The following is a 66055-nucleotide window of genomic DNA, read 5'->3' as shown; positions in this document are numbered from 1 at the left end:
TGGGATTATTTTCGGAAGCTGATAAGTCGGCTTTGGAATTTGATCCGGCGTCTGCGCCTCGTTCACCGGGGTCTGTGACACTGGCACTTGATAATTAACTTACAGACTTCAAGATGTCAAGTTTATCAGAATTGAGGGAGATTATCAGAAGCGCGTGGCATGTACTTAATGAGCATGCGCGAATAATACATAATACCACTTATCTACCTATATATTGCGGTTCATGCCTTTGCAACATAAAGTACATAAAGAAAAAAAAATGCTCGCAGTATTGAAACTTTGCAAAGATACAGTAAGCACGTAATAAGAGTAAAATAGTTCCTTGGCTTCACAAGTATCAGGCGCAAGGATCACAAGCACACACACACACACGCACACACATACATGCATACACATACACGCACACAAGCACGCACATACACACACACGTACACAACCACAAAATATTAGTTACAGGCATTAACTCACAAATTACATACATTTGAAAACTAACGCACGCGCGAAAACACAAAAAGCTTTGTCACGGCTCGAAGAGTCAACGAAAATTTCAGCCGACACACTTAAAAAAAAACTATATGCACAGTTATCGGTGCTCTGTATTAAACTGAACGAAGAGTCCGGCTATGTGAAGAGCATTAAAATCTCCATGCAACTTCATCCACAAATATGAGGAAAGCTGCAACATTCACCTCGCAAAGAACGGCGTGCTTAGAAGGGGCGAAATCCCTTCTCCCGATGTTATGGAGCCACTGCTTCCGACGCACGACATTCCGTTCACCTCGGGGGATATAAAATAAGGCTTGCCCTTTCTCTGGCCTGCTGCTGCATTGAAACGCGCAGCAGCAAGGCATTTTCACGGAGAACGAATCTCAAATTCCTACGAAAGGATGGAAAAACTTGGGAAACACACGTTCGGAGCGGCAGGGCGACCACCACTTGGACTGCTCATGGCGAGCGGGAGGAAACTAAAGGCGCGCGAAAGCAAGTTTCGCGCCGTTTTCGTGACGTCAGGGTCACCTGACGGCGTAGTCTCGAGCGCCGCAGCCATTCAGCGTGGCGGATGCGCTGCCTCCGCGAAAGAGGGAAGAAAAAGAGGAGGTTGACCGCGCCGGCGAGGGCGTTGCGGCGTAGATCAAAGCGTGTCGCTACTTTCTAACATCAAGGGGTTTTAGGCGCCAGCTGCACAACGCGCCGTGACGTCACGGCGCGGAGAGCGGTGCGGAGCCGGCGCGGGGCACGCGCAGCCACGGAGCGGAGGGAGGAGCGCGCGCAGTCACCTGGGGCATGACGTCGCTGCGCCGTTGCTACAGACGCTCCTCTCCGCTCCTCGCGCCGTTGCTAGGGGAGAGGAGGAGGAGCGCGGATGCCGGCGGAGTTTTCGGGGTCGCTTAACAAGTTCATTCGCACTTAAAACTTATTAGCCTGCTTTAGGAGCATGGTAAGACACCCTAGGTGGACAAAATTAATCCGGAGCCTTTCGTTACACTGTCCCCCACAAGCCCCCGTGCAGCTTAGGGATGTTAAACACCATAATTTAATTAATGTTAATTGTTAGTCTCAGTCATGTGAATGTACAAAGCAAAGTTTTACACAAGTACATAACCCGTTGCGCGCTAACTTCGCTGTGTCTGCTGCACACTTTGCTGCTCTCAACATTACAAGACCCAAGTTTTGCATGTTTATGTGCATTATCATGGCATAAAGTCCGTACCGTGAAGGTGACTGCGCCAATAACGAAAAAAAAAAGTTTAATTTTACTTAAGACCCATGAGATCTCCGTTAAATCACGATAATTTCAGTGGCTTGCCCTTAGGGCATTCCCGTGGTTAAGTGTATACACGCAGCTTCGGCAGCGGTCAAAACATCGTAGAAGTTCATTCGTAGCCATACCTCTCCCTCGATATTTTTTTTTTCTGCACACAGCGCGAATGGCCCCGAAATACATGCACTCACTAATCAACGCGTCTCATTCAATCTCACCTGTTCAATAATTACGGTTGCTGAAGTTCTATTGGAGCCTGATCACTATGACTGGTTTTATTACAGGCAACACCCGTCCACAGTCTCGCAATTAAGCGAGATGTATTGCTTATCGCGTAGTACACCACGCGCGCGCGCACGCACACATAATGTGGTCCGTTTCCCTACGCTAAGATGAGCTGATATCGTCGCTGTTGTCGCCGCACACTTTAGCACAACAAATGTGGCACACTTCCTTGGAAAAGCCGATATTCTTCATTGCACAATCCATCGCAGACCACCACCAAGTGGTTCATGTTTGCAAGTAAAAAAGGCCAGCGTCGCCACATTTTCATCATGCAGTTTACCACACGCCGATGTTCTCATACACAAATTAATGCTAATCTGGCTGGCAAGGTTCACGTAAAAATAAAAAAAAATAAATAAAAGAAATACAAACACGCGTCCACGTGGCGTCCACCTACACCAACTAAAGGGCGAGACACACGATGCGATTTTGCGTGCGATTCGTCGTACGACGCGCCGCATCGGCCGCTGCACTCAACAAGTTTTCAACATATTCTCCTGCAGGCGGCGGCGGACCGCCGCCGCCGCATGCGACTAACTTGCTGGATCACGGCCGGGCTCGACTGGCGCGCGCGCTCGCTTCTTACGGCCTTCTCACCCGTCGGGGAAACAATGGGAGAGTTTCTCAGCACGTTTCGCCGCCCGTCGGCGGTAGGGGCGCTGCGACCCTGACCCTTCTAAAGACCCTTCTTCCCCTGCTCCGCGTACATGCGCTTGCCTTCGCGCTCGCACGATCGTTTTCCCGCGCATTTTATTCGGTGATCTGTCAGTGTTGTTCAGTATGCAGTAATTTGTGGGCTCCTGAAGACGGTCGTACAGCCTTTAGTACGTGCTGCCACCGCCAAGACTTGGCGCCGTTCATTGCACATCGGTATATAACTGCTGTGTGATGGTGTATTGCTGTCTTCCGTATTGCAAGTCCCGTTCCGGGAAAACACCCGGTGTTTCTTTTCACCAGTTCCCAAGCAATGATCAAGTTTCTAGCCCGAGTTTCTAGCGCTTTTGGACAAGATAGCGTCAACTAATAAAGGGGAATTATAAGATGGACATAGCAAAGATCGTAGCCTTCTCCTCCGGATACGCTACTCGGCAAATACATAATTTCACTGTAACTCCTTTTTCCTCACGTAGCAACTCTTTTAAGCATTCTTTTTTTCCGCGCACAATAGTGGACTGGAACCAGCTAAAAATGACGTCGTCTCTGCGCCAACATTAACTTTTTCCTTATCATGTTTACAGTGACATTATTTTGTTTGTGCCAAGTTTCTAGTGACAGTGTTTTACTTCTTTAGTGCAACGTTGCGTGCGCCCAATCTGTACGTTTTGTATTTATTCAAATAACAGTTTTTTTATTAGCCTGTGCATTTTCTGTACATACCAATGTATTCGTTATGCTTGTACCAGCCTGCTAAAATCACCGCATGGTGATTGAAGTATTTATAAAATAAAAATAAATAAATAATAGCGTTTTCTTTTTCGAGAAAGCCTCCGAACACCTGCCACGCAGGAGTGTACTAGAAGTACTCGAAAGAGCAGTCCAGCCCTAGTATACAACGCGCTCCCATCTTGAGCTGCCCTGAAGGTGTTGACGACAGTCATGCGATACGATCCGCAAATCTAATTTCCGAGAAGTTTCTGAGAATACTCCTTGTAAATCAATCAAACCAACTGACTGACGAAAACGACAAGCTATCGGCCTCTGTACACAAGCCGCCAAGGAAACACTTTAGATTGTAATTGTGAATAACTGTGTCCGCAAGAGTTTTCGCCTGAAAGTATGGCAACCATTGTAAGTGCATACGAGCAATAAATATTTATTTTCATTCCTCAAAATGCATTTGATGGCGGAGAGCTGTTCTCCCGGCGCATGCATCCCCAGTGAATTTAAAGAAGCTCGATGTACTAATACGGTTACACTGTATCCATTTATAAGAAGCCTAGATGAACCATTTACGCGTCCTCTACAATTAGGCGACTTGTTCTTGAATGCACGGTCAGGTAAGAAGCCCGCCCGACCCAATCTTCCAGCGTTGCGCGCGCTGCACAGATCGGCTGGGAGCAGCTGAGCAAGAGGGTTAAAGAGGGTGGGGTCGCAGCGCCCCCCTCCAAGCAGCGGCGATAGGCATGAACTAGCCCCGATGCGAAGGCCGTAAGAAGCGAGCGCTCGCGCCAGTCGAGCCCGGCCGTGGCTGGATATAGTCGTACGACTGTGCGAGCGGTCGGACGGCCGCGGCCAATGACAGCGCCGCCAGCGTGTACGTCATGGTGACGTGGTAAAACCGGCGGGGCGGCGCCGGCGAGCACGCCCGTTGGCTCCGGTCGTCCCGGTGCTGTTTTTTTTTTTGTTGTTTTTTTTTTTTCTCCCTGGTCGAGGCGCTGGCCTCTTTGCCGCTGACGGCGTCTCAAAAATCGGGTACACTTTGTTTCTGACACGAAATAACCTATAGAATGAAGTGGACTCAAAGTTGTGCATGTTATAAAACGTTGCGCTAAGTAGTAAATCTTTGACGTGGTATCGTTTCGGAAGCGGTCAGCGCAGACGCTGCAGCAGTCGTCTATGCGAAGCGGCTCGCCTGACTGACGTGTTTACTCATCGCTACCAACGGCGTCGGGAAAACTAATTGTATTGCCATTTATGAGCGACATAAATGTTCAGACGTTGATTGTGTTAACGAATATGGGCGCTTTATAACGAGCTGCGGACGGATCGCAAGGGCTGTCGACCCCGGATCCGACGGCCAGCGAGTTAGGCCTATGTACCGTCTCCCAGCGATCGCAAGCTCGCCTGGCTTGATCGTTCGCTTTCGTCCGCGCCGATAAAATCAAATGTATCGCAATTTAAGCGCGACATAACTGTGTGCACGTTGTGCTGACCGACGTAGGAGGTTTATTACGAGCTACAAGCGGTCGTGTCGCAAGCGACACCGGTCTCGGATTCGACGGCCCAGCGAGCTAGGCCTGGCAGCTCCTAGCCATTGGCGGCTGTGACGGAGCCCACACTGCGGACGCGGGCTTGCGGAAACACGCCTACGCTGCTCGCACAGACGCGTTTTTATCGTGATCGTTTGTGCGAAACTAGAGAACTGTGCAAAGATATTTGTTTTCACTTTGCGAAGTTCCGCAGTATTCCGAGCGTCCATGCAGGACCGCCGGTTGTGGGCGGAGCTATTTTCTGAGAAAGTGCGAGGAAGCAAGCTCGCTTTCCCACGGGGCGGAAGGGGACCGTGTAAGCGTGTTGGTCCGACGGGGGGACCACGACAGATGGGAGAGGCGTCGTCTCCGAGAAGGGACGGAAGCGAGTCTTCCTCTTTCCGGCCTTCTTTTGTGCTGGGGGCTTCTCTCTGACATCGGTTTCTTCCGAACCGGTGTGCTGTTGCGTTGGGGCTATGGCGTGAGGGGCAGCCGTATCAGCCACGGGGCTAGCGCGAGTTGTGAGGTAGTAGACATCGCCGAGCGGGAGTCGGGCGTAGCCTCAGGCAGCGATGTGGGCTTTCCGGTTTCGTTTGTAGAGCCGGGTTCTTGATCGTGGCATAGAACGGGCGGAAAGAGGGGGCCGAGAATGCAGCTTGCACGCGCAGAGCCGGTTGCCGAGTGCTGCTCACTGATCTGTACTATAGGAGTGGAGATCAGTGGTGCTGCTTTTTCTTTTTTTTTTTTCTCTCGACAGCGGGTCCCGCCGAGCTCGGCGCGAGGGTGTCATGGATGTGGGGAGGAGATGCTCTCTCTCACTCTCGTCCTCAGGCGGCTGCGAGGGGGCTGATGGGCTGCTTTTTTTGTTTTCTTTTTTCCCTGCCCGTCTTTGCGGCGTCTGCGCTTGCCTTCGCGTCGTCCGTAGCTGCGGGCGTTACCAAAACGGTGGAGGCACTCTGCGCATGCCCGACGCTTGGTATCACGTGGAGGGCAGTGGGAGACGACGGCGGGCGGGTGTCATGGCGTTGGGGGAGACCGGTGGAACGTGGTTCCCCTTCGGCGGTAGGTGGCTGATCACTGTCAACTGCAACATCAGACCACTCCTATCGAGCGGCCGTGATCAGACGATGTGGCGTCACTCTCGGGGGACAGGGGGGAAGCCGCCAGTGAGCTGGTCACGGAGTCGTCCACTCGTACAGGCGAGCCGGTATGAGACCCGCCGCGTAAAGCTGTGTGTCCGAGTCGGTGCTGTCGGTTGGCGAGGAAGAGCTCGCAGAGGTGGTGGGTGATGATGGCGCCGAGGAAATGGCGTCGTCATCTTAGGCGGGGCTTTGGAGCTCGGCCTTTTTTGGTGAGCGTCTCGCTATCCTGCGGGCACCACGGGTTTTTCTGGCGGCACCTTTGAAGGAAGTAGGCGAAAGCCGCCTCGGGGACCCCTCATGGTTGGCCTGGTGCGGGTGGAACATGCGACATGCCTCCTTCAGCAGGAGGTCCAGGGCGCGGGAACGGGCTTGTGGGGGGCCGGGCCGGAGCTCGGCAACACCCTCAAGGTAGTCACCCATCTCTGGGCGAGCTCAGGCGGGAGAATTTCTACACTTGCCCATGCCTGCTCGGAGCCCTAAAAAGGGCTACGCTCAAGAGCGCGGTCGTGGGAGAAGGCGGACAAGTGTGGGTGAGTGGGCAAAAAAAAAAAAATCGGGAGCTGGGGGGAAGGAAAATCGGGAGCTGGGGGATCTCCCACCTCTGCAGTGGGAGATCCACGCTTTTTTCTCATCGACGGCGCTAACACACTGTTACCAAAGGCAGACGTACCTCAGGTATCCTTCATTCACTCTGCCGAATTTCTTTCTTTTTACAGGTGGCGACAACTTTAGTTCATCAAACCTAGATAAACATCAAAGTAAAGGAAGAGTAAAAGGTTACACACAGTAATTTAGCCGGATGTTCATTACTCCAGGAAGAAAATGTGTGTGTAAATTTACGAAACTGACCCACATCTACGACAGGGATTGAGTGAAAATTCATGACGTAAGCTAAGTTTTTACCTCTACCTAATTTGTTGGGATACAATCGTGCTCGTGGCCTATTTTCGCTCAGTCATCCGTCTGCTGGTGAACCGTTTTCTACCTTGTAAGGGGGGGTGTAAAGCGCACAGTGATTTGATATTAATGCCGAATTGCGTACTTTTCGTAAACGATCGCAGCTGGCTTGTTTAATGATCGTTCCTTCCAATACAACTTTTTTGGACACAAGAAAGTTTGAGTGCACCTTAATAGCGCGCAGACATACGGCGCTGAAGGCTTCTGTATGAGCAATGGAAATGTCGGACCACCTTCACGAAGGTGTTCCTGCACAAACTCACTGCCACTTTGGCTCGCACCATGCTATCAACAAATCAGAACGACCAATAACAAGGCCCCTTGAAGCCCTGCGTTTTTTCAACGCGAAACTTTCGCACGAACAGCTCTGTGAAAGCTGTCATTGTTTCTGTCTGCGTGAGCCGTATTCTGTGTAGTATTGTGATCGAGTCAATTTTGGTTGCTTTATTGGTCATTTTTATGAGGTTTATATTTATATATATATTTTATGAGGTTTATAAAAAAGGAAAGTAAAACAAAATAAATAATGAAGCGCTAAACTGATAAACATCTACGTTTGGCCCGCATGTGGCAAGAGTGCCATATTACCACTACCGAGCTATATTCACCCCTACATCATAACTTTCCGAAATTACCCAACACTACTGCTTCCTCCAACTTGCATTTGCCCTCGCGTTTTGAAGACTATTAGCCTATAATGACATCAGAGTTGAATAAACGCCTTTAACCGATCGTTCCTGCCGGACGCAGTCCAAGAATTGAATGAATTGCCTGGTGGCATAGTTACTGAACGCGACCCCATCAAATTTGAGATCGCTTCTCTGTACATACTTCAGGCAATGACAAATGTTAATGAATACTATGTCTTGTAAGCTGAGGGTATATGCTCAAGTGTGTTTCTGTTCACCACCCATAGCACCAAAATAACCACTATTGTATAACATATTTCTTTGTGTTTGTGCCCCTCCGCCCCCGCCTTTTAACGAATAAGTGAGAATGATCATCTACACGCTGAGCAGATGTGTTCCGCTGAAGTTGGTATACAATGACCTCGTAAGAACTAAGGATAATCATGAACAGCCTATGTTCCCTTTAAACCGTATTCATTTGTGTGCGTTCACATGCCACCGCGACAGTGTAATTGATGTCGAAACGAACAGCTGTAGCGACCGGTGATGCCATCTGAAGCTGTGCATAGCATAGAAGCTAGCATCCTCTCTGCTTTGTTTGTTCTACACGAATAAGAAAGAAAAGCAAATGTTCGCGGAACAAGTGTACATTTCATGCAAATAATTTTATGCACGTTGGCACTATTTCGCAGAAAAAGTTCTGATGAGAAAAGCTGTTGACGTAAACTTTATACGTTGCATAATTAGCACCGGACGATGCCAGCGCTGCTGCTCAATGACTTGCACTACTAACTTGCTAACAGTGCACTGAACCCACCCTCAGGTGCTCATAAATGCATCGTATTGTTTTATCCAATCCTTACCTTGGCATCGATGCCTCCGACGGCGTGCCTGTACATCCCGGGTGTATTGTAGATTCCTTGCGGGTCCATGAGGTCATATCGCGCAGCGACGGCATAGGTTGGGTTGTACGGTGGCGTGCAGTTGCAGACAGAGAACGGGTCATTCCTGAAGTCGTTGTACCTGTCGAGGCACATGGCGCAGAGCTTTTAAATAAGTCTGATTAGAAAAAAAACGCACTATTCGGTCCAACTTTTAAGGTGGCATTATTGAGTTCCTGAGACCGCTCAAGGAAGCCTCCGTGTCAGATCTAATGCACTTCCGTTCCACCCAATCGCGTGACCAGCTAACTTGCGTGAACACAGTGAAATTAATTTCGCAAACACGAGACTCGACACGTCATCTAGTGGTCGAGGGGACCTGGCAGTTAAAAAAAAAAATGTACCGGTGACGCACCTTTGATGCGGGTGAGATGAATAGTTTGTCTTTTGTGTTTATCAAGCACAGGACGTGCGTCTTTGTCACTAAAGCGGTAGTATAGTTCTGTTGTGAGTTGTTACATGCATCGGGCGAAGCCATGAAACAAGTTGTACCTCGCTTTCTTTGAAGCTCATATTTGTGCGTAATGAATGACCAGGAGTCTCGGTGAGGATTGAAAGCGCTATAGAAATAGCGTAACATGTAAGCTGTATAGCGAATAATTTTTATCGCGAGCGTGAAGAACCGCAAGGTTAGGATACGCACGAGCTTGTAAAAGTCGAAGGGTCACCGCCCGCGCCCTGCATAAGCAGGGTGCGGGAGGGGGAATACCCGTCTTGACAGATAATAATGCTTAGTGATTTCATTATACGTCATCAATGGTTCCCCGCGGGGTAGGGGGACTGCGGAGGCGGCGCGGTCTGTGAGTCCTCGCGCGGCCTCGTGCGCGCTCTCGTTAGGGTTAGAGGGAGAGCCCTCAATCGACCCAAGTGAGCGGGAAACCAAATGAGAGAATGCGGAGAGATACTTTTCAAGCTTTGGAGAATGCGAAGGGCCTGAGGGGAGACCATCCGGTTTGGTAGGCCTTAATGGCCGCCTTAGAATCGCTATATATTACCTCTCTGCGACCATCGAGCACAGCCAGCGCGATTGCAACCTGTTCGGCTACAAATGGCTTCGAAGTGCGTACTGTAGCGCAGCAAGTGATCTTGGAATTAGAGTCGACGATGGCGTCTGGTTTTTTCTTACCATTGCAGCGTGCGGCAGCTTTATAGGCGAATTCGGAGGACGGGACATCAGGCTCGGAGTATTGTGCCGTGGCAGTGAGCCCCGCAGCAGTGGATACAGAGGGAGGAATAGAAGGGGAGAGAGGGAGGGACGCGGGAGCAGGAGCGCGCGTACGCATTGTGGGCGACGTTTCCCTATCACGTTCCCTAATAACTCACGTTTGGAGAAGTTATTTTCTCTAGTTACATGCTACGCCATTACCGTGACGCTGCAAACCTTCGCGCAGCATGGGGCGAATTCACAGATTCTTGTTCGTAAGAGCGGTTTGCCATTGGCCGGATGCCTTAGCTAATAGCGTCACGATTGGCTGGAAGTTGTTCTGACCGATAATTTTAGCGCAAGTACTTTTTATGGACATGGTGCCAAGATCGCAAGAAAGAGAGAGAGAAAGGAAAAGAAAGACAAGGAGGTTAGCCAGTGTAAATACCGGCTTGCTACCCTGTACTGGGGAAAGGGGTAAAGGGAATAAAAGGTGATAGAAGAAAAAAAAATTGAAGTAAGAAAATTCGCGCAATAGCGCGGCCTTACGCGCTACAACGTTCAAAGCTGGTCGCACAATTCATAAGCCCTTAAGAACTTCAGCAGAGCCCTTAAGGCCTTGAGTGCCGAAGCCCGTCTAGACCAGTGTCCTAAAACTTTTTCCTCTGTGAGGGGGCGATTGTCCAGTTTTTCAAGCGCAGTCGCGAGCACTTTTCTTGCCACATTGTAGCGGGGACAGTCACAGAGGAGTCACAGATCGCAAGCTGTGCTTTTAGGAAACGGGCGCCGAATTAGAGCACCGCACGGAGCGTTCTTTCTGGCCCAGACGCGGCCAGAGACCGAAAGTGCCATGCACTGGCCCGCCCGAGCCTGGCCCGGTAATTTGAAAACTGGCCCGTACCCGGCCCGGTCTGCTTGGGCCCGTTAACCTATACGAAGAATGGTCCAGTGCCCGGTTACTGCGAAGATACAAACCGCCCAAAGATTTTTTTCCAGATTCAGATTTGACTGCGTAAATTTGGCATTGGTGCTGTTGCTGACAAATGAACAGGTAAAAGAGAGAAAAAAAGAAAAAAATAGTCAAAATTACATCTGTTCATTTTACTCGTGCGTTACTGTGTGAAATGAACGTCCATACGGTCACATTTCGGTGGGGAGAAATGATGTAATATTATCCGCGCGCTGATTATTTGGGGAGCATTTAAACAAACCAGGTGGTAAACATTTTCCAGAGCCCTTCAATATTGACATGCCTCTTAGCCTATAGCAGTTTGACGTAATGCCTCATTGATGAATGAATTCACGAAGCAGACAGTCATCAATCAGCTGACTATATGCATTGGGCCGAAACATTTTGCGGATGCTGACGCTCACCTCATGAGTTTTAACATAGAGTTCATGTCCTTGACCTTGACGTGGTCACGCTTGAAGATCTTGGCACGTGGGCAGTTCTCAAATGTATAGAGGTCGCCGTACTGCTCCACTATGCGAGGTTGATCACTGATGACGAAGATGTCGGGAAAATAACTGAAAGATGGATAATATTTTATTGCCAACACTTCGGGATTGCGCCCAGACGCAGTTTCGCACATTCTTGGCTTACTATTTACGCCGGCTGCGCCAGCAGAAAACAATCTGGTCGTTGCCAGGATTGAAGGCTTTGCCTATTTTGAATAGTGTGTTCGTTTTCTTTCGTTTATCACTCAATGCAAGTTTCCAACTCTTATGAGAAACGGTGGCCTCGAGCTCAATAGGCCGAATTACATTTAATCTATTCGCCGTAGCTAGCTGCAAAGTTAGACGTGGAGTGAAAATGGTTATAGCACTCGTATTAAAGCATTGCGCATAGAGAGCCCTGAAAAGTATCTTTGTTTAAGGTATTTGTGCGATATTGGAGATTATTTTTGAAGCTTTTTTTTTCTACTTGCTTGACAAAGTGATGCATGAGTAGAAATTTACTTACGCGATATTGTAGCTTGCCCAGTACCTGTTGTCACGGAGTTCCTGGCTAATATCTTTCTGGCTTGTGTGCATTCTGTAAACATATAGGCGAAATCACAGTTGAAATCTCAACAACAGCGGCATAATAATTGGAAGAAAGCTGTTTGCAGCAGAAACTAATATAACAGATTAGTGGTATGGTATGGTATTATAAAACTTTATTACGGTCCCTCGGAACGCGCGTCAGCACGTAGCGGGCCGCTCCCACGTCGGTACAGAAAGGCCGAGCCTCTCTGCTGCGTCGCGGGCCCGATGGACAGCCCATAGCTATGCTTCAAGATCGGGGCTGCTTAGGGCAGCCTCCCATTGGGACGACGTTACACCGTCGCCGTCGCGTAACGCGGGGCACCGCCAGAGCATATGTTCCAAGTCAGCTAGGTCTGAGCATAGCTCGCAAACATTGGTCGATTGTATCTCTGGATAGATTCTGTGTAATAGTGCGGGGTTAGGGTATGCCCCGACCTGGAGTAATCTGAGTGTCAACGCCTGTGGTCTGCCTAGTTTCCTATGTGGCGGAGGATATCGTCTCCCTCCCATGTAAAAATGTTTGGCAAGTTCGTTATATGAGGAGGGAGGGTCCCGATTGTCCATAACCTCAGCGCCGCGCCACCCGGTAGCTACGCGGTCAACGACTCCTCACGTAGCTCTGTGGGCCAACTCGTTGAGGTTGGGCGGGGCGCCCTCGATCTGCCCCATGTGTGCGGGGAACCAGATGATCGTGTGCGACTTGATGCCCTTGTCCCGCAGAATGCGCAGGACCTGCTCCGAAACGGTGCCCTTGGCGAAAGCTCGGACAGCCGTCCGCGAGTCGCTGTAGATCGTAGTCCTTCTGTCGTTCAGCAGGGTCATGGCTATAGCCACCTGCTCCGCCACCTCGGCCGACTTCGTTCGAACAGTCGCAGAGTTCGTGATTTTCCCATCGTAATCGATGCCCAGCCCTACGAACGCCGTCCCGTCGGGGTACCGGGCAGCATAAACAAAACAGCAATCCCGAGCCTGTTCCCGAGCCTGTTCCGGAGCCTTGTTCAGGAGAGCCTTGGCCCTAGCTCGTCTCCGACCCACGTTGTGTTCGGGATGAACGTTGCGTGGAATTGGAGCGACGACAATGCGTTCCCACTGTTCCCGAGGGAGACCGCAGAAGCGGGACTCGATTTCCGCCGGAGGAACCCCCAGCTCCCGCAGGATGCTCCTACCCGCTTGGGTGTTGAACAGCCTGGTGTACTGCGCCCTCTCCTGCGCTTCCACGATCTCTTCCAGCGTGTTGTGCATGCCGAGACACATCAGTTTCTCTGAGCTTGTGCACAGGGGGAGGCCGAGGGCCCTCTTGATAGTCTTTCTGATCAACGTGTTGAGCTTGTTCCCCTCGAACATTTGCCAATTTGTGCATGGCCGCCACGTAGGCAAAATGACACATCACAAAGGCGTGCACCAGTCTCGCAAGATTGTCCTCTCCAAGACCCTGCTGCCGGTTGGCAACTCTCCGTATGAATGTGATGGCATTGTCCGTTTTCTTGGCTAGTTTAGACACCGTCAGGTTATTGGAGCCGTTCGATTGGATCGTCATACCTAGGACCCGGAGGGAGTCCACCCTGGGGATGACACCGTCCTCACTTGTCCGTAGAGTGATGTCGATCGTGTGAACGTTCAATATATTTGCGTTGATGCATAACACTTCGCGGGCCATCACTTGAGGCGCATCATATTCCACGATAACTTGACGAACAGCGTATTATCGACACATCTGTGAACTTAAGGGGATGTAACTTCGGCTTCATCAGGAGGTTCCGTTGAACCTACGTCCGTATGAAAGAGCACTATGTATATGCGCATGTCTCCATGGTTGTGTAATGCATATATTGATCTGCTTCATTTATTTAAAAATATAACCATAAGTGAACATTTGTCCAGTCTGCTTAGATTATCCTTTCATGACGTGTTCGCTAGTCCAAGAGTTTACCTGTCTGCAACAGCAATTATGTGACCAATGAAAATATAAATATTGTAGCACAAGCTGGCCAAATTTCACGTCTGCACACACAGTCCTTGAATTGTAACAGCGTGATCACTGCAGTGTCTTGACGTCGCAACAAATTAGATGGCCAGCGTTGAAAATCTCTTCGCCTTCGATTAGACACCAGATACTTTTTTCGTACTGGTTCAAGGTGCGCCATAATCTCTTACTGAGATAGCTGCTTTTGTAAAAGGCGGCGGTATTTCCCCAGCCGATGAGAATAAACTCTAAAAATAATACGTTCGGTGTGTTACGAGCAGGATTAGAAAAAAGCCCGGGGGGCTACGACGTGGACGCGCAGTCGAGAATTCTGATACTCTCTCTGTCCGCCATCATGGATCATCTAGGGCGCCACCTATAGTCTGTGTGCACTGCGAATACAGGGTGTCCCAACTATCATGCACCAAGATTTAAAGATATGAAAATGCCACGTAGCTGGACAAAACTAAGGTAATGTTGTTTGCCGTCGCTTAGAGATACTGAAATTATTTTTTGTATTCCGCCTAATTACATAATTAGTCGTAATTAATTATTCAACTTCTCAAATATTATAACTATATGAAAAGTGTCAATGAAAAACTTGCAGAGTAACATGGAAAACTCCCGATACAGCTTTCTGTTGCTCAATATGTGCTGCAAGTAAGGATTTTTCCGAGCGTGAAAGAAGCCGGCGAATACACGCAAAATTGCCGCGCGACTGGCCGCTTGAGGCACTTAGCGTGTATTCGCAGGCGTCTTTCACGCGCGGAAAAACACGACCAGAAACATTCCACGAGGAAGCTTAGAAAAATTTTTACTCCGTGATAAACCCAAAAGAAAGAATCGTTCTCAACACAGATGTCCCTGCCATATCAGGGATCACGGGAAAATAGCAAAACACTGGCGCCTTCTTTAAAAACAAGAACTTCAAACGTTATAACAGGAACTTACGGAAGTTGTTCATAAAGCCAAAGCGTTCCGTCCACGATGGGCGTTCCAGGGACGAAAAGCTTGTAATCCAGCACCAGTATTTGATTGTTGCACCTGCACAGTTTATCGGGACGAGAGAAGCAGAGTAAAGTCAGAGTTGGGTTCCATGTCCACAGTCATAATCTCGCAGATGAAAGCCGGTTAGATAAATGGAGCTTTGTTGTTGGCGGTATGGAGCGGTGTACTCAGAATATCTGCTTTATGACATTCACATGTTCAAATGGGAACACGTTTCATTAATCGAGGTATAAGCGAAGAAGTGTGTAAAAGCACTGTTTAGTGATGCAGCACCCGCTCTCCAGCTGGAAAGGTATGTACAGTCTGTTTCACACTTAGGGGAAATCTCGGAGCGCATTGCATCGCGATGCGGCGAGCGCTGGAGTCGGGTGCCGGCAGCAGCATGCGCAGGCGCTGACGCTCGAGGCGCGTTATCTTGTACCGCGTTCACTGCTACGGCGGCGCGCGCTACTGTCAGGGGCAGTGCACGGATTTCATCGTTACTGCGGGAACTGAGCTGATATTCTTAACTAAACGGTGTGCGACGCCAACCTCTGAGCCTTCATTGGCGATAATGGGGTTATACAAACTTCTTTTGACAGCATAATTTGTTTGTTTTTTCGAAAGGCCGGTGTACTGAGTGCGTGCACGTATATTTATTCACTGTGTGTGCTACCGTAATACGAAGCGACAAGAAAGAGACACCCAAATGTGCGCGCAACGTTCTCGGTCTTTATTTGACGCGAAATGAAAACAAAGCACTCAACAATAATAACTATGCGGGCCAAACACGACGAACACCTGTCTGTTTTAATGAACTATTGTCGAGAAGAATGACTTCCAGCTCATTGTCTTAACCTAATACATTCCTTTATTCGTATCCGTTTGTTTCATCATTGTTTGACCCGCATAGTTATTATTGTTGAGTGCTTTGTTTTCCTTTCGCGTCAAATAAAGACCGAGAACGTTGCGCGCAGATTTTGGTGCCTCTTGTAGCTGCATATTACGGTAGCACACACAGTGAACAAATACACGTGCACACACTCTGTACCCAGGCCTTTCGAAAGAAGAATCGAAGGATGCTGCCAAAAGAAATTTGTAGAACCACATTATCACCAGTGAAGGCTCAGAGGTTGGCGTCGCACACCGTTTAGTTAAGAATATCGGCTCAGTTCCCGCAGTAACGATGAAATCCGTGCACTGCCCTTGACAGTAGCACGCTTCCCGACTATGCGGCCAGCGCGCGCCGCCGTAGAAGTCGACGCAGTTCAAGATAACGCGCTTCGAGTATCTGCGCCTGCGCGAACTGCTGCCGGCACCCGACTCCAGCGCTCACGGCATCGCCATGCAATGCGCTCCGAGATTTCCCCTAAGTGTGAAACAGACTGTACGTAAACCATGGGCTGGAAACTCCCTATACTTCCCATGGGACGCTCGGTCCCATGCCGATACTAAAGCCCATATATAGCCGATACTAGAGTTACTGTATATGCTACAAAAGGTAGCAGAGTTGCGCGTCTGATTTATAAACGCCGATCGTGCCTCCATTGGCCGAACGCCATCACGTGGGTTCCAAGCAACCGTGCACTGAGGAGAAGCTGATGCTCCGGCCAGTTTTTGTATTTACCCACGCCGCCGCTGCAGCGAACTGGATTGACGCAAGTTAACGCTAGCCAAGTTCAAAGCGAATCCGGTCGATCTTGGCGTTCGCTGTTACGTGCGTCTCAGCTGCGGAACAAGACAACGTGCGCAGCAGATCTCAGAGGTGTTCCATCGCAATTCCATCGGAATGATACAATAGAGAGGTTTAGCTTGTCCGGTAATCGGGTAAACGCGGGCGGACTGGGCGTTAGGGCGTGATGGCGGAACAGTAAACGTGAGCGGCCTGTATGGTGCTGCCACCTGGTTGCGCGGAGCTCAAACCGACAAAAACTGCTAATATTGCAGTAACCAAGTGATTTCTACTTCACTGCTGGTGTAAATTTTCGGCAGTGGCGTAATCATGTTGCTGCCAAAACTTACGTCAGCAGCGAAGTGAAATACACTTTGTTACTGCAATATTAGCTGTTTTTGTCTGTTTGCGCTCTGCGCCACCAGGTGGCAGCACCATACAGGCCGCTCACGTTTACGGTTTCCGCCAACGTGCATTGGCGTTCCAGTTAATTTTGTGCTTGAATGCAAAAAGCGACGTTTTGTTATGAACCTAACTGGAACGCCAATGCATTTCTCCGCAAAGTTCGGGAATTGATATCTCGAAACTGGTGTCATCCCGAGAATTCGTTCCAAGTGGATCCGCCTTGTGAACTCCACGGCTACAATTTGTAAATTGCAATATGGGCCATCAGGTAATTAGTTAAAATCTGAATTAGTGAATTTCTGTTAATTATTCGATTATGCATTTCAATTTATTGTGCAAGTAATGTCCGCCTCTTCGAGTATACCAGCTCATGAACTAGAATTGTGCTTTCTACCACAGACAACCTTTAAGAATTTTTGAAAGTGTTCGCTGAAACACCATGTTTATCGACACAGAAATATCGCTATGTGCACGTTGCCAACAAACCGGGCAGAAAGTATCCGATAGCGACTCCCATCTCAAGATTGGTTCATCGCTGATTCCTTAGATTAAAGAGCTGCGGATTCTTGGCCTGGAAGTTCAGCAGTCGGGGTCTAGCGTGAAGTGGATCAAGAAGATAAGCAAGACATCAGCGGAAACAGTTCACCTGATTCGCAGAGTTGCGCCACAGAGTGGTGGGGCTCGCACTGACGTGGCGCGCTGCCTCCTGCAGCCTGACATCATATATCAAGCGCAGTTCCTAAGGTTGATTGCTCAACAGTGGGACAAAATTGAGGTAATCAACAGAAGTGCAATGAGAGCAATTACAGGCCTTCCCTCGTTTAACACCTATACCAATGCTAGAAGAGCACGCACAGCTTAACACCATTTCTGAGCTCGTTCAGCAGCGACTCCAAGCAAGAAAGCTCAAAAGATGCCACATACCGACAGTCGCCGCGCTCCCTTCCTATTTCTGTGGATATTGTGCCATGACTACGAACTTGTACAATCTGCCACCATGGAAGTATACATCCCTAACCAATAACAAGACTACAAAGCTACGGCGGTGTTCAACCGATTGCAACGACTGAAACGACCGTACCTACGGGACGCTGTGTGATATACACGGACGCGGCTGTTAACTCAAGAGGAGGACAAGTAGCATTCTCAAGTCTGACACACCCTGAGATATAATCCACTCGCAACTATGCAACATGATTTACAGACCCCTTATTATTTAAGCTGCTTTTAACCCTTGTCAACTTGCCTAACATCAATGAAGCCCACATTTTTACTGACATCCTCGGCGCAGTTAAGCATCTCAAACAAGTAACTAAAATATTGCGTATTTGTGAGCAGATACACAAAATTAAAAATTCTACGCGTGTGAACGTTTCTGTCCACTGGGTGCAGGTACGTGGTCATGACCACAACAATAACCTTGTGGATCGCATTGCTCACTCTTCCTCGACACCCGTAACTCCTCCTCTTTCCCTTCCCTCTGCCCCCCGCTCTGTTTTCATTGCCCGAAAATCCATCCTCCGGTGTGACACGCGTGCCCTCATCCCCCCGCGTGTCTGCTCCCTTCCCCACAATCTTTCTCGGGTGGACGAAGTCTCTCTCTGGAGACATCGGGCCGGGGCGGCCCTTACACCAGCTGTCACTTGTGCGTGGGGTCAATCGTACGAAAACATTGTCCAGTGTCCGAAGTGCTCGGCTCCTGCGTCTGCAGCGGATGCCCACCATCTACTTTGGACGTGTCTTGGGACAAAGACAATTCGAGAAAGTGTTCTCAAAGTCGTGAAATTGAAGAGTGATCAAGTACAAGACTATGATAGATGGATTATGGACAACGCATTTTATAAGTCGCTGTTGCAGTACCTCCATGAAACGGGCCTGGATGCTTATATTTAACCCCATTATGATGTTATGCCGCGTGGCAAACCAAGCGAAAAAAAAAGGAACACACGCATGTAGCGCACTCGCATGCTCAGGAAAGAGTCACTAGCGCGGAGCTTGTACTTTCCACCTTCACGCAGAGCACCGTGAATCTTGGTATTCAAGTTTTCCGTGATGACGTAAAATTGACGTAGAACACCTCAAGCACCCAATAATTGAACTGAGCCTAATTAATGCGAAAAATACAATACAAAATCAAACCATTCAAATTGCGTTCACCTTTTCAGCTGGTGGTTTCACTGCCAATCGAATCCCGGCCACGGCGGCCGCATTTCGATGGGGGCGAAATGCGAAAACATCCGTGTACTTTGATTTAGGTGCACGTTAAAAAAACCCAGGTAGTCGAAATTAATACGGAGTCCCACACTACCGCGTGCCTCATGATCACACGGTGGTTTTGGAGCGTAAAACTCCATAATTTAATTTATTTACAAGGTTCTGATATGGTAGATATAGGACACCTTTGCCATGCATTGCGAGATATGGCCCGAGTCTGGCGGGCGTCAGGGATTTCCTAGCTTTTAAATTGTTGAACTAATTGCATCAAGACGTGAAATGCTGTTTAAACACGTATCTAGTTATTATTAATATTTTGAGCGCCTACAGCCTGCAAGCTGTGCAGCCGACGCCGAGTTGTGTGACTTTCAAGCTACGAGAAAGCGACGTGGCGTTCTACTCACGTGCCGCTGTTGTCCCTGCCGATGATGTCGACCCACTCCTCACTCGTGAGAGCCAGGCGGGTGGCTATAGCGGACCTTATCCAGGTGAGGGGACCGCTTTCAGGCACTACGGTGTCCCACAGCGTCTGGTTGCTGTTCACAAGTGAGGTCTCCGTAATAGCCTGCGCGAGCCACAGTTGGAGCATTTGCACAAGTTTTCCTCAGAAACAGCTCGTCAACAACAATATATCTAGCTAACTAGATCCCAACGTTGCGCCGCAATGGTTGCCCGCCCATTCTGGCATACAAGGCAACGTTCATACTGACCGCGCTGTCGCAGCCGCACACAGAAGTGCGACGGAGTCAATTGAAGACCAGTTTTCGGGAAAAGTCGCGGTCACGCTGGTATCTACTGTAGCGTAGCGTTCGAAGCTTTGTGATGTCTGTCTTTTGGCGTAATGCGAACCTTCAGCACGAACCCCTTCATAAAAAGGACACACTTTGCGAGTTTCACATGCTGCGAGGCCGCATCAGGCGAGATCATGAATGCCTTCACCCAATAAAGCTCAACGTGGCCTTCATGAACTACTTCAAATGCACACATTAGTGGTCACACTCGTCCGTGCGTTCCATATGTGATGTTCCTGATTATTCGCAGCATACTTAATATCACTGCCTCCGTTTCTCGTTACACAGCCAATCTCCGAAGGAACCCGCCACGGTGCATGGCTTAGCGGCTGTGGTGTTGTGCTGCTGAGCACGAGGTCGCGGGATCAAATCCTGGCCACGGAGCCCGCATTTTGATGGGGACGAAATGCAAAACCACCCGTGTCGTGTGGATTGGGGGCACGTTCAAGATCCCCAGGTGGTCGAAATTTGCGCGAGTCCCCCACTACGGCGTGCCTCATAATGAAATCGTGGTTTTGGCACGTAAAACTCCAGAATTGATTCATTCAATCTCTAAAGGCTGCACTGCATTTTTACCATGACTCCAGCACGAAATTGCGGAACATTCTTGGCCTTTCAAGAATCACCACCTCGCCTTTGCGCGCAGCAAAAGTGCTTTTGTAAATTTAAGGTCTCAATGAGAGCTTGTGTATAGTTTTTATGTGTGTGTATGCGTGTTAAGGGCTGTAGGTGCCATTTGTGTTTTTTTTATCATTGCACCTATCATATTTCTCATTGTTAATTCAACATGTGGAGTTGCATGCCAGACCGTCATGCAGGCAAACACCTCCAGCTTTCACTAAAGTCAGCATCTTTCTTATTCGATTTCGGCGCACTGCGTTACGAGTGGCAGCTGCTACGGTATAGTGCACTTCCCTGACTCAAAGGAGCTTCTTTGTATTCACCGAGAATAGTCAAACTACCGACCCCTATACCAGCCGTGGGGTTCCACAAGGTGGCATTTTAAGCCCAGTTTTGTTCAACCTGACTCTGATTGGGCTAGCGGAATTACTGCCACAGTCTGTCAGTCGGCTAATTTACGCAGATGACATCTGCATCTGGGCTTCCGGAGTAACTCGCCCGCAGGTTCGCGCAAGGTTACAAAAGCCTGCAATGATGACGTCTACTTATCTTCAGGGACAAGGCCTAGGCGTTTCAACCGAAAAATGCGCATTAGTCGCCTTCACGTCAAAATCGATAGCTGAATACCCTGTGTCTATTATTGGCCACTCATTCTCGTAGAAACGAACCCACCAATTTTTAGCGGTCGCTGTCGACAGCGAGCTCTCCTGGATCCCCCATGTATTTTACTTGTATCCTACCTAAGGAAGCGACTCCTCTCGATCAGTCACCTTTTCAACGCCATCGCCGGAAAAGCATGCGGACCGTCGGTGCGTTCGATGCTGCAACTGTGCAAAGCGCTCTTCATGGGTTTCTTGCGTTACAGAACTCCGGTGTTGTCAAGTGCCCGGAGCACAAACCTCAGAGTGCTTGAGAGCATGCAAGCTGAAGCACTTAGAACTTGTCTTGGCCTACCGCGATGCGCTTCAACAGCCACAACAATTGCCATCACCAGGGAACATCCCGTCAGTACGTATGTCGTCAAAGACACCTTTAGAAATAATCTTCGACACCTTTCGCGACTACAGACTCGACACCTTGTTTTTCTCTCGGAAACTAGACCAGATGCAGCTTCTTTTGGGCATTGTAACCTCCTACCGATCCTCTCTTCCATCAGACTTCACGCCTGCAGCAAGATCACCTTGCCCTTTGTAGTGTCTCCGGCAGCCACAAGTGCGGCTTTCCATTCCAGGAGTTGCAAAGAAGTCCGGCTTAATTACCTACTTGTGTCCTGAATCAAGCCGCTCTACATCTATTGCATGATTCCTACTTTGGTCGATTTCACATTTATACAGATGGCTTTTGGACTCTGACAAGCTCTACTGGTGCGGTAGTTATTCCGTCGACATCATTCTGCAAGAAGTTCAAGATCAGCCACGTAACAACATCGACAGGGTCTGAAATTGCCGCCCCCCCCATAGCGCAGTTCTTTATGTGCACGAACAGTCACCAAATCAATGGGCTGTATTCTGTGACTCGAAGGCAGCCCTACAGTCACTCTTATCAGCTCAGCGCCGCAGCTCGCATGAACAATTGGTATCAGAGATACGATTACGCTACAATAAAACGGTGGACAGGGGCCACGACATTGTATTTCAGGGGCTACCTGGGCACTGCAACATCATTGGCAATGAATGTGCATCAAAGTTGCCCGTGAGGCACATGAAGAATGTGAAAGAATCTCGATACCATTGTCGAAAATGGATGCAGCATCGCCCCTCAGCAGTCTAGCCCATATTAGCTCTAAGAAAATGGAATACACCGGTTTCTACCAAATGGCGCCTATATGCCATGGACCCACAGATGCAATTACACTTTTGCCGGGTTTTAATGACGAGAAGAAACATTACTGTGCCGCCTGCGAATAGGAGTTTGTTTTAGAAATGCCCATTTATTCGTAATTGGAATGGCGGACAGTGTCAACTGCAGCGCATGTGGTGTTGAGGAAACCACCAGACATCTCTAATGTGACTGCCCCAGATACGAATATGAGAGGAGTGCCCTTCGGAAGATCTTGGGCCCGTGGCCTCGTGCGTCTGCTATATGCAGGGCTACAAAGGCGCTGCTGCGTTTTTTGAGGTGTACTCAGTGGCCTGCATGGCCACCTGTGACGGAACTCTGCGATGAACACTTGACTGTGTAATTGTGCATGGGTGTGAACTTCTCTCTCCCTTTTACTCTTTCCATCCTCTTTCAATCCCCTTTCCCCTTCCCCAGTGCAGGGTACCCTACCGGGCTCCACCTGGTTAACCTCCCTGCCTTTCCGTTATGACCTCTCTCTGTCTCTCCAAAATTTGGCTTACATGGCGACAAAGTTACCGCTGCATTTTGTTGTATTTCATTCGTTGTTTGATGTGGGAAAATGGCGAGCTTCAATGCAAAATTGATGGCTAAGGAAAAAGTAGAAACTAAAAACAAATGAGAAAAAAAAGAAACTGATGAAGCACGCTAACGTTTTCAAGCACCTGCTGAGTGGAAATTTGTGTCGTTAGTTTAACTTACCTGGTATTAGCGCCAGATCAGAGCGAATCAAGGACTTGAACCAAAAAGTAGGATTGCGCATTTTTTGAAGTACGGCCTAGCACTATAAGATGGACTCTGAATTGCAATATAAGCAGATTGTTTTGCGCTTTAAATATGTTAAATTTGGCAGTGATACTATCGCGGAAAACGGTCTATATACATGAAGTTGTAAAGCTGAAAGGGAAACACTTGAGCTTTAGTTTCATTTTATTTCTCACTGTATCCACGTACCTCATAATTAAGGAAATGAAGCATAGGGAAAACACAAGCTTCAGGGCGTCGGTATTCACGAAATTTTTTTACGCAAGTTCTCTCCGAGATTGCCGATCACCGCGACGATCATCTCACTTTCACAATAATCGCTATCACAGATGGTAGTCATACAAAGAAGTTTCGTGAGTACGGGCAGATTGTCCACCGTGCTCATAGACTCAAACTATAGTTGGTTGATTGCTTATTGGTTTCTAAATTCATTGCCTTAACACATATCTAAAATCTTCCAGACTGCTGACCGATCCCCCAGAGCGGGTATGTGCCAATGATGCTAAGGTCATCATCATCAAGCTCAAGTGCAGGCACATGCGTTCACGCACACGTGCAACGCGAAGTGACGCTCGTATCAGTAGTCTCAAAGAGCTATATATCTGGCGTAGGTACCCGCGAAGTATGCGGGCGAATGATTAGAGCATCGCGGCTGTGGGGCTGGGAGACCAAAGTTCGATCCCACCATCGGACACGTAGCTATTTTATTTTCGGTATATGAGCTATTCGACAAGACGACGACGACGACGACGAGGACGACAGCAACAACAGCGGCGGTGGCAGCAGCGGATAGACACCTCATTTTATCTCGCTCAGAGACCCTGATCCGGCGATGAACGTTAGAGCGGTGCACTGCTATTTCAGTGCTCATAATTGTTTTTTTCTTCTGATGCCTGTTGACGACGTTGATTAGGATGATGAAGAAATGAGAAACCCTTTGGAAACGGAGTCATGAATCCTGCCACCAAGCTGGTTCTTCGAATCTTTCTAGTGCATTTAGAACCTTAAATGCTTCTATGACCTAACTACATTATTAAGAGTAAAAAATTTACGTCATTGCGTGTTGTTCCTTCCGTTGCGCGACCAATGTGCCGATCCTCTTTTATCAGTCCACACATCACTCTACCCCTGCTGTTTCTAAAACCTAACGTCTCTGTCAACTGCTGCAACCTTTATAGCTGGCTAGATACTTCGACATTCGAGCAGAATATGCTCAATGATTTCTGCATCGTTTCCACACGCTCTGCACGAATCGTCTTCATCTGAACAGTTTCTTCTATAACTACGTGTTCTCAGACACCCTGATCTGGCTTCGAACAGTAGGGCACTGCCCTATGAATTATCATAAAACTTTTGCTTTCTGATTTCACTGTTATTGTTTAAATATTGTTTCGTAGTTGGCTCCCTCTCCGTTGCACATATCCAGTACACTGTTCCTGCATCTCTTTCTTTAATTTTCGCACCATTTTCCCTGCCACTGTCCACCTCACTAGTGTAATATTTATTGGTTAGTTCCATTCCCTCGTCTTTTGCTTCGCTGTGATTAAACATTTTTTTGCTATACAAGTACCTAAATAAGCTAGGCACTCACCAATTTTCGTTTAGTTTTCGCAGTAGTCTATCGAAGCAGATTTTCCGAGCCTCCTACAATTCGAAGGATGCCCAGACTATGGCTCCTTGTCCTTCGTTTTTTCGTGCGCCTCCAGTGCGAGTCTTCCAACAGCCCTACAGCCCCGCAGCGTTGGGAAAGGCGAGACAGCGCTGTTCATGTCTTGCCCTTCTTTACATCTCGTCTTTTCGCGAAGTTCTGAGGATGATGATATTGTTGGCATGGCAACGGCCTCGGTGCATTGCGAGGATCGTAAGACTATCCTATCCTAGCAAATACATGTTGCGCTGAGCACGTTTTCTTCTTTTACTCTTGTCTGGGTTGCGCCAGTGTACTTGAGATGGAGTATTCATTTTTTCACAATTGTGTTTTTTACAGCGAAGCTGTAGTACATGGATAGGATCTCGCAGGTCGCCTCCGGCGACCTACACCAACAATGTGGGCCGATCATGGTGATAGTGCAGAAAGGGTCCAAGTGCAATGACCCGTACTATCGACCAAATAAGTTTACGGACCACGCTAAATATCCGAGCAACCTTCGAAAGTAGCCAGTAAAACCGTACATCACAATGTTCTTCGCATATACCAGTAGAGGCTGGAAATGGGAATACCAGGCCGCGTTTTGAGGCTGCGGAGATATTAAACTTTTTGTCAGATCCCTTGGTCCGCAATTTTTTGGTCTATTGTACCTATGGACTACGGGTGACGGATATATATATATATATATATATATATATATACGGGCGGCGGATATATATTGCTTTATGTATAAAGCGCCTTAGCACAGGTGTCAAAACGGATGACGGATGGCCCATTGTTATACCCCTTGCGACCACCGATGCCTGTTTTACAAATGTCGCTATACTTGGCGGCGGCACATCCCACCAATCGTTGTGCCCCTTTGTCTCGTGACGTAGAGATCGCGCGAGCGCTGTTATCAGCAGTTGCCTTTTGGACTCGCTATGGGACGGACGCGTTTCGCTCGGAGGAAGAACAGATATTGACGGAGCGCCAACGTGCACAGAAGCGCGAATGGGCGCGAAAACGAAATGAAGCCGCTAGCGCTTGCTTCGCTGGACTTCCCTCTTCACAGGGTGGAAGGGCTCTGGATTTTTTTTCGGCTGCAGATGGCGAACAGGTCGCATGCGACCTTTATGTTGCATTGGGTTGTTGGGAAGTGCTTGCTTATATGACGATGAAAGGGACGAATATAGCTTAACACTACGAAGAATATCATCCTGTACGTTCGCTGTGGTGCGTATTTAGGGTAATCAAACTGGCGCTCACCAGGCCTGTTGACGACAAGTAGAAGTTGTCCCAGGAAACCAGCTTGCCGGCGTAAGACGACATGGTGATTGTGTGGCCCGGGATGATGTCCTCTGCAGTGAGTGTTGGAGAAGTGATGTGTGCTCAGAAAAGCACAATACTCCGTCAATTTGGGAAGCTGATGTCTCTGCTCATCATACTAAGCGTGGTTTTGCTTGTCGCTCATGTAATGTATGCTTGCTCATGTAGTGCGCACTTTCAGAGAATTTAGACATTTTTTTCTTCACGTTACTTCATAACAGTGCCCAATAACAGATGTGCGGCGTTGTAGTAGATATACAAAACTATGCCCTTGAAGAAACGCCGTTATATAAAAGCGAACAGTGCATAAAAGGTGCAGTTCTCTTACTCGCACCAGTTGCAACGCCGCTTTCTCGCCGCCGCCCTATATAGAACCTCAACAAAAATGGCGGCTTCATTTGGGAACAAGGATGTCACGCTCTTGCCCCTTCACAGTTGTGCAACTCGACAGATCATAACGCTCGTGTTTCGATTGAGTGACCGTCCTATTCAATGATCACGAAGTGATTTTCTGTGTTAATTATTGCCACATGTACAAAATAATGACTGATGACGCTCACCGTCCCATAGCCCTAAATGGGTTATGAGAGACGCCACAGTGCGGCTCTGCATTAATTTTGGCCGCCTCGGGTTCTTTAACGCACACCGAAACATAAAATTATTATTATTATTATTATTACAATTATTATTATTACAATTATTATTATTATTATTATTATTATTCTGCCTACTCTAAGAACGTACCCTCAGGAGGCCTGCGCACGCTCGGTTCCGTCTGAAGACTTACAAGAGAATTGCGTACCCCAGTTTTCATCCTCAAGTTGTTCACATCCATATGCCTCCTATTACTTGAATACGCCTCAGCGGCGTGAAATCGCACAAACGGTTCATATATCATAATAATCGAACGTGTACACAAAAAGTTCATGAGTATATATATATATATATATATATATATATATATATATATATATATGTAAACATCGTTTTCTGACCTTTCTGACCAATAACTTTTCATGTTTGAATGATTATCCTACGCTTCCGTCACTTAGCTGTGGACGTAACGAACCGACGTCCTCGTTTTATGCAAAATCATCCATGCAATTATTACGTGGTCGGATCTACTGGTTCACAGCGGTTTCTGCGGAAGATTACCAGGGAACATAGACACTTCGATGTTCCTGCCTGTTTCAGCAGACACTCGCCTCCCCACGGAGTGCAAAGTCAGTATAACTGTCATTTTCTCCATGTCGATATCTTTCAAAACATGTTGTCTTCTTTCTATTCGGAGCTTCGCACTTTCTCGTGAGCCTTCTTTCTAAAAGCACTCCTCTCCTGTCCTCTCATAGTTTCTCTTCTCTTCCGTATACGTACTCCGTATCGCAATTGTATGTTATTGCGGTATTCTTGCTCATTATGCAGCAGCTGTTTATTCAGTTCGTATTTGTTTTGTTTTTTTCTAGTTGTTTTATATTTATACCTTTTCTGTGTTTGTTTCTCTGTGCACCAGCACTCTGACCTCAGTGTTCTTCCTCGGCACAGTGAATAAATTATTGATTTGTTGATTATTTAGTAAGTTTCTATGATGATTGCACGGCAAAACGAAGGCTGTCTCGAATAACCACTTTTTGTGTCAGCTGGCTACATTGTATACCTGGAAATGTTCTACTCACATCAAGCCACCTGATTCTCTGCTGTCATCGAGTGCATTTACTTTCCTTCGATAACCATTTTGTTACTCTAATAGTCCACAAATTATCTGATGCGCAGATTACTTGATTCACGCAACTCCATATCTTCCTCTTAACCTCAACTATAGAATATTGGCCACACCCGTTTGCTTTCTAATCCATACAGATGTCTTCGTGTCTCTTAACGTTGTGCCTATCATTTTGGTTCCCTCGCTCGTTGCGAAGCCCTTATTTTGTTGTCAAGTTTGTTTATTATCTTACAAGTAATTAGCGCCATAGGTTAATAATGGTACAATGCCGTGATTGTGCACTTTCTTTTTTCGAGGATATTGGTGAACGGCCGGTCATGACTTGGTTGTGCCTGCCCTCTGCGACCCAACCCGTCTTTATTCGTCTACAAATTTTCTTCCCATGGTCCTCATATGCTGACTTGGCTTTGATAAATCTACGCTCGCACAGCTTTAAGACTGCTAACCACGAACTCTTGTTTTCTTGCCAGGTTATTGACGTCACCTAGCTTGCATACGAATATTCAAACGTACCCGTAAAGTCTTTTACTGGTTGAGGTTCTCAATAACTTTATCGCAGGCCACACACACACACACACACACACACACACACACACACACACACACACACACACACACACACACACACACACACACACACACACACACACACACACACACACACACACACACACACACACACACACACACACACACACACACACACACACACACACACACACACACACACACACACACACACACACACACACACACACACACACACACACACACACACACACACACCACACACACACACACACACACACACACACACACACACACACCCACACACACACACACACACACACACACACACACACACACACACACACACACACACACACACACACACACACACACGCACGCACACACACACACACACGCACGCACGCACGCACGCAGACGTCTTTCTTGGTTCTTGCCAGCTCCGACGAAAGCCCGCAACATATGAAAAACATGACGTCATTGTGCACAAGTTAGTCTGGGTTGCAGTGCCCGCGAACATATTTCTAAAGAACGAAGATTTCATGCCCGTTGTAAAAAACAAGCACAAAAACCCGAGGAGAGAGTTTGCATTCGTGTTTAGTGCCGGCCTAGTTCTTATTCAGGACCGTGGCGGATTTCGATATTCATAAGGAAGGCACATGTAGATGTAGAACCTCGTGATGTACTGGCACGTACCCATTCTGGGGGATTGGCCAAGAATCGGGTAGGTTAAATTAAAGTGTAAAATAAGAAGTCAGAATTTTATAATAGGTAATTAAAATCGAAAAATAGAGATTGGAGAGCCTGCATGATTTTAGGAAAATTAAAATTCTACCAAAACCACAAAAATAAAACAGTTGAAATTCAATTTTGGGAAAAGAAAAGGAGGCGTAAAATTTTGCATTCAGAGTTTCAATCTCATTGATCCTAAAAAAAAAAATCTTGGATGGCAGAGCTAACTTTCCCGTCGCTATGCTCAAATGTGGAAGCGCCAAGAAATTGTCCGTTTTGAACAGTTAAATCTAATTCAAAAAGGTGGAGTCGTGTTTTTGAGATTCATTTTCTTAAGCTAATAAATCGTCGACAAGAAAAAAAAAGGTCTATGGTCTCATAAGGAAGGTGCTGACTTACGCTGGAAACCGCGATGAATCGTTTTTTTTTTGCGATTGGCACGCAGGCTTTGTTCTTCCTAAAGATGATTGAGAGGGCTGTCGTACAGACGAGCCGCAACGGAAAGACGTCATTTTTATATTTCGAGAACTTCCTTCAGAGTCCCAAAAAAAATCTCACAAAATATAACGTCATAAAAAGCACTTCCTCGATGCACGCTCTACAACTTTTCAAATACGACATATGCCCTAAATCGAACATCTAAGATGTTGCATAAATTACCATAATTAATTAGAAAAGTGATGGCACTTTAGAAAAAGCCTGAAAAATAGGATTACGAGCAGTACGGGTCGGCCTCATTTGTCTGAGGTTTACTAGTATATTTTTAAAGTTTGGCATAAGTTACGTCGCACACCCGGTTGGTATATCACGATGATCACGAGGGTCTGACTTGTGCCGAGCTGTTCATAACACTGCGGCAGTCTTCATCGTTGCTTTGGCTCCCGATAAGATGACTCACACGCGTCGAGGATGCTGAGCGCATAGCGATGGTAGTTCAACATGTGCGTAAAAGGAGTTGATAGAAACCACGTGGTTCGCTATTGGTGCGCGAGTAGCTGCGCATGCAAAAGACAATGCATTCTTTCCGATTTCTGCGCTATCTTTGAAGTTTGAAGTTTGAAGTTTATTATGATTTTGACAATACAAGATTGTCATGGCGCCGGAGCAAAAGGCGAGACTATGCACGCCTGACTAGGCTCCTGGCGCCACGAGCACGGCAGATAACAGTGCAAAAATATGGATACAAATGTACACCTAATACAGACATATATACATACTTGTACATATACAAATGATGCAATTAAACATTGAATAGGTCAATACAGTACAATAAGTATAAATAATGCAAATGAAAAAACTAGGTACAGAAAGGCCAAAGCCAAATGGAAAAAAAAGTATTGCAGCACATGACAACATATCAGTTGGAAAGCAGGAAAATCAATTTAAAAAAAAAAAAAACGTGAGTCAATTGTCGAGAAAATACAGTTTCGATTTCATTCTGAATACTGAAATGGTTGAGGAATCTTGCATAATATTAAATAAAGCATGCTCATCATTAAGTAAATTAGGAATTTGCCACACTAAAAGCTGATTGCCGTAATTTGTTCTGGTTTTTACCTTAATAAAGTTCCTAGCTCTTAAGGAATAATTAGTTGTGGTATTAGTGTATGTAGAAAAAAAGTTCTCACGATTACTTATGAATTCTAAAAATGCTTTTTCGGATAATTTTTGCCAGCGGCGAAATCAGGATATGATGGTTGGCTTACAGTTGCAGTCGTTGTAAGCTCTAAATGTAATTATAGAAGCGCTGAGTTACTTCACAGTGACACTGAATCCCCATAACCCTAAAAACCTTTTTTCTGAATGTTTTGCGTCGTGTAAACGTTGATAAATGTTTGTGCTGGTGGGATCAATTTTGATAAGATTTATAATGGCACCGCGCTGCGCGGAGATGGGCAAGTGGCACAATGGTTACGCATACTTAGACAACTCCCGTGGAGTTTCTGCGCGGATTTTTTCTTAAAGTTCGTCACCAATTTCGTGACACTTTCGTTTGTTTAGGCAGCTCTCGGGTACAAAACGCTCGAAGTTTAACAAAAGAAGTTGTCAGGTGAAGTCGAAGCTCACTTAGGAGCGGAATGTAAATCTTTACACATAAACATTTCATTAGCCGCAAGTAGGCACTGAGAAAATCCATGACGAGAGGGTAAGCTGGTGCGTGAATGTCAAGTGGCGCGGGAACCGTTGAGGACGGCTAAACTAAACATCAACACAATAAGTGTAAGAGTTTTGAGAATGTCAAACAATTGTCCCATTTCCTCCCCCCTCTCTCCATTTCTTTTCCTTTATTGAATAGAGCCATGCATCGGAAGACCAAGTTAAAATCAAGTGCCGTGATATCTGACGCGCTCAGAGCCTTCCGATTTTACTGTTGCTAGACCATATTATGTGAGGATTATTTCCTTTCATTGTACTCATTTCTAATCACCCATCGGAGTGAATGGCCAGTATTGGCGATAACGAAAGTTTGCCGTCAAGGCAGCCAGTCAGAAATGGCAAAAAGAATAGAAAATAAAAAAAAATATTGGCATAATCCGCTTTAAACCTTTCCCATTATGTTTGTCCTCGCCTTCTTACCTACACCAGTGAGCTGTGCCGTACGGTGCCAGGGGAAAATGTACTGCTTCTGTATGCGCAGCATTCCCCGGTACAGGAACCAGGCGTCGTGTGCGATGTACATCTCTTCGAAGTCGCCCACCACCTTGACGAGCGCAGAGCAGGCCAGAATCTGAGACATCGAGTTGGAATCCCAGGGTCGATGCAGTGCTCCTTCCAGGTCGAATAGGTCGCCCACGACACTGAAAAAACTAAGGACGTTGGGGAGATAGAAGGAAAGAAAGCGGGGATTTATTTCAAGGAAAGCAGATAGGGCGGGCCCGTGCTGGAGGGTTTTAACCTGCCGTTCTGCACAGGAGGAGAGATAAAAACAAAAACTGAATGAGAGGTGGCGACGGCATACAAGGGGGATGTGTCACGGAAATGATTGTAGTCCTGTGAATACTAGTATTGTACAGACTACCCAAAGAGTCCCCCTACTGCCAGTGGGTTGAACTGTTCGGCTTATTCCACTGGGGAAAATGAACTTCGAAGTATCACGAGATACTTCTCCCTACAGTACTTCCCAGCACACCCGTTCCTTTCATCAATTACTTTGCATTGAGTTTCGCAGCCACAAAGACCACAAAACTGCGGGCATGCCGACGGAAACAGAATTTACTGACCTCTGTAAATTGCGTAATGATGGATAACATTCGGCAAAATGGTATTTGAATATACCTGCTCGGTGTTCCTATAGCGATAACTCAATTAGATAAAGAAACATTTCCGGCTCGTCAACCGGACTGGTGGGCAACCTTGAAATGCATATCTTCTCGCTGACGTCGTTATCATGCACCTTCAGTAGGGAAGCGAACAACTGAAAACATCCCCGACATGCAGCGCAGGAAAGCAGGATCAAGAGAGAACTAGCTAGCCTCATAATGTATTCTTGGGAACTGAAAATATAACTGTCGTTCATTGTTATTATTATTATTATTATTATTATTATTATTATTATTATTATTATTATTATTATTATTGATAAGCATGTCCATAGACGGGCGCCTGCCTCTAGGTGTCTGATTCAAGGCGAGTTTAAATAACTTATACTTTGAAAGCGAGTCTGCCGGAAAGGAAACGGTATTGTTTTTCGCCTACATAATACGGCTGAACTTCGCATATCGTAAAACATTGTGATTAATAGTGTGGAGGTTTGGCTTCCAGATAAGCGAGGGCATATCTAGACAAAATGAAGAAACCAGCCGAAATATCTTATGAATAAGCTATAAATTAATATCAAATACTCCGTTCCTTCCTTTATATAGGACATGGTATAAGTCATTGACATATTTCGCACGAGCGTCATTGTCGACAAAAATATGTCTAAAGAACGGTATTCGTTGATGGAAGGAAAATATCTGAGAGTATTACGTCATTGAACGTAACACTAGCTTCTTGCGCTTTATTCACTAAAGCAAAAATAAGCGAAAAAAAAACAACGATTACGCACACAGAATTTAAGTGAAAAAATACTTCATATTGTTCTATGTCGGTTTCCCTAGGATTTTTTATTGCCGTTTGCTTGCAGCTATGGTCGAAGAATACACAGTGGTCTCAACGACGGCCGAGAACGCGACTATTCCTTGTTCGCAGTTCCCGCCTCTCTCGCTAGGAGCGCAACAGGTCAAGGGACTTCATTTTCTCCCGCGAATACATGCAACTAAATGGTCCTATCTCCACGACCATCCATAAAACAAGTGAAAGTTGCGATAAAGCTTAAATAGTGTAATAAAACAACGAAGTTAATGGACGCTGTTCATGTTGAACGTAAAATGGTTATTTTGTTCTGTTTCAGTGATGAAGTTTACGGTTCAGTTTCAGAAGGTTGTTTACGCGCACTGTTTCGGTAAAGTGGAGCATAAAAAGGCGAACTTCGTCGACAAACATCTCAACAGCGGATGGCATCCTCAAAGTAACAGAAATGTATTTGTCGTCTTGCGGTATATATATATATATATATATATATATATATATATATATATGATGGTGGCGTAGTGGCTTTGGCGTTCGATGTACTGTTAAGTCCAATGGCGTGGGATCAAATCCTGGACGCGGCGGCCACATTTCGATGGGGGCGAAATGCAGAAACACTTGTGCGTATACCGTGCGTGCATTGGGTGCGCGTTAATGTAACCCAGGTTGTCAAAATTAATCCGTTTAACCCCCCCCCCCCCTAGGGCGTACTTCATAATCATATCGTGGTTTTGGCACTTAAAAGCCAAAAATGTAACATATTTATTTGTTGTGTGTGCGTGCGCTTTGCGCTACGATTGTTTCCCTATGAGTTTTCACCTGGCAAGAACTCAGGTCACCCAGTATAGCTGCGCCCAAAGACGTTTTTTTTTTGTTAAATTGTTTGACCTGCGTAGTGACTATATTCTATCCTGTATTGCGACCCATATGGTCAGCAGTTTAGCCCAAGAAAAATAATCATGAAAAAGAACTTACAGTGATCGTGTTACAGTATCCAGCTCGTGCGTGAAGTCCAGCGTTTCGTTCTCGAAGGCATCGTTCAGCCCCGACAGCTGTCTCATAATCAGGTGCGCCTGCGATGGATACGTGAGTGAGCCGGGCGCTTTGTGACCATAATAGAATTTCATTCTTATCGTTATTATTTCAGCATTTCTGGCAATACTAAAGTAATTATCCTTGCCTAAATTAATTTTCGATCGCTTTCATAGCGCGATGCGGTCATAGCGAAATTCAACCAATTTTTCATCCGGAAGCTGGGATTATTTTATGTTTAGCTCATACGTGCCCTTATTCAGCGTTGAGAAAATGAACCAATTCAGCGCGCACAATATTAAACTAAGTTATGCACGCCACTTTTTGTTTATAGAACCAAAAATAGATTGCACTCAAAAAGGGACAGCGGTACAACCAGTAACGAAGGGCAAGTAGAATAAAAATGAAAAAAAAAATCAATGTTTGGGAGTACGGCCCTTGTTTTTACATTTGTTATCTTTGTTTCAGTGCTTCTGTATTTTTGGCGTCGTTTGTTCAGGCCTTCATTACTTAACTGTCAAAAGGCGCCTTGATGACCAAGGGCCAAATTTACGAAGCTTTCCGTTTGGTAAGAGGTGCTTACTCGCTTTAAGTATAACATTGTTGCCGCTAACACTGTTGGTATTTCAGACCAATTCAAACTTTTTAGGCCCGCCGCGGTGGCCTAGTGGCTATGGTGTTGCGCTACTAAGCACGAGGTCGCGAGGTCAAATCCCGGCCGCGGCGGCCGCATTTCGACGGGTAGTGCCGATTGTGTGCCTCATAATCAAATCGTCATTTTGGCACGTAAAAGACACAGAATTCAATTCAAACATTTCAGGTGGGGAACGAATGATTCGCTGAATAAGGAGCCCCTGTAATGGGATGAGCAGAAATTGCAAAAGACAAAACTGGAACAAGGACTACAGGCCCGCGCTACCCCTCATTATGGGTGACAAATGAAACAGGCTTAATTACACACAGAGCCATAATATTATATCCTTCCTAGGATAAACTAACTTCTTTCACTAGGACGGAGTTGAAAGACAGCGTTACTTTTAACTCCTGTTGCGATGGCCTAGTCGTAGATGAATTAAAACTATGTAGAACTATGAGTACTAACAAATAGCGATAATTATATTATCTCATAGTACATGCATCTGTCAGCCCTAAACTCAGTGACTGAGTTAGTGAAAATCCTTTATTGTTAGAAATGCAGGCGGGGTCGATTAGTTCATATAACAGCTACTTAATCTATTCCGAGATATAATCGCAGCAAAAAGCACGTTGGTAGGCTGTATACGGAGATGGACATACTTTTTTTTTATGGCGGAGTCCACCATTGCTGATTTGAATGCGAGCTTGTATGTAAAACAAGTTAAGAGATACAAAACAAGTTAGGATTCACAGAAAGCAGGTGCGCTGAAAATGACCATACATTGTGGGTAAGTGAAAAGCCCAGATACTTTTTTCCTCATTTTTTTCTAAAATATAGGAAAGGTTGTGCAGCTTATATACGAGACATGCTCCATACTTATTTGCTACACATCCCATCTCCATTAAACATGGCATCCTACCGTCCCATCGCTCTCGCTGCACGACATTCATAGCTATTTGGAGGATAGCTTCTTCTGCGTGCTTACCGAGAATGGAATGACATCCCACCTTCTATAACCAGCAAAGGTGTGCCGCAAAGCGGAGTGTTAAGCCCCCACGTTCTTCAACGTAGCACTGTTAGGCCTTGTTGGCTGATTCTCAAGGACGGTCCAGACATCCATCTATGCAGATGATATCTACATCTGGGCGTCCGGCTCGACACGTCCGCAGATATAAGCGAGACTGCAGAAGGCGGTCACACAAAGGCCTTCTCAGCTGCATATGAAAGGCCTAGAACTATCCTCAGAAAAGTGCCGATTAGTCTCATTTACACTCAAAACAATGACTTCATATACTATGCGCATAAATGAATAAGTAATGGCTCATGAAACAAAGCACCGTTTCCTGGGAGTCATCATCGACCGTGATTTGTCTTGGACGCCACGCATTTTATATTTGAGAAGAGGTTGACAGTAATAGCCCATGTATTCTACATTTTGGGCGGAAAGTCTTGGGCGCATCTGTGCAATCGATGCGACAGCTATACCATGCATTATTTATGGACCTCCTAAGATGCAGCTTGCCCGTGCTTGGTAGCACCAGTAAAACAAACCTTCGCACACTCCAGCGTATACAAGCCCAAGTTCCACGGGCGTGCCTCGTCCTCCCCAAGTGTCCACCCATATCAGCCACAATCGCCATAGCGCATTACCTCTATGGCGGTGGACGCCAAGACCTCCAAGAGAGAGTCGGAGTGGCTCGGAGAGCTCCAGACCGTATTCGATCGCACGGATGGAACCAGTCGAACGCATTTTGAACGCTCCGTTTAAACCAGCCGAATACGGAGTCGCGTGACAGAGCGCTCTAGAGCACTCGATAACGACCAGCCGAAGATAACATTAGAATCAGTAATGGCCATTGCAAAATATACAGGGTGTTAATTTTTAAGTTTTACGGAATTTTTAGAAATAGCTTGTGCCAAGTAGCATAATTCTTATTGAGCTGGGCTATTCGATGAGGCGGACATTAGTAGCACGAGAAATCGAAACACGTATTTAACTTATTGAGAAAAGTTCACTAATTAACTTCTTAGTTAATTACTTTACGACACATACTGCAATTTACAAATTGTAGTCGGTGAGCTTGTCAGGCGTAGCCACTTGGAATGAATTTCCAGAATGACACCAGTTTGGAAATATGCGCCGTCAAACTCGCCGTAAAAATGCATTGTTGTTCCACTTACTTTTTTACCAAAATGCTGTTTTATACATGGAAGCACAAAAGTATCTGGAACGCCCATGTATTTCGTTCCACACTTTGGGAAATAATACCTAGAAACTGGTGTCAGCCTGGAAATTCACCTGAATTTGTAACAGTGGTCTAATTCAGACTACAAATTTTCACATGGACTACTCTATGTTTTGAAAACGGCCAGTGAGCGACTTCACGTCACAGTTTCATGTAATTACACACTTTCATGTAATTTGACAGACGTGATCAGGCTTTGATTTTTCATGTTAGCGTTTAAATTTATGCTGATGGTACATGCAGCGATCGCTGATCTTTACAGTTGACTTTGTCGACCTACAGTCACTCGGTTTCGATGGCTGACATATTATCAAGTGACTGGCTTTTGCTCCTGAGTGTCATCTTTCGTCACATTCGCTACAGGGGATGTCGCAAGAGGCATTTGCGATGCCGTCGAAGTTACCTTTCATATATTTTTTGCCTACTAAGCTTGGACGTGTTAAAGCCAAACTGCGAAGTTTCAAACCTACTGTTGCCATTTAGGGCTAGTATCACAAACCCGGGTTTAAACATACAACGAGACTGCATACGTCATTGTTACCACAATTTCAGCCCCATCCATTTGGCTCTATTCTAAATTTTCTACGGCAAATATTGGTGGCGGCAGGGAACAAAATATTATAAAGTCATACCTTATCTATTTATGTTGGATTTTTCAGGGGCGTTTTAGCTAACAAGAAAACATTGTTGCTTAAGTGTTTTTTTTTCTTTCTGTATCACCAAGAGTTCTCGCAGGAGTTGAATCATGTCTTTTTTGTTCAATGATGGAAACTATTTCTGTATATTCAAGTTTCTTAGTGACTGCAGACTTGTTTTTTAATTATGTGTGATTTCTTTTGGATTTACGGACGTAAGAAAGTGTTCATGTACTCCCTCTCGGTCTCCACCTTCACCGAACAGTTGCAGTTTGGCCACCACTGTTTCAGCACTGACGTGAGAGACTCGAATTTGGGAATTAGCAGAAAGTCTAAATTAAGGTCACCTTAAGAAAGTTCTGACCAAACTTCGCTTTCGTCCACTTGTACCAGCATTTGACGGTCGCCTGCTAACGCCCTCGATAATAACAGCTGCAAACGCAGTCTTGCAAACGTGCGACGCTACTTTAATGCGTCGACTGAAAACAAAGAACCGCAGTGCAACGCGATATCCTGTTTCTATTTCCGCTCTGGTAGTTGAGGCAATTGAGAGTCGACCGGAATGGTTTGGGCAGGATGTTTCGGGAGAGGCGATATACAGCAAAGCGCAGGAACGAGGAGGCTGCTGTCGCAACGCGCATGTGCCGACAGCTGTGGCATTGGCCGGCTGAAATGTTACCGTGCGCATGTTGCATATATGTACGATCAACTCTAGCTGCGCGTGGTTTAACAAAAAAAAAAGAAATACATCAGAAGGAGTTATAGGAAAGCTGTAGTAGAATATCTGCGAGCAGCGTAATAACCATATACGAATGAAGATGGCAATAAAATGGGTGCCATCTCATCCTGCGGTGACCTGGAACTTGCCACTCCAGCACAGACGGCCCTTTATCTGTTGAACGCTTTGAACGAAAAAATGAATATTAGGAAAATACATGAGCGGGGGATACGTAGCGACCTCGAGAGGTTTGCCGTGATATTTGTAGCCAGGGAGAATGACGATTGCAGGCTGGCCGACTTGGGCTAGTTGGTAATACTTATATGGTGATTACATTGAAAGCCTACAACAAAAGATGAAATAAAAGAAGCATGACGAGCAGTCACAACGACATACTACGCTGAGCTCAAAACCGAAGCACAAGGTCTCCAAGTAACTTGACCGCTTTTCAGCGGCGAACAAATGTATCGCTTGGCGCAGGACGCGCCTGCATGCATGTATCGGAAGTTTCTCGAATGTTATCGATGCTTCTATCCGTTGTCTGTTGTCACCGACGCTTATGTAATCTTATTGTATGAGCGACGCGATAATTTATCCTTTTTTAATTCACTTAGTAGGTACAAGTAATTTCCCCTATGTTTTCCTTGGTGTTATTGTTTGTTGGCTTGTTATGATATGATTAATAAAGATCGAGCTGCTTGGTTGCGTTTCTTCTCGTTCATTACATATAAGCCGGTATGTCTTGGCTGATATGTGGTATGACTCAATGTGTAATTTTGAATAGGCAAAGCGACATACTTAGACAAAACGGTAATAAGACTCACAGTCATCATTGACCTAAAGATTAGAAAAGGCATTATATGCGGATATAGGCGACAGAACCAACGGAAATTTAAAAAATCTGGAGAAAAAGAGCAGGATGAGCACGATAAAGAAGGGGCAAGGGAGAAAAAAAGAGAACCCTGAGTCGTACATGATAATAATGCCATAAGTGAACTTTCAGCTACAGGAAGCGACCGAAAAGGTCGACTATTCCGAGAATAACAGAATGGCTTTAGATAAAGGCCGCCGACTAGATGATCTGTATAAACCAGTTTTTAATATAGCTGAAAATGGGATGCAACCTCTGTGTATATCTTGTTGTTGGGCTGATTGGTGTGCCACATAAACGTTGATGCTTTTTAGCTCCACAAAAGACGAAAACTGACAGAGAAACGATAAAACACTCGTACTGTTTCTTCTCTCCGGGTTTCGTGTTTTGTTGTGCTAAAAAGATGGACGTAACCCTGTGTATTGTCTTCATTGATATTGAATATGCATACAAGAACGCGAACCACTCGCTTTTCTCACATATTTTAGAACACGAATGTGTGACTACTTGAAATGTCTATATGCAAACAGGTTAAATGAGAACACCATAGAGGTTATTTGGGCCCAGATGATGAGTGTGGAGGGCGTAAATATAAAACGCAGGCTTCGGCAAGGATGAAAACTGCCACCACTGCTGTTAGTTGAGGTAGCAAGTAATATTGGGTCACAAGCGAAAATTGGGGCTCGTATCATCATACATTCCAGCATCATAAATTGCATTCGTACTCATGATTTCGCTACGTAGACGTCTCACACTACATTCCGTGACTTGATATTAATATTTTCCGTGGAACTTGTCAGGGATGTAGTGAAAAAAAAAAACGTTGCAGTCTCCCCCGAATGTCGAAGCATCGATTGCGACAGCAAATTAGTAGACAGTTATAGGAAGTAAGGATAGCGGTTTTATCGGCCGTTTAAACTTGCAAACATTCGCTTACTAATTAAATTAACAAGCACGGTGTCACGCGCGCACAGGTAAACATAAGCACATCTCGCTCGCTGACCGTGGAAACTCGCTGTCAAAACGCTGCAGTCAGGAAGGGCGGCAGCAGCAGCAAGCGCATTGCCCTTGTGCTGTCTTTCGCTTCAACACGAACTAATCGTCGAAATCAAAGCGCATACGAAGCTACCGGCACTGGGCATACTTTGCCCACATCGCCGATCGCTTTGAAGATGCGGCCATCGCGGGCGCGCACTTTGTGCACGTCGCAGATCGCTGTGAAGATACGGCGCCCGCGCGGCCGCGCCGTAAGCAGCAGCCGCCGCCGCAGGAGTAGAACGCCCCCCCCCCCTTCTCCCTGGCATCCCCCCGTGCCTACCAAAGACGGCGTGCTTCCGCCCCACCTTTCTACCTCGCGCGCGCGAGCTTGACCATCGTCGAATGACCCTCGTAAGTTTTCAGTGGCACATACAGCGTACAGCACGCCGCGACGATGTTATCGTGTTTGGAGTTTATACGGAACATCACGGTGACGGCGACGGCAGAAATGCGCTTGGAGTGCCCATATAATTGCTATCGCAATAAAATGTAAAAATGTAAAAATTACATGACATTAATGTCGTTACGCTTGTGGTGGGTAAACACAAACATTGCATGAAATTGCACGTTGCATAGTATGAAACTAAACACAATAATACGCATCGCCATTAGTTGTGTAGCCTTTAATTAACCACTTCGCTAAAGCTTCACTTCAAATATATTATAATATGGTGCATTGCGTTTGCATACTCTTTTTACAACTCCAATGGGAATGCTTTACTTTTTGAGGCTACAGCTGGGCGCTTGAGGACTAAATGCTACAGGCAGATGTCCGATAGTCGTACGATAATTGCTGCTGCTTCATGCAATCCAGCCAGATGATGGATCATATATATTTGTATATAAAGTGTAGTTGCCTTCTGTTCCAATTGTACTAGGATAACGTCGAAAATGTATTGGGGACCCAATTCACAAAACTTCTCGTTCGTAAGCGAACTATGCCATTGACCGGCCATCTTCGCTAATAAAATCAAGATTGCCTGGAATATTTTCCTTACGAACCATTCTAGCGTAAGAGCTTTTTGCGAGTACGGACCCTACGATTCTAAAGCCGCAATGATGGCATAACATACACAGCCTATTGATAAGGGGAAAAAAGCAGGATAGTGGGTGAAGGAGGGTGACTGAATATATGCGTAAGGGCATAAATAACCTAGACAAAAATTTCCCCTTTATGGCACAGTGACATGTCTCATCTTCCACAATCAAAGGGCCAGCATCTGTCTGTCTGTATGTCTGTCTGGACTTTTCATACCATGTTCCAGAAAGGGTCGCTGTACTTGAACTTGTGCTGTTGCTTGCGAGTGTACACGAGGTTCTTGGTTAGGAAGTCTTCGAGCCTGCTGCAATACTCGGTTTGGTTGTCGCAGTAGGGTGAGAGCAGGTTCGCCCACTGGTTCTCCATCAGCTGCCTTGTCAGGTAGGCCTCCAGGGCCCCAGCCGCGTACGCCTGCTTCTCATCGTCCACGTGTGGGTTGGATTCGATCTGGAGGTACGACCACCTGCCGCGAATGGGGTGCGTGAAAAAAAAAAGAACGACAGTGGCGAGTTTGGCTCAGTCGCGATATTCCACCTTGCATTTTTGAAGACAAGATCTTCTAGATTAAATTATGGGGTTTTACGTCCCCAAACCACGATCTGATTATGAGGCACGCCGTAGTGGGGGACTCCAGATTAATTTTTACCACGTCGGGTTCTTTAACGTGCACCTAAATCTAAGTACACGGATGTTTTTTTTTTCATTTCGCCCCCATCGTAATGCGGCCGCCGTGGCCGGGATTTAATGCCGTCCATAGCCACTAACACCATAGCCACTAAGCAACCCCGGCGGGTCCAAGATCTTCCAGGCCGACTTCAGACGGATTTGGCGTATCTGAGATCTTGGTATCTTGCAACCACTTCTAGAAAAATAAAACGACCAGTTAGGTGACTTGTAGATGATGTATGGACATGACAATGGTATTAAATGATACCTCGTCCTGCCGAAAATACGTAGCAATAGTCAGTAACTGAAGACAAAATAAAAAGCGAGCGTAAGTAGCCGTAAACAGGGTGGTATGGAGTTTATGTGCGCTGTCGCCCTCTGCCGTGCCGCCGCCAAGTGCCACCTCACCTAATTACCACGCCCTCAGCCAGATGGCGTGCAGTGCCCGAGGTCGAATCTGCACGATAACACAAAGGGCAGTGCCTTGCTATTTGAGGCTCGAGCCGGTTGCCTAAGGGCCAAAACGTACCGAAGCAAATATTCGGAACTAGATGAGGCATGTGTATGCTGCAGCAAAGATCCAGAGGCCACTCAACACATCCTAATGGAATGCGAAGGGATTCACCCAGTGAGAACAGTAGGTAATGTACACCTCCCAGAAGCACTTGGATTTCGAGTGGACGGAAGCATCAACCGGTCAGCAGTCGAGTTAAGCAAGAGACGTTCAGAGTGCTGGGGGGGGGGGGGGAAGCAGGGAAGAGATTGATGCGACCTGATTTGATCTCTAAGTCATAGGTAGAGTACAAGGTCGATATTGAAGAAAAAAAGATTAATGAAGTGTATACGAAAATGCTAGATGAAAACTTGTATAGCGTACCTGATTATATGAAGCAGGCTATAGGTTACTATTTGTTACCGCCCCATTTCAAAGGGGTGACCATTAAATCATCATCATTATCATCGTAGGGCGCCCGCATCGAGGCACCCTAGAGTTCAGGAGGGAGAAGAGATGTGCCGGTGAAGAGTGCCTGACTGGGCATGCGCGCTGTCCTCCTTGAGAGCGCGCGGAGGCAAAAGCGGCGCGCCGGGTTCAGGCAGTTTTAGAATTGGAGACCGATGACTCTGGGCCCCCAAGCCGATTTGCGTTAGTTGCTTTTGGGTTTAGAGGAGCAGCAGAGTTTGAGAATTGGGTCAAACGCAGACAGCGTTGGGTCGAGCGCTGGTGACGCCGCAGTGGGGAAAATAAAAAGGTGCTTGAAATCAACGAAGAAAAGCTTTTCTTGCACGTGAAAACGAACAGAACGCATATTTGAGCAAAAAGAGCGAACAATAAAATGTCATAAACGAGATTGCTTTGCTAGTACTACGAATTAAGTAAACTATTTTAAATCAAGCAAAGCCAATCGCAGCCAAGTGCTCTTAAATGGTGTTTTTTTGTGATTCACTTCAAAACGGCGAGTTCACCTGTTTAATATGGCAAAAATCAGTCGAAGAACAGCGAGTGTGCTCTGCGATCATCTGCTGTACGCTGATTTGAGTTGGGCTGACATCGAAGATCTATTTCTACCATTGCCAGAAACGATTTACCGACGACATGGTCGGCGGCAGTATACGTCTCGCAAAGGTATTGACCGCAGCGAAAATGTTTTCTTTGCACCCTCTGCAAAATTTTTCGCAACATGTGGCCACAGTTCAACGCCTTGAAAGGGGTTTGTTGCGAGCACTTCTCGCAATATACAGATCTGTTCAGATGTGTAGTGCGAGCGCGCGTACGTAGCTCTCGGAGCAGTCATGCTTACCGCCTGAGAGATAACGGCTTAGGATGGCTGCGGCTCGTACGGCTCTCCTGGCTATCTCGCGATTTCTCGTCACCGCGAGGGTGACCCAAGACGGCTAGGGGGCCCAGGCTAGTTTTCGATTTTTGAGGCTTGGGTTAATGCGAACGCAAGAACCCAAGACGGGCTTGGGTTCTGCGCATGCGCACTTGCGGCCCGCAATTCTCTTGGGTAACCAAGCCGCTTGGGTCCCCAATTCTAAAGCTCTCTAATCTCTACTCAGTGGCCGACCTTGAAGAAGCCCTAGTGCGGCGCGGTATCTTAAAGTTTGTGAAGGGCAAGTTTTATACCGGGTGTTCAAAATTAAGCTTTACGGAATTTTTAAAATTCGCCTATGGCAGGTGAGTGAGTGAGTGAAATAACTTTATTTAGGTCCAGAGAAGGCACAGGGGAGACCCCGTGTCACCCGGCTATAGTCCTCACGTAGGGACCGCCAAGCCGAGCTTGACGGCCCGATCGCGGGCACTCTGGACGGCCAGGGTTTGGTCGTTGATCACGGGGCTGCCCAAAAGCGCAGCCCACCTATCCTCGCTGAAGATGGAGCCGATGGCTTCACACTTCCACAACACATGGTTCAATGTTGCTGTTAGTCCACAGGCAGCGCAGTCCGCACTGGGATACCTTTCAGGGTATATAGCGTGAAGAACCGCAAGGTTAAGATCCGCACGAGCTTGTCAAAGATGAAGGGTCACCGCCCGCGCCCTGCATAAGGCACGGTGCGGGAGGGGGAATACCCGTCTTGACAGATAGTAATGCTTGGTGATCTCATTATACGTGAGCAATGGTTCCCCGCGGGGTAGAGGGACTGCGGAGGCGGCGCGGTCAGTGAGTCCTCGCGCGGCCTCGTGCGCGCTCTCGTTAGGGTTAGAGGGAGAGCCCTCAGTGGACCCCAAGTGAGCGGGAAACCAAATGAGAGAATGAGGAGAGATACTTTTCAAGAGAGAGAGAGCAATGAGAGGAAAGGCAGGGAGGTCAACCAGAAGAGCGTCCGGTTTGCTTTACCTGCACTAGGGGTAAGGGAAAGGGGGAATAGAAAGAGTAAAAGCTTTGGAGAAGGCGAAGGGCCTGAGGGGAATCCATCCCGGTTTGGTAGGCCTTAATGGCCGCTTTGTAATCGCTATATATTGCCTCTCTGCGACCACCGAGCACAGCCAGCGCGATTGCAACCTGTTCGGCTACCAAGGGCTTCGAAGTGCGTACTGTAGCGCAGCAAGTGATCCTGGAATTAGAGTCGACGATGGAGACGGCGAACGCCTCTTGTTGGACATATGCCGCGGCATCCACGAAGCTTGCCTCAATGTGGTTGTTACGGACATGTTCGAGTAGAGCTCTACCCCTGGTCCGACATCTGCCGACGTTGTGTGCGGGGTGCATATTGCGGGGAATGGGCGCGGTGTGCAGTTGAGATCTGATGTCGCTGGGAATCCGCAGGGCGTCGGGGCACTGGTCGGTTGCCTATGACAGGTTGCGTAATTTTTATCGTTGAGCTGTGCTATTCCATGAGGCGGATATTAGTAGCACGAGAAATCGAAACACGTATTCAACTAATTAACAAACATTCACTAATTATCTTCTTAGTTAATTACTTTACTACACATATTGGAATTTACGAATTGTAGCCGGTGAGCTTCTTAGGCGTATCCACTTGGAATGAATTTCTAGAATTGCGGATTGGCTGCTCTCTTCCTCCCGTTTTCAAAAAATTGGATACTGGCACTTCGTGATGTCGCAACAACTGAACGGAACGCGTTTCGAACAAAGATCTCCGATCGCATCCCTGGTCTCGGTGGATCATACCCTCATATGCAACGCGGGTATGAGCCACACGTGATTTCTTTACCTTCTTTCTTTCTTTTTCTCTCTCTTTCTTTATTTCTTTGCTTCCTTACTTCTTTCTTTCTTTCTTTCTTGTCTCTAACTCATACTCGCATATCCGATGCACCACGTGATTTTATTATCGTTAATCGTGACGTAACTGACGCGCATGTGATGTTATTATTCGATAGCAATAACACCCTTGCAGACCCCTTGCAAAAACGCGTCAACGCTGTGCGCCGCCGGCAACACTGTGCAGCGCCTCTCCTGGTAAAGGAAAAAACTACAAAAACGTCCTTCGCCCGGCTCCGCTCCGCGTTTGAAGGAAGGATGGCGGTTGGGCGTCTCACGCGATTGTTTTCCCTACCACCGGCTGGGAAAGTAATCTTTCTTGCGTACCACCACTAAACGAAGAGAGGCTCGTAGAGTTTTACCGCAGCAGGTCTACTACAGAGCGCTGCTATGACCGAAGCTATAACTTCACCGTGGAATCGTACGTGATCCCGTCGACGGTGAAGACTAACAGCTCCATGCAAAGGTACTGCTTTTTCTTTGTCTTTACGGCTGCTTTTCAGCAAACGCTGTAGCTGCAGTAATGCTTACACATACGTAAACTGGTACTGGTTCATTGTCTAACAGCATTACAAGCGACATGCATTGCAGAATGAAACAGAACGACACGCCACTGTGGCTACATTTTAGTTTTCTGTTATTTAATGGGGTGTTGTAAAGCTGCAGTAATCTTTTGCGCGCGTTGGACGAGACCAGTAGATATGAGCAGCAGATAAACAAAAGCCGCGGAACGGTATTTGCTCGCCTCAGCAAGCGCTGCAAGTAAATTCCCGGCGTGTTACAGAGGGCAATACGCTTGTTCAGAACGCGCGAGCCGCGCGCTCCTTACGCAAAACGTGTTCCGAGCAGCTCGGGCGAAATGCGATAACAGTTTGTTCAAAATATGTTATGTGTACGTATGCGCGGTTATGCTTACGAGATGGCTTGTCCCGTTCTGCGGATCGCCGTCTACTTTCGTAGCTGCTGTCGCCGTAAGGAGCTAGTTCTAGACAAGAAAATTGGCCACGGTACCTACGCGTGGAGCGGCAAGCACTAAAGAGGGGCGTCTTACGTAGCTCTGGTGGTGGGGGTGGTGGCAGTTACGCAGACTAATGAGAGATAAGGGACGAGTGCGAATAAGGCGATAGGGTGAAATACAAAGATGAAACGTTAGAAAAACACCTTCATTTAAAACTTTGTAAGGGAGTGTGCCGGGACGCATTAGAACATCCCTAGTCTTCCATACATTCAGTGAAAATGCCCAGTTGTCTCTCGTAGCATTTCTAAGTTGCCAGAAATCACCGCTAAAGTCATGCTCGTGTGTGCTACCTCTGGTAGATGAGATTGTGATTCGTGTACACCTCTTTTCAGCGATGGGCTTGTCTTCATTAGGGCACAGTGCTACTGCAGCAAAAAGAAGACTGCATCGCCTTATACAATCCAGGCAGCTATTGATCAACATGGGCAAGTTGTTGGCGGTAACTGCGAATGCCCTGCTGGGCAAGTTGCATGCAACCACTTGAGTATGCTCCGCACGGTTGCCCTGTTGCAATCCAAAGGCTTTTCGGAAGCACCGCAGCATTTGACGTGCACAGATTTGCCACAGCAATGGAGGGTGCCACGTGGCAATGCCATCAAGGGGAGCTCTATACAAGGAATTGATTGGAGGAGCGTGAGGGAAGGTGGTGTGAGCATCCAAAAGCTTGCAAGGCCAACAGAGCGGTGCCTGAAACCACGCACTGAAGAACAGCAATCAGCTACGAAATATAAACTTTGCCGAAGGATGCTTCCAAGAGACGCAAATAACACATTTGCTCGAGGGCTGCTGCTTACATCAGGGCAACCGTCTAAAGAGACAAAATATGGCCTGGCCCCAGCTTCATCGCCGCTTGCATATCAGCAGGCACTGCTGCCTCATGGATTTAGTGCCCGGCTGTCGGGCATTACGCCAGTGTCGCTTGCCTGTGCCCAGCTGGTGCCGGCTGCGGACCTGTTCAAGAATGTTGAGCCTTGGCTGCCCGTTGCTCACCAAAGCAGCACTGAAATTCTTGAGGTATGTCAACATAATCTACCCATCAAGCCACAATGCTTTCACAGAGGCGCTTCTGTGTTACGCTGCGCCCGAGGCCATGTGTCTCCTACACCCAATATTTGACAGCATCTTGTAGAAGCCCAGCACGTAAATTCAGTGTTTTATGCCCTGCTTACCACCAGAGAAAATGTGAAAGGACATGCAATAAGGGATGCTACCTTGCACGGAGCGATTGCCCACATCAATTTTCTTACAAGCATGCTTGTTACCACTATTCTGTTTTCTCCTTTTTTGCAGAAGGTGCGAACAACCCGGCAGTCGTCCTTGGCACTTGAGCGTGACACACGGCAGCAGTCGCATAGTGCAACATGGCCCAAGGAGCGGGCCCTCAGACTCACAGCTTCCAACTTTGGTGTTGTGCTTGCGAGGCAGCACTGGTCGTCGAAAGGCCTACAAGCAATGACAGCTGGCAGAGACCTTTCAAGGGTGGCTCCTATAAGGTGCACAAGCTGCTTGAAATCGTTTGTTTACAAAAAGAACATACTTGCTGAATTACATAGTTTTACCATGGTCCCTCAATACTTTTCTGGTCACGAAACTCCGCCGTCACTCTATGGGAGAGCTTGATATGTCGCATGAAGCCGCCGCGCTGCGGCGCCACCGCAGCTGAGAGGCCACCTTTCTCCGTGTTAAACCCGGAGAGACTGCAGATGCAGCCGGCATTTTAGGCAAGATCCGAATTCTGCCATTCTACAATTGAAATGGCACGTTCGCCTCACGATGCCGTTCAGGTGTTGTGTGCCGGGGGGCCGTTCCGGCTACAAAGGCATTATACTGAAAGGTATCGCTATTTTCCATGCCGAGTGTTCGTGAGCACTTCGAGAATTGGAATCGAGCCATACCACGGCAAGAAACGGACGATTTCAGCTTCGAATCCAAGCATGTGCATGTGTGCGCGAAGCACTTTGATCCATCATCCATCTCCGTACTCGTTGCCGAGGGACAAGCCGCGCCTCAGGCCTACTGCCATTCCTTGTGTTTTACGACGGTGTGTGTGTGTGTGTGTGTGTGTGGTGTGTGTGTGTGTGTGTGTGTGTGTGTGTGTGTGTGTGTGTGTGTGTGTGTGTGTGTGTGTGTGTGCGTATGTACGTGATTCTCAGTAGCCTGTTCTGTTTACAAGATTTGTTTCATTTATGGATTGCAAATAAAATCGATGCGTATTAGTACCTCCATGAGAACATAGGCACATATAGAAACGTTGTTCAGGTTTGCTTAAGGTTGCTACTTCAGCGCTGCGCGGCTCACAAAAGGGCCATGCCACAGAAGTAATTTTGTTTCCTGACACAAAGTAGGCTTCCAGCCGTGATGAATGGGACGTTAGGAACTTAGTGCAACAGGAAAAACAAGATGCCAGTTTTCAGATCATTTTTGAGCTATACACTATAGCAGTGCTGAGTGAAAGCGAAAATTAAGTGTTATTTGTCATAATTTTCGCGAGTTACGACGGCTACGTTTGCTTCAAAGAACGCTCGCGATTCAAATACTATTATGCGTCGCAGTTCGCCGAGGAGGTATGGTAATGAGTGCAACGTCGTCACTCTGCTTGTGCCAGTCAGAGATGAATAAGCAGAGTGCTGAGTCAGTCGGGCATAATAATCCGTTTGGGTTTCATAGGGTATATTGACAACGAAAATCGCGTTTGAAAACTTTGTCGCACATTTGGAACTAGCAAAGCTTGCGATACATGAAAATGACAATACTTCCCTTCAAGCAAGCGTTTCATTCACGGCTACGATCTGCCGATGTACCTGTTCCAAGCTAATTCTGACGTCATAGAAGATTTTGTTAGGTGCGATTAGAATCTGTCACCATCGCCTGAACGGCTCGAGTGCAATCGGAACCCAGGTGAAAATATTGCTACTGGTTTCCAAGTGGTACTATTGGTTTTCAAGTGGTACTACTGGTTTCCAAGTGGTCTGATGTGGTACTTCAGTAACAGCACATGACCTTGAGCTCAGGTTGTCGTTTACTAGCAACGCCACGCCACTAATGTCTTATTCTTTGTACAGCGCATAAAAGTAGCTTAAAAGTTGTTAGCCGAAGCCGGTTGGGTCAACTAACGACAGATTGCTCAGTAAGAAGAATTCTATGCGCGCCGTCTGCTGACACACGGAGCCGCCAGCGGACTTTGAGATTGTTTATTTTTTGTACGCGCCTTGATAAAGATTAGAAAACACACTCAGATGTTCAAGTTTGGATACTGTAACTGCTACGACAAAATAGAATAGGTGGCCTTTCTTTTACTATGGCGCCCCTAGCGGCAGGCACTGGCTCTATATCAAACCGAGGCGGGAGTTTCGTGACCAGAAAAAGCTATTAAGGGACTATGGTTTTACAATTACAGCATGTTAAAAGCTGTTGCAGGCAGCTTTTGATCATTCCGGAAGCACATATATTAATCTTTTAAAGGAACACTAAGAGAAAATATGTCCACCTGGATCAATTGATTTTTCATCTAAAAGTACATCACTGTGTTCTGCGTGCCAATATATAACTTTTTTTGCTTAGAAAATTGACGCTGAAGCTCCCAGAGCTGCTAATCAATTTTAACTTCTCGTGCTAAAATTGACGTGTTGCAGTAATCTTATGTTCTACCCCTATGCCTTTATGAATCGGACAGTGCTGATGACAAATGAGGTACCATAGTCCACATCAGGTGGTGCCACTGAAACCAACCAAATTCGCAGTTTTCTTGCTTACAAAAGCTTTGTTCTTGCAACGAACGATGAATTGGTTACTACAGAAGCTTAATCTGTCAATCTAGCTCGACATGTTTTTCTTCAGTGTCCCTTCAAAGATTGCCTGGTGCCTGTAGCATAGTTGAAGATGTTTCCCCAACTGCCTCACTTAGTAATTGACTCGTTTTACAAAAACCAATACGGTAAGGATGCATATTTGCAGCATTTTTCCCCCATTCTTTTTCTTCAATATATTCAACATTGTGTACTTTTAACCTCCCGCATAAGTGGAAGTAGGCACAAGCATTTTGGAGCCGCTCGGGGAGAAGCAATACGACTGTTTTGGATTAGCAGCATTGAAATTTAGAGCATTGCAATTGTATTTCGAGCTGATTTGAGGGTTGAACATCTTTGTCATTGTGATTTTTACTTTTGTTGTGCACGAAAAGCCACTGTGTAAATATTTTATTTAGTATTCAATACCTTGCATGGCTTAGTGTGACAGCAGCTTAGATGAAAAAACATGCTCCACGTCATCAAAACATAGCAGCGGAGCTGAGTGACAACTCGACAAAGGTAGAAGAAGCATGCTTTAACCTGCCTAGATACCGTAGGCAAGGCAAATACATGTTAAACTCTTAAAAACAACAGCTAGGCACATGGACAGCGTATTGGCACAAAGGGTGCCACACTTCCGTTCCTGCTCCCTGCATAACTATTGGGCTCGTGTATGGTGCTAGGCTAGTTGCACATGGGATATGCATAATTGCATGTGTATATTTGTGGCTGCCGAGGGCATGCCATTTGCTTCAAATTAGACACGGCACAATTCCATTTGCTGTTACCAATTTGTATGCACGTACGGTATCTCCAACGAGCCCACGGCTGCAAAGCGCTACGAGGAGGTGCTTCAGACCATGGGTCACGACGTGACCGTTGTACACTGCGGCCTGCTGGTCAACCCCGCCTTCCCTTGGCTCGGAGCATCACCTGACAGGCTCGTGTTTGACGTGTTTGATCCAGCAGAAGCCTCATATGGGGTACTCGAAATTAAGTGCCCGTATAGCCTCCGTGAAAAGAAGGGAGAGGAACTTGCCACTGCCACATTCGGTAGCGAGCTGAACGAGAGTGGCCCAAGGCTGAAAAGGGAGGACTACTATTATGCACCATTAGTAGGCCAAATGGGGGTTTCTGGACTGAGCTGGGGGGACTTCGTTGTGTACGGAAAAAATTTCATTTTAATTGAACGAATTCGGCTGGACAATGCTAAATGGGATGAAATGAAAGACCAGCTAATTTACTTTTATTTAATAAACTGCTGCCATTTATGGAAAGTGGCGAGCACGATTCTGCTGCTTAGCACGTATGCACTGAGTAAGACTGACACTTCAATGAGCTGTGCTCATTGGCTTCCTAGTGTTATTTATTTCAAAATGAATAAAATGCAGAAAAATACCATTTATGCTATTATAGTCCTGTACAAACTACAAACTGTTAGTGGAGGTCGCCGTCGTCAAGGCACTGAGCAAGTGAAGTGGACTGGACGAGTGAAGTGGAGGAGTGGACTGGCCATGCTTGGTGTCATTCATGACGTGCACTGTGCAAGTGCACTGGACCTAGCCGACTTCGGTATCGTGAATTATAGGTGACTGGAAGTTGCTCAAGATGGCACAGATTGTCCACATTTGATTAGCCATTGGTGCCAGTGAAATTGGAATGGGGCGATCAAATAAGTGAAAGCATTTAATTCTTTGTATCCTCCTTTCTACGTGGATCCGGAGGGCAGCAGTCTCTTGGGTCTGCTCAATTGTGAATTGGTCACGACGGAGGAAGGGTGGAATCTTCAGCTCTACACCAATTTCTTCCACAAGGTCATCAATTCGGAACCCCTTGTCTGCCATGACAGAGTCTCCTATGTCAAAATCTAGGTCCAGAAACCCACTTCTTCTGACACATTCTCTGTCCGAGGTACTTCCAGTGAACAACTCGGAGACAAAGGTAATAAGTCCATCTGGGGACACACCAATCAGTCCTTTAAGCTTGTGTGTAGACTTGTAATGGGAGTAGAGGCCGGACTGTGTCACAAATGACGATGGCACTTCGCACCGTATTTCTGTCGCATCAAGCAACACACGGGTCGATTGATACTTGCCCACAAATGCCAGAGGCATTGCTTCATCTATAGCTTGTCGTGATAGCCATATTGTCAGTGCTGTCACCTGAAGGTACATAAAATCCACCAAGTGGAAAATATTCTCGATACCATGCTAGCGGATACTGAAAACAAATGTCCAACATGCTGGTGGAATATGCCAAGTCGAAGCTTTATGAGGACCATGAAGAGTTGGTTTGGCACACTCACTTTCTGTGGCCGGCCCCTGTAAGCTTGATACCGGTAGCTACTGGTCCTGTGATGTCGTACTATATTGCTTCCATTTTCACCAGGGTCAAATACTCCAACAGATCTACAAAGTTGTCGTAGTCTGGCAGTCCTGTATAAAACTGAATGTCTTCATCACATTCTTGGAATTTTTCAATACGAAAAGGTGCATACTGAGTTTTTAATTTCTCGACACAGCGCTGGGAAGTAACTAACTCAGTTCGCAAAATATCCAGCTCCTGGCTCTGTGCTCTTAGCCTATTCCTTGCAGTTCCTAGCTCTGCCTAAGAAGTAGCGAGTTCAGCACGAGCCTTGCTTAGTTGCACGGCCTGCTCGGCTAGTTCTGCCTGCTGCTTAGACTCTCTGTCTTTAGTTGTGGCAAGCTGGGTTACCAGCGCAGCAATTATTTTTCTGAACTCCTGGCTAGCAGAACCATGCTACGGAGACACATTCTGGTCTGCAACAACCTCCTGTAGTGCGGGTTGGTTCTCGTCAGGAGCGTTTGCCAATTCCATTGAAGACTGACTGTCAGCTGGCAGGCGGAGCTCATTGCATTTCTTCTTGGAAGCAGGAATAGCTGGGATTCGCTGGCGGGGCGGTTTTCTTGGGGGCTTGGTCTTCCGAAATGGAAATATGGATGGCACAGCTGACTCCTTGAGTAGGCGATGGCCACTTGCAACATTTTCCCAGAAGTTGGTCTCTAGGAAATGTAGAGGCCACACTTTGGTAGCCTTAGATATTCGGAACAGTGGCCCTTCGTCCCTTTTTATGGCAGCAATCCATTTTTTCTTCAATCCCTCGTCGCTGGGAAATTTGTGGTACAACTGAAAATAAAGAATTCTTGCTATGATCTGTCTGTCTCATTTCATGCGCTGCAACGCACCCGGCGAACAAAACTCTTGCGTAAGAAGACTGACACACTGCCCGTCCCCGTAATGTTAGCTTAACATAACGCAAGTGGTAATGAATGTTTTAGCTCGGGCGAACAAAATACTTGCACAGCGCGCGGCAGCGACTCTCGCAACTCGCACGCGAAGCTTATCAAAAGCGTTCGCCGCGGATTAACGCGCAAATCCGACGCTCGCATATTGAGCAACACTTAAAGTGTAAAAAAGAAGCGTGAACTCGCGGTGACACAAAATAAACGAGCATAATACATAGGCACTCAATAACCAAAGCGAAGCAAAGTGCATGCCACTTCACAGGACATCGTGCAACTGTAGCCGATCGGCCTTGGATGAGTCGCGCGCATACGACGCTCGTTTAGCATTGACCGGCTAGGAGCTGACAAGAAACACGAGTATACGTGCAATTAAAACAACGCAAAGCATTACAATGCCGAGCCAATAAATTAAACCCATGCAGAAGCGAACGTGAAATCGCGGAAACGGATGGCCGATGCGTATATGTACTGTACGTACCTTTCGTCCGGATTTGTCAACGTATCCGTATTGCTTGCACACGGGGACACAGCAGTGTGTTGGCATCTTCTTCGCTCACGCCTTGAAAGCGCTTAAATTATAAACAATTACCACACAGACCACCTAAAGCTTGAATGGCGCGCAGCCAGAACATAGGTAACGAAGGTCAGAAGCGGCGTGTTTTCCTTTACCATGACGCGCCGCTGCTGCCCGCCTCAGTGTTGCCACACAGAGACACACTGTTGCTAGGCTTTCTGCAAGGGTCTTGTATAGGACACTCCTACCAAGAATGTGAATGCCTCTCTGTCGTGTGGGCTGTCGATAGATTCCGACTGTATGTAGCATTCATCATTTGAGGAGCATTGTGACCATGCATCATTGGCTTGGATGTTTACACTGAGCAGACATTGTGCAGTGCGACGTGGGGTATTGAAATTAGAAGGGTTCAAGTGTACCATAAGGCATCATAAAGGAAGGACCAACATCCCAGCGGATGCACTAAGCAGGTGCTCCATGCCTGCTGCCAAATCGGCTCAGCCTTGTTTGGTGGAGGACTGGTTCCCAATTGAAGTGAAAGAGCCACAACAAACCATTCGTTTTGAACTAGCAGCCCCTGTTGACGTGACTGACGTGTCCCCATTCACGGACACTGCAAAGTTCCAGTGGGAACAACGCAAGGATCCACTGCTGCTGCAGCCGCTGCAATACTTAAAGTCTGGCTCACTACCTCGTGACGCTAAAGAGTCCAAGAGGATACAGGACCCAGCTGGTGACAGCGAAATCTCGAACGATGGTATCCTTTGTACATGGTGACGTAGTCACCTGGCTTACCCAACACTTAAGAGACATGGCATTGAAAATGGAGTGTGACCACATGCTAAGTGGGCATTTAGGCTTCTTTAGAACTTGGAAACGTGTGAAGAGCCGGTTCACCATGGCTTGGTATCCGCTCCGATATCTCCCATAACATCGGCAGCTGCCAGCTGTGCCAGGCTGTCAAACCTCACCAGCAAAAACCAAAAGCACTGATGGACAGTTCATGGGCCACCCACCCAATGCAGCAGCTAAGTGTGGCCTCATTGCTCCACTGCCCACAACCCCTCGGAGCCACAAGTACATCCTGGTGGTGCTGGACAAGTTCATGAAATTTGTGAACTTTCTCATTACGTGCGCCTACCTCCAAAATTTATCATTGAGAAAATCATCGGTTTTTTTTGCCAGCATGGTGTGCCTAGCTCCATCTCTAGCGACAATGCAAACCATTCATCAGCAAATTGTATAAAGCATTCTTCAGCAATGGGAATCAAGGAGAGCCACACAGTCCCATACAGACCAGCAGACAGACTGTGGAACGCCATAATGCAACGGTTAAACAATGCCTGGTGGGCTACTGCACTTCCCACGAGGACTGGGACAAAGGCTGCCCGAAGTGGCGTTTGCAATGCGCACGTCTGAAAGTGTACTTACTGGCTTTACGCTTGCCTTCTTGTGCTATGGGCAGGAACTACGGACCCCGTGGAGCCATCACAATCAGGCAGCTGGCACCAAGGTGCCCCTTCTGCACCTCATGCCCTAGCTGCTGAACTAGATGTGTACCTTTGAGATGCCTGGGCCTTTCTGCAGGACCACCAAACTTTGGCAAAAGCCAGCCAGGCAAAGTATTCCACAAAAGCGCACTCCAGCTACCTTCCAGGTTGGAGACTTGGTTCTCTGGACACGCACCCGTTAAGTAAGGCAGCCATTGGATTCACAGCCAAGCTTGCCCCTCGATGCACAGGGCCATTAAGAGTGACTCAACACATTGGACGCAATACCTACAGACTCAGAGACCCCGGCTACAGGGAAACAGAAAGGCCTCGTTAATGCAGACCAGATGAGCCTTTATCATCTGCCTTGGAAGCCGTCTTCACAGGATAAAAGGGGGGAGACGGTACCAGGCCGATGCCAGGTGGCGTAGAGTCCAGCACGGGACGGTAGGCAACGGTGTGTGGCGTGCTGGGAGAATGTGGAAGCGTGTGCACGTGGTCAGCATGCGGGGAGCGTGTGACAACGAACAGACTGAGTGAAGTAATCGGCGGAGCAAGCCACATACGTTGCAGTTGGACGGAACGCAGACGCGTGTGTGTGCATGCAAGGAAGATTTTTCCTGAAATAAAGAACGTATTTGACAGTGCAAAGAGCAGGCGACGCGAGCACCAGACCAATGGCAAACCGTGCTGAAGTCACGTGGCATGGCGGCCAAGCGCAGACCCCAGCACGACCTTCAATCATTGCTTTTTGTGTGCTTGTTTCTGTATGGAGGATATAACTGAAGTGGTAAATTTGAAGATGGAGAAATGTGCTTTCCGACACGATCAAGATGGCAGTGCTCAAATTTACAGAGATAACGCGGCTTGCAAAACTCTGTTTTTTCGCGACTTCTGCAAAATGTTGTGGCACCTTGGCTGATACGACAAATTTTTTAGAGCACTTCTACATGTTTTTCAGGGATATTATTTCGGATCAGATAGAAAAAGAGTTCAAGAAACGGAAAATGTGACTGTCAAAAAATCTATTTTTGGCATCTTTCACGATGCGAAAGCCGCCCTAAAGTAACACTGGGGCTGAGGGACAGCACAGTAGAGTGTTCCGTAATAATTTTAACACTTGTGATTTTTAAGGCACACCGAAACCTCGCCAGAGAAATCTTTCAACTTTTTCCATTACAATTACGCTGATCCCAAAACTAATGAATTGTGTAAACTGGGCAAATCACAATGAGGGTGCAGTGTCCACACCAGTATAGACCACTTAATGTAACCGCTTATAGTGCAGGACCGGATAAATACGGTCTTTTCAGACTCCCGCTATTTTCCCATAGCACTCTATATATATACCCGTATTGCTATAGTGCAGTTGCGCGACACGAAATACCGTTACAGTGCGGCTGCCTGGAAGTTCGGCAGTCAACCTAGACGGCAAACGCTCTCCTCCTCAAACCACAATACTGTATTTACTTGAATCTAACGCGCCATTTTTTTCTAATAAAACAGGTCCAAAAATTGCGTGTGCATTAGAATTGAGTACGACCCTAAATATGTGTTACCATATATCCGTCGGCATTTCAAAATGGCTGCCTCACACGTGCACCGAGCCTAGCTACTCTCGAGCCTAGGTACCGTAGCTTCCTCCATGTGCTGCAGTATACGTTTCTTAGGCAGTAGTCTACGGTCTGTCTTCACGTTCTCTGCCTCTGCTCTATCAGCATGAAGTACCGAGTTCATCATGATGCCGCATTTAAAAGGAAAGCGATCATGTGTGCGGAGATGGACAGAAATTGGGCCGCATCACGGCATTCGAAGAATCCGAAACTTGCGTTCGGGACTGGCGCAAACAGGAGAGGATTTTCGCCGGCAAAGCAATGCGGAATGGTTTCAGTGGCCCGAAGCAGGACGTAATCTGTGACAATCCACTTCGGCGATACGATCGCCTTGGCCCTATCTTGAAAGCAATCTGCGACGGGGAAAGTCCGCCGCGCGCCGTGTTTCCGCCGCTTACAGGTCGCGTTGAGCAAGAGGCATGATAGCATGAAGGTCAATTCGCTCGCCACGCTTTGTCACTTGAGCATTTTGACAGTTCGTTTCTGCGGTCAACGAGCGAGATGTGTTCATTTTTGCTTGTGCGCGCGTGACACCATGCTTGTTAATTTATTTAGTAAGCGAATACAGAACCTAGAGCATGGTGACAGCGACGGCAGAAATGCGCCTGGAGTGTCTATAATCGCAATAAAATAGTTGTTTTGTTTATAGTGCGGTAGCGCTTATAGTGCAGATGTTCGCGACTCCGGCAACCAACGTTATAAGCGGTCTACACTGTAGTATGTCAAAGCACTAGCTGACACTAGGGAAGGACAGGGCGAAACTGACAGGCTTTTGTTTTTATAATCAAATTGTTGCTACATGATGCGACGCATCTACTGTCTCAAAGCACTTGGTGAAGTGCGTAGTTATTCTCTCATGCCATGAATGTGCATGTGACCTAGCAGATGGAGCACTGCACTACTGTACTGGGGGCACCCGGTTCAAATCTCATCATCGCCTATGCAATTTTTGTTGAGTGACAGTTTGTGTGAAATTCTTGGCGGCTGCTTGACAATCTGCTTGACAAGACAGCCAGAACACGCCAAGTAGTGGGAAAGGACAGACGAAGCTTTGCTATAAATAGTGTGCAAGGACCAGATGCGAGAATAAGTCAGCACGCACCCAAGCAATGCACCAAGGATGGCAGCCTTGGCCGACTGCGGTGCAATTCAGGCCTAGTTACTTCTTGTTTCCGTCCAGCAGCCCAATGACCTGGAAGTTTGGAAAACTACGAAAGTTTGCTGTGGGCACACTTATTTTCATTCTTGGCAGCGCATGTTGCGAAAACTATGCAAATAGTGTGGTTATATAAGTCATAGACTGCAAGTTTCGCAAATTTTTCAATAAGTTTCATAAGTCAAGTATGGACATGGTATCTCTGCAACAGAAGATGAGAAAACATCGTAACAGCCGAGATTCTGCAATGGCAGCCCGCATCAACAATAAAAAACAATCAAAATTCTGCAATGGCCTCCCGCATCAACAATAAAAAACAATTGAGATTCTGGAAACGGTCGAGATTCTGCAAAGAACAATAATTCGGCATATACCAAAACCTCCAATTCCAACTGCCATACACGATGTATATACTAATGCATTCTATTCACTCACAGTAGTTTACTAGGCAGAGGATTACTGAAAAGGCGTCTGAGCACAATCTGGCACTCGCACACTGTGCTAGTACGGCTGACCAACACAATGCCATGCTCCTTTACACACTGCTTACGAAAAGTGTGTAGAAAAACATCTTTTCCATGGAGCCTTCACCTAATAAACTTTTGGAGCTGACAGCACACACTGAACTTTGTACACTACGTACAGCTTATGCAGTATAATTGACTGATTGAGACTGAGCTGATATCGTTGGCTCGAACGGCAAAAATGCGCCTGGAGTGTCCATATGCTTGCTCTCGCAATAAAGGTAGGAGACACATGGTATGATTCGGCGCCCGATAGAATTGTACCCACCCGACGCCATATCGGACGCCGGATTTGTACCATGTCTCTCCTACTTATGGCAGCAAGTTGAGGGAGTGATCATTAGGCGAGGAAAAGAAAAGGCACACTCCTTCATTGGAAAAGTGGGGGTGCGTTCATTATACGAGTAAATACAGCATACCCGACTACAAATATGTAGAGTGCTTGAAATTTAATTTTTACCAGTTGCACTGAACTCTGCTAATTTTGACTACTATAAGCTCCAAAGTAGATGCCCACTTTTTTTTTAACAGCTCAGCCTTCATTATTATGTATCAGTTTGTACCACTCATAGAAGTGTTTCGCAATTATAATGTCTTGAGCTTTTCTAGACTAAGGCTGTGTGGTGTCTTGAAGAGTTGCTTTGTTACTGGAATATTATTTTCTCCAAATGCGTAAAGAAGCAAGAGGTACTTACCTCCGAAGAAATTCAAGGGTCGCTCCTACACGTGCAGCATATCTGATGTTCAAGCAGTCTAGTGGACAGCAAACAGGTAATCAATAGCCAGCTTCAAGCCGATGTTTGGTATTATAAGTTCCCTATCCACAAACAGATGGCAGGTCCATTAAAAGATGGGCTGACCTGGAAAAAAAGCAGATTTACAGTGAGGTACATACAATTTATGATGACACACCCTGAGCAGTATTATTCATTTATTCTTTATAGGTTAATAAGAAAGGAGTTGACCTGAACCAGGCTATCTCAGTAAATGCGAAAGTATCATGTTACAGGCAGACCAGAAATAAATCTGGAAGTGGAGGTGTGCAAATATAAAAAAAATCACATACAAATGTTTAGCTAAGAGGTCTCCCGGAACAATTAAAATTCTCTCCAGGTTCCCACTTATCTGCCCTCATCAACACTGGCGCTCAGCTACCAGCCAAGAACGCTAACCTTCACAGCCAGTTGAAGAAAGACACTCATGCCTGTTGCAGAGCGCACCACACGAGTCACAGATGAAAGTATGCCTATTGTAGGAATGTGCACTGCTCCAGTCAGTAACAGTGGTCACGAGACTACTGTTGTATTTGTCGCTCTTAATCGGTGTCCCTGTGATGTGATCCTTGGCCAGGATTTCTTGCCTGCACACTTCGCACTTATCGACTGCGCCAACTGTGTTCTTAAATGGAGCTCCCATCTGAACCTCAAATTGTTCGTGATCCCTTGAAACACTTGTGCTGCATTGATTTTGTTCGCTCACCATCCCAAGCTGCAACCTGCATCTCTTCGACTCCTATTCATGTAACAATATTCCATTAGTTTGAAGATATCTTACATTTCCTTTTGTAAACTTTTATGGCAATTAAGTGTTTGAGCAACGTACCACAAACATTAGGGCCAAGAAACTAAATGAGCAACCACATTATATTATCTATAAGCTTCTACCATGTGAGGCAAATCCTCGAACTACAGATTTTTGTCTCTGGCTCCTTGATTTAACATTAGTGGTTGCATGATGATTACCAGGGCTTTCACTGAAAAACTAGTTTGGAGAAACCTTTGGAACACAAAACTTTGAATTTTAGAGCACTTTAAAGCAGATATACCCAAAATTTATTTTTTATTTTTGCGCTAGTAAAAGCATTCGCTTACACTTTTCAGGATGTGTTTCACTAGGTGAAATAGTTGTATCTTCATCGTGTCCGGCATGCTCACTTGTCTTGCTCACTCAACAATGCGAAGTTAAAACCAGGAGGGCATTGGGTCCTCTCGTGTTTGTCCTGAACCCTGTTACGTGATAAAGAAGTACTGGTTATTTTGCTGAAGTCATACAAGATGTTCTCGTGTACTGAAATTCACAATGCATATATATATACAATAAAAGATTGGCCAAGTCCTGTTGCTCTTTTCATTATTCAGGTCACTTTTGTAGTAACGTGCTTAACTGCAATGACGTTAAAGTAAAGTTTACTCCTGCATTAAAACACCACGAAATTCAGAGATGCAGTGCTACGTTACAGACCGTATGATAAGAACGAAGTCCATCATTCAGCTTGTTTTTTTTTTGTAACCACGAAGCTGATCACTCAAGTCTCAGCTTTGTCGAGGATACCTAGGTGTGAGGCCCCTGTGCCCTCCATCTTGCTACAGCATTGACAAATGAGCCAAAAGGTTCTTGGTAAATCACTGGTGGCAAATAGTGCTGGCAACTCAGGATGATGAAGATCCTCATCGTAAGAAGGGTCTGTATACTCAGTGCCAGCAACTACTTGCAGCATCACATCAATCTACTACTGGCTGCACATTGTCATAATTAGTCACAAACATGTACGCTCTGAACTCTGATGAAATGGCACCTGAGAACAGCAACAGCTCGCGATTTGATTCAACATATTCAGCTCAACATATACAACTGTAGCTACAGGTGCTTCAACATAACCAAGTGTGTGAAGCCTCTTCTATGGAAACTATTCATTTAGGAACATGGCATAGACCAAAGAGCGTGACAGGCAAGCCACAAACATGCCTAGTCATTTGTGCCGATTGACCTTAAGTTGCAATAAACTAGTCTAGCTTTCTGCAGATGAAATTCATCGCCGTCTCGGGTTAACTTTTTTTCCAGGTGCTTTTTTTTTATATGCTTGTTGCAATTACATCTATTTTAGTTTTTTATCGACATTCGAGCTGATATGCAGCTTCCAAACAAGTTAACTCCTGTAATTGGGCCATCAAGCAGCCACAGCTGTGGCAATCGGCGTTAGTTATATTACGGTGATCTTGTTTAGTAGCATTTGGTGACATACACCATGTAGCCATTCAGAAAATTGCTCACGGCTTTTGCAGTTACTTGCTTTTCTTATGATGAACAGTGCATTTTGGGCTTTTGGTTAAAGGGACATATTTTAAAACATTGATAAATAAAAGAAAGGCTGGGAAAGTTCACCGAATGCAACTATGACTGGGCAAACGAGCAGGGTGTCAAGAAATCACTTGTCATCTACGTTGATGCCTGAAACAAGAAAGAGTGCAACCAGAGCTTAACCCTGTCACTGCTGTTTTTTTTTCTGACTGCTCATCACCCCCTGCCGGGTATGTTTTCATGTTGGTTCAGTGGAAATTTCATGCTAGTAATGCACCATGATACTCCACAGGACATAAAAAGATATTTCATCAGAATTCATCAGCAGTTCTTGAATGTCTTCGTCTGTCAAAGCCCGGACGCATGTGGCGCGCTGACTCGCCATGGCCGCTGCGCTCTGCCAAGATGAAGCGACGCGGTGGGTAAACATGTGCGCTCCATCTGTTGTCTAAAATTTAATTTACAAGTTCTATGTGTGTAGGTTACATCTCCATAGATGGCGGGACGTGAACGCAATTTTTTTGCACGAGTTGTCTCGGGAGTGAGTTAAAAGCAACACGAGTATACTCGGGAGTAGCAGGGGGTGCGCGTGGGTGGTGTCACGAGTTATCTCGGTAGTGGCAGTTAAAGGGTTAAAGTAATCACACATAAAATGTTAGTGAATGAAAACTTTTGTATATGTGAAATCTAGGTTAGTTCCTACTGGAACACATTTGCTGTAAGTCTGTTAGTGTCTGGAACAGGAAACCTGGTCAGCGAGGCAGAAGTACTGATCTTTATAATCTATAAATACGTCTTATTTTTATAAACAGGAAGTGCATACGAGAGAAGTTTATTAGGTCTCTATTTTGTCTCTGGGCCTGCCTGTGTGTGATGGGAATACAAAACAATTTAGGAACTAAGAAATAATATAGCATTTATCCTGATTAATTCAAAACAGAACAGCATGCTCATTATGCCTGCACTGCTTTAGGAAACTAAATCAGCTTGTGCACTCAAGTCCTTACAATTGTAACCTTGGCCTGTTTAGCTTGCCTAACATTCATGAAAAGGCCCTTTGTGGATACGACTAAGGAATCAATAGTAAAATGTATCGAATCATCTCAGGTCAGAAAGATAATGGTTGAACATGGCACAGCCTTAGAGGCCTACACCCAACTAAGCGAATGACACAACACACAATAACACAACTTTTCCTGATCGCCTAAGCATCTACTCATCTACAACACCAAAACTTCCAGTTTCGGTGTTGAAAATTCAACCTTGTGGATCCAATAATGTATAATATTAGCCTGACAGTTCCACCGCTTTGACAGCAGAAATCTTAGCCTGAATCACCGTGCTTCTAGTGTGAGCAATAGTTGAAGCATAACTTTAAAAGAACGAAAAATCTAATGTGATAGTGTCGCACAGAGATGCTTAGATTAATGAAGCTAATTTACATTTAAAAACTACTGTAAAACTTTACAGGCAGTACATTTTCCTGTAAATTCAAGAAACAGCCACATACAACTGTAAAAAAAGCAAAGCTAGGCAATCTTACACATGCATACCTGCCAAGTGTGAAGAAACTAATCGGGGAGATCTTCCCACTGGGGGGGGGGGGGGGGTAGTCGGCAGTCGGCTACACCCTCCCCCGACTACGTTTTCAAGTACTGCCAGGAGAACTTCATACAATGTTACTTGCAGATATATAACTTTCGCAAGCATTTCGTTGTTGCTCATTCTGTCTTCAAAAATTCTTTAAAATTTAAGTAAATGCTTGGGTCTTAGGTCCTACAACCACCATCTGATTATGAGGCACGCCATAATGGGAAATTAATTTCGACCAGCTGGGGTTCTTTAATGTTTGAACAATGGACGGGACATGGGCGTTTTTGCATCTCGCCGCCAACGAAATGTGGCTGCCCCGGTCGAGATTTGATCCCGCGAACTCGTGCTTAGCAGCGCAATGCCAAAGCCACTAAGCAACCACGGCGTGTGTTCAAAAATTTTTGAAATGTTTGATTGACTGAAATTTCATTTCTTTCACATTTTGCGACGATGACGTTTCCCAGCGTTTTAGACTAGCGACACATGGACGAGCGGCACTGCGTCCTCGTATTTTTCCCGATGATAAACTGCCGCTTGCACTCTGCATTGCTCTGTGGTATCAATAAAATACCCAACGTCACTTTAGCTGAGCACTACATTAAAACACACTTTTTGAGCTAGCGCTCCTTGCTTTTAAAGCCATGACTGACCGTCGGCCTACGCAAAGCCAGAGGAGCTGACGCCGAGGAGAACGATGGAGAGTCTAGTGTTAGGGTGGCTAGAATGAGGATGTGTGAACACCGGCGGCACTTTCCTTTGGGCGTGCGTGTCCCCCTTGCGCACCGATGCGACCAGGAGAAAGGTGGTGTTGCCACTCGCGGCACGGTAAGCTTAGCTGTGCCGGCCTCGCCTCCATCGTCAGTTGGTCTCGTCGCATGTTTTGGGGCGTTTCTCACGATACATACAGTGTTGCACAGCATCGTCGCGGCATGCCCATCCTAGTATTATTCACGAGGCCTTTCACACTAGCTCAATCCAATCACCACCGTCTGTTGCCTCTAGGTTTATCGTTGACGACTTTATTAATAGAACTGCAGTCTTGATACCACGCCACATTCCTGCCCTCTCAGCAAACACCGTGCCCGCAGTATTTCCGAACTTGCCAAAATACATTAGCAGGACTGACGAAAAAAAAGAGAGATATCTCACACGCTCCACGGGTCCCAGATTCGGCACACAAACCACTCCGGTATAGGCATTCTACCTTCTGTCACCCTGTATGCCTGGACTACATTTTGACTCTCCGAGTACGAAAAAAGTATTATTATCACCTTACAAGAGAAGCGGCGCTTGTCTTGACACGACAGGGGAATGCCCACCGGCAGACGTGGAAGCTGCAAATCTACAGTGGGATGGAATGCCTAATCCAGTCGCAGAAGAATAGTTCATTTTCGAGCTTAAGCGACTTTTGGAACTGTGGCCACTGCAGAAGTTTAAACAAAACAACATTGCTCAATACCAGACTGCAAAGTTTGCAATGAACGAAAAAAACGCCGCCTGTTGTGTTAACCAAAATGATAGTATTCTTCATTGGAGGAGGACTTCCCAGCTGCAGCACCTCCTTGGCTGGGCAGCTTCACAAGGAAACCGTTGTGGAATCTAAAGAAGAAACAGAAGGAACCTTCAGGGCCTTTTTTATCCATCAGAATCATTCTACAAGCTGGTCAATGCCCTTGAAAACAAACTCACTCGTGCATTCAGTCTAACACGCTTGCATGCCAAAGCTGTGGCAGACTTTATGCAGTCAATTGGTGATGTGCCAAAAAATTGGCTACCTAGAGCATTCAGCTGCCCTGACAGCATCATTTGTACGTTTTATTTTTTGCCTAAAGGTGTCCATCAGCAGAGCAGTGATAATAAACTGAAAAGACTGAAATCTTGCGTGCTGTAGATCAAATTTCCCCATAGTTGTTTTCCTCACTTAAATAAACGATTTTATGACCGGATCTGTTGCTGTCTGCAATCATAAGAAATTGCTAATTAGAGTGTCGAAAGGACATGCTTCATGTCTGCAAGCACTGGTGAAAAGTGGTTTGTATGTCGAAAAGAAATCAGGTAATGACTGCAGTTTACAGGTCGTACGGCACGCATAGGGTGATTACTGCTGACCTCGAGGACGACGGTCGCATTTTGAGGGAGTCACAATGCAAGGTGCCCATGCGCTGTACAATTTCAGTGTGCATTAAAGAACCCGAAGTGGACGAAATTATTCCGAAGCGCCCCCCTCTTCCCCCTATGATCCTGAGCCTCTTCGAAATGTGCACGGAAAAAATGCGTTTGAATCTACCGATGCAATGTGAACTGGGCGTCTAAAATTTTACAGTAGTGATGTGAACTGATAAAACATTGA

General features: G+C 46.5%; 1 protein-coding gene across 1 annotated transcript; it reads right to left on the bottom strand.

Moving 5' to 3' along the window:
• Positions 1 to 6834: 6834 nt before the first annotated feature.
• On the bottom strand, positions 6835 to 46222 carry LOC119447932 (putative phospholipase B-like 2). The gene is made up of 11 exons (XM_037711516.2): positions 46203 to 46222; positions 41494 to 41740; positions 34037 to 34134; positions 31568 to 31788; positions 25951 to 26042; positions 19443 to 19603; positions 14712 to 14804; positions 11733 to 11804; positions 11144 to 11296; positions 8548 to 8707; positions 6835 to 6840 (listed from the first exon to the last, which is right to left on the bottom strand). The coding sequence occupies exons 1-11, from the start codon at positions 46220 to 46222 to the stop codon at positions 6835 to 6837; spliced, it is 1323 nt and encodes a 440-aa protein (XP_037567444.2).
• Between the last annotated feature and the right edge of the window lie 19833 nt (positions 46223 to 66055).

The sequence above is a fragment of the Dermacentor silvarum genome, chromosome 1, assembly GCF_013339745.2.
Source record: "Dermacentor silvarum isolate Dsil-2018 chromosome 1, BIME_Dsil_1.4, whole genome shotgun sequence".
NCBI classification, from domain to species: Eukaryota; Metazoa; Arthropoda; class Arachnida; order Ixodida; family Ixodidae; genus Dermacentor; species Dermacentor silvarum.
This window is presented reverse-complemented; position numbering and strand designations above follow the sequence as displayed.

Excerpts from the sequence above, each read along its gene's own strand:
- LOC119447932 (XM_037711516.2), bottom strand. The coding sequence starts at position 46,222 with ATGAACCAGTACCAGTTTAC. Across the intron at positions 34,135-41,493 it reads GCGACCCTTTCTGGAACATG|GCGCACCTGATTATGAGACA; the intron begins GTATGAAAAGTC and ends TATCCATCGCAG. Across the intron at positions 14,805-19,442 it reads GGCAGGGACAACAGCGGCAC|GTGCAACAATCAAATACTGG; the intron begins GTGAGTAGAACG and ends TAAACTGTGCAG.